Genomic DNA, 72,089 nt, shown 5'->3' with positions numbered 1-72,089 from the left:
AGAAGGCACTTCACATGAATAACCAGCATGGAAGAGTACTATCTAGAGGAGAGATTTAAAATTATCCATGTGCTGATGACCTACAACTCCCAGAATTCATTGAATGTAATAGATCAGGGCTGTCCAACCTGCGGCCCTCCAGATGTTGCTGAACTACAACTCCCATGATTCTTTCAATGAAACAGATAGCCAGGGAATCATGGGGGTTGTAGTTCAGCAAAATCTGGGGGGCCGCAGGTTGGACAGCCCTGTAATAGATGGTCAGAGAATCGTGTGAGTTACATTTATCAATATCTGGGGGTCAGAGTTTGAGATGCCTGGTGTAGAGCACCATATTTGGCAGGACCCAATTCTTTTATGGTATTAGCCTTGTAAAGTAATACAAATATTAATGGTCCATTTTCTTGTTGATACACATCTTTTCAACATGCACCATACCTCCCAAATCTGGTGTCCTGATGCCAGTAGGTTGGAGGTAAAGGGTCCATTGATGGAGTTGCGTCACTAGCTGTGCCCCAAAGGAATGGGCCAGGCTGCTTGTCCATTACCCAGGACAGAGCTCTAAGGGCAGGACATGCCGGGAGCACTGTTTTAGTGTTCTGAACAAAGTGCAAGCATGTCTAATGATGCGCTTGAGCTATGCTTGTCGTCCAAAGCGGGACTCCAGGGAACTAAGGCAGGACAGGACCTAAACATCTGTACTTTCCTGACAGAATCGGGATGTTTGGGTAGCATGATACATTATTTTGGCTCTGCCAGGAAAGGGTACAGTTCATACTATTCTGACCTTTTTATTTTTTTATCTTTTCAAATATCGTTATTGTATATATTAGAAATACACTTCCATACTCACTTTCAACTGGCTCACTGTTCCAGAGAGGTAAAGACAGGCTCATATAGATAGAGTCTCATGAAAATAAAGATAGGATCACACAAACATAAAAAGACTCAAATAGATCGAGAGAGCTACAGACTTACAAAGATTGACAAAGAGATAGGCAGACAGACAACAGTAAATCTACACAGACTAAGAGGGATAGGTTCACAGTGTCTGGAAACCTAACTCGCCTCAATTTATTTCCACATGGATTATATTTTATCTAACATTTTTACACATAATTAATTCACTTAATTCTATATACACTTTTTACTATTGCTACATTTTTTATCATATATTTAGAAGGGAATAGACTTGTGCACAGTAAAAAAAGAAGAAAGAAAAAGTTTGTCCTAATTGTATTTCTCAAAGGATTGTTTTCAGCGACTCATGTTTATGTGACGTTTTTGGTTCAGGCACATTTCGTGCTCTTTTCATGAAAATGTGCCATTTTGATCACAGATCAACTGAGAAGAAATAACCAGCAGAGGTAAAAAGAGGAGGAGCATGAAGGAAAATCTATATTTATATATTATAAATGTGTTAAATATATTTTAAAAGTAGATCATTATTTTTATAGCTCCTTTTTTCCCCCACTTCTTTTGGTCAATACTTGATCTGTGATTGGAATCAACTTGTAGACGCTGTCTCCTCCATCCATATTCTTATATTTGATGGTTTTTCACAACGGACAAAACTCTGAATCATGAAAAAAACGAAATGTTTTTGTCCATTTTGTTTGTGCTGTGATTTGTCCATATAGTGTTTTGAAGTTCTGGATTTCGGTCGAAACACAGATTGCCTAAAATTCAAATAAATTGTAACTATTTGAAACGGAATGCACAATTGTAGAAGAATTGCAGAAGAAGAGAATTACATTTGACGTCACTGGGGGTAAGCACCAGAGAGTAGGTAGGTGCTTACCCTTGCTGCCCACTATATTGTTAGATCGTGGGGACGCTTTACAATCTTTTGGGCGTGATTTAGTTGATCATGCCCATAAAATTTTTCAAGTGAGATAACTATTTTGTAGGTACGCTGTATTATCTACTATTTAGTAGATTGTGCCCACGAGATAGTACAGTGTAAAAAATAATAATAATTCCCTGGTCACGGTTATATCTCTGAGGCTCTGTACATTTCAACAATTTTGGCATTAAGTTTTAAAATATACCTTGAGTTCACTACCCCTGTGAGATTTAGGACGTTTAGTCTAAATCTGATTTTTAATCCAACGAATTCCATACGAAACAGCTCAGGTTTTTTGAGGGCTGGGCAGTGGTGTATCTTGGTTTTGTGCTGCCCTAGGCAGGACAAAACTCAGACACCCCCCCCCCGCGCGCGCGTGCGCCACCCCCACCCAACCCTTCCCCCCTGCCCCGCCTTCTAAATACACACACATTCACTGACAGATACGCATACACTAGCTAACAGACACACACAGTCAGACACACACAGTCGGACACACACACACACTAACAAACACACACAGTCGGACACACACACTAACAGACACACACAGTGAGACACACACACTAACAAACACACACAGTCGGACACACACACTAACAAAAACACACACAGTCGGACACACACACACTAACACACACGACACACACACACTAACAAACACACACAGTCAGACACACACACTAACAAACACACACAGTCAGACACACACACTAACGGACACACACACACACTAACAGACACACACAGTGAGACACACACACTAACAAACACACACAGTCGGACACACACACTAACAAACACACACAGTCGGACACACGCACACTAACAGACACACACAGTGAGACACACACACTAACAAACACACACACTAACAAACACACACAGTCGGACACACACACTAACAAACACACACAGTCAGACACACACACACACACTAACAGACACACACAGTGAGACACACACACTAACAAACACACAGTCAGACACACACACACTAACAGACACACACTGTCGGACACACAGTCAGACACACACACTAACAGACACACACACACTAACAGACACACACACACTAACAGACACACACACACTAACAGACACACACACTAACAGACACACACACACACTAACAGACACACACTAACAGACACACACACTAACACACACAGTCACAGACACACACTAACAGACACACACACACTAACACACACAGTCACAGACACACACTAACAGACACACACACACACTAACAGACACACACACACACTAACAGACACACACACACACTAACAGACACACACACACACAGTCAGACACACACACACACACACTCACATTAACACATTTTTTTTTTATTATTTACTCCCCCCCCCCCCTACCTTTGGGAATGCTGGGGGTGGGGGGGTTCTCCTATTCCCTGGTGGTCCAGTGGCTGCAGGACGGCACTGGCGGGCAGGCTGGGCGGCCGGCGAGGGAGCTCTTCCCCTGAGCTCTCTGCTCAGCTCCCTCGCGCGCCGCCCGCAGAGTGAGGCTGGGAGGCGGAGCCGGAATATGACGTCATATTCCGGCTCCCAGTCTCACTCTGTGGGCGGCGCGCGAGGGAGCTGAGCAGAGAGCTCAGGGGAAGAGCTCCCTCGCCGGCCGCCCAGCAACCAGCAACCAGCAACCAGCCCAGCATGTCTGTTAGCCGCAAGGCTAACAAGACATTTGCCTTGGGCATTTGGGGGCGGCGTTTTTTGCCGCCCCCTGGAAAATGCCGCCCAAGGCAAATGCCTTGTTTGCCTCGCGGCTAATACGCCCCTGGGGCTGGGTTCAGAAACAAAGCTCAAAACAAAGAATGGGTTTTCCTGCTGCCTTGGGTAAAAACAAAACAAAAATTATGTAAAGTCGCTTGAGCACATGAGCCAGTATGTAGCTATTCTGCATTCCACGGCTGACATCTAAAACACCTGCCAAACTGGCACTTCTCAGAAGCTGTGTGCCTGTGACAGTGGAGATAAACAATACATACACTATTACTTCAATGGTTTACCCATATGGCTTTTCTTAAATGTATGTTTCAAGAAAAAAAAAAAGCAACCTCAGTTCTAAGACCTATTTAGCTACAAAGATTTGGGCAACAGAAAACCCTACACAGGAGCAGGTTGATTTCCTGATTAGAAGTCTAGCTCTGTGTGGGTATTTCATCTCTGTGTCAGTTTACTTAGATCATGACACAAGTGGCTCTTTGTTCTTAGTAGGCCTGGAATGTGCTCTTTTATTCTATCAAATATATTTATTCTTGACCCAGCAATATGAGCTTGCTGTCACCTTCTTAAAATTATTTGGAACCAGGTAGCTGGTTGTGCCTGCTTTCTTTTGTACACATATGACAACAACCCATTGTGGGGGAGTTCCGTCCTGTGCTAGAGAATGTCCAACATAATAAATGCATTGAAAAAACAGATCTTAATGAATCATTTCACAACAGGGATATTCTGCCGAGCTCACCAACTGATACTTAACCCCTAACTTCTGGAATAAAAGGGAATCATGACATGTCACACATGTCATGTGTCCTTAAGGGGTTAAAGGAACAACTATAGTGTCAGGAAAACACACATGCATTCCTAACACCAGGGCCGGCGCTACCATAAGGCGGCCCAGGCGGCCGCCTTAGGGCGCACCAGCCCTGGGGGCGCAATGTCAGGCTGACCGGAAGGAGGGAAGCGCACTGCGCTCCCCTCCAGCCGGTTACAATTTGTAGCGTGGCCGAGCGCAGCCCAAAGATTCCCGCCCGCGGAGCCCAGCCTCGGCCCGCCCAGCCTCCTACCCTGGTGTCTGACGACTGCCGCAGGCTGTGTGGAGGGGGCGGGGATATGAATGACATCATATCCCTGCTCCCTGTGTACCGCACAGCGCGGCTGGAGCCCAGTGATGAGGCTGGGCTGCAGGACAGGACTCCACAGAGCCGGACAGAATGCACCCAGGAGACAAGATTGAACTGATGTAAGTATGTATGTCTCTGTCTGTATGCAAGTATGTATGTCTCTGTCTGTATGTCTCTCTCTGTGTGTATGTATGTCTCTGTCTGTATGTCTCTGTCTGTATGTATGTCTCTGTATCCGTGCATGTATGTATCTGTATGCATGTGTGTAACGCTGTGCCTTTATGTCTCTGTATGTACGGATGTATGTAAGTGTCTGTGTGTCTCTGTATGTCTTTGTATGCATGTTTCTGTATGTATGTGTCTGTATGACGGTTTGCCTCTGTATGTATGTATGTATGTATGTATGTGTCTGTATATTTATGTATGCCTGTATGTACGTATGTATGTTTATGTATGCCTGTATGTCTATGTATGTACGTATGTATGTGTATGTATGCCTGTATGTCTCTGTATGTACGTATGTATGTATGCCTGTATGTCTTTGTATGTATGTTTCTGTATGCATGTATGTCTCTGTATGCCTGTATATATGTATGTGCCTGTATGGCGGTATGTCTCTGTATGCATGCATGTCTTTGTATGCCTGTATGTATGTATGCCTGTATGTCTCTGTATGTATATATGTATGTGCCTGGATGTCTTTGTATGTATGTTTCTGTATGCCTGTATATATGTATGTGTCTGTATGGTGGTATGTCTCTGTATGCATGCATGTCTTTGTATGCCTGTATGCCTGTATGTCTCTGTATGTATGTATGTATGTGTATGTATGTTTCTGTATGTCTCTGTATGACGGTATGCCTCTGTATGTATGCATGTCTTTATATACCTTCATGTCTCTGTATGCATGTATGTCTTTGCCTGTATGTCTCTGACTGTATGTGTCTGTGTCTGTATGAGTATTTCTGTGTTTGTATGACAGTGTACCTGTGTGACTGAAAAATTATGCCTGTGGCTTGGGAGGAAATACACACAGGTGAAGATGCATTTATTTTTTTTAAAGGAGGGTGAAGGGCACCAAAATACATCTTCGCCTGTATAACTAAAAATCCTAGCACCGGCCCTGCCTAACACTATAGTGCTGGAATAAATGATTAGGTCCTAGGCCCCCCTCTTTGTGGAGATAAAATATATTTTATTTCATTTTTCTTCACTGCTATGCAGGTCATGCCGCAGCTGTCCCCGCCTCCATGGCTGAAATCATCAATCTTGATGATCTCAGCCAAACCAATACTTTCCCATAGAAAAGCTATTGCTCATGCACGGCAAAATGCTGAGCTGCACCAATCAGCATCTCCTCATGGAGATGCATTGAATAAATGCATCTCTCTGGGGACCGTTCAGCTGAACATAGGTGCCGCACATTGTGCCGTACTGGACCAAGAAGCGCCTCTAGTCGCCGTCTGAGTGACTGTCACTAGAGGTGTTACTAGCCAGCAATGTAAACACTGGAGACCATCAGCCCTACCCATTCACTTCCTTTCTTTATTCTAGTCTTCAAATAGGATCCTTGGAGTGGACACTTTACATTCTTAAAATGGAATGAGAAGCGTACATAATTTTTATAACTCTGTTTTCTTAATGAGAAGTTACTGATAAGCGGAGATGAGAGCATCAGCTGACACTCTCAGCAAGTCCAAATCTCATTTGTAGCCTTGGACGAATAAAGAAAGTGAACTGACGGGCACCGTTCTGAACACTTTGTGTTTAACCCCTTGAGGTAAGCTGGAGACCAGGGCCTCTAATTAAGTTGTTATGGCGCCCAGAGTGTTTTCTTTAAAGATGCAAAACAATAATGAATGCATTAATTCAGCTGCCTTGATTTGGTACACTGCTAAGGAATTTTAAATAAAGAATAACCTTAATCCCTGAAATGCTGATTGTGTGCTCCCTTCTTCCTGTGACGTCACATCACTAATTCGCTAAAGGCCAGTATGTGCACACTAGCATAGCAATAATGCATTGATGTGCTCCCATTGCAACCTCTATTATAGCAATTATGAGCACCGAACCTTTGACAGTACTCTTCCGTGCTGCAAGGCATTAAAACTGGCTAGACAGGCTATGGTGCTAAGTCACAGAGAGGGGACAAGTCAATTACAAACATTGTACGGCTTTTTTTTCCTCAGGAATGGCAAAGTTCTTTTAATGTTAATGGTAGTGTTAATGGATAATGGATAACAGCTAGCTTTGGACCTTTAGTAGAAACAGGTTGACCAACAGGACAACTAAGCACAGAGTTAAGGCCTGAAAGTAGTGGCTTGTAGTGGTGACCATACCAGGCCTGAGTAAACAAGTATACTGTGGCCTTGATTTAATATTTTTGGATAAGCTTTTCAAATGATTTCATATTTGGGATAAACTTTTTTTTTCAAAATATATAAAAAAAAAAAATCTAAATATTATATCATTTAAAACATTCAAATGGAAATAATAAATCAAGACCTATACTGGTCATGAGGGATTTTCACTAATCCAATTTTCAGTAATTGACCAACGAATTTCAAAAAATGTTTCTACCCAGATAGTTTTGCCTCCTAAAATGTGCAAATACCCTGGGTGTATTCACTAAACAGTTATTTGTAGTGAGTTACACAACATTAGTGTTCTCAGTATATCGTCACAACCTAGAGTTATACAGGAAGTACAAAGGGCCATGCTGTAGTCACTAGGAAAGCCCTGTTTTTTGTCACACCACTCTGTAGATTATTTGCATCATAACTACTACAATCACTGCAATAAGCTGTAATGGTTATAGTATTTAAAGGAACACTATAGCATTAGGAATACAAATATGTATTCCTAACGCTATAGAGCGTGACTAGGGCCCCATCGACGTCAGCTTCCGAGTGGAGCCGAATGTGCATGCGCGGCCAGAGGCGCATGTGCATTGAAATCCGCCCATAGGAAAGCATTACTTAATGCTTTCCTATGGGTATCTTTTTTGATGCTGGACTCTGTGAGGACGCCCAGCGTCAAATAAGTGTGATTTATTCTGTGTAAATCGCAGAAGCGGCTTTTAGTGGCTGTCAGGGAGACAGCCACTAGAGGCTGGATTAACCCTGCAGTGTATATTTTCAGCTGCAGGGTTAAAACTAGGGGGACCTGGCACCCAGACCACTTCATTGAGCTGAAGTGGTCTGGGTGCCTATAGTGGTCTTTTAAAGAACCCATTAAAAAATATGAAGTGCTCTCTACATGGTCCTAATGCCCTTTACACAACACAAATGTTTCTAAGGATGTGCTCAGGACTATACAAATACATACAATATTAATCATTGGGAAATGGGTGTACTGTTACAGTCAAAAATGCATACAGGGATACTGCAAAAATTATTTATAGTGTCATGAAGGAATCAAAAATAAAAAAAATAAAACCACAACAGTAGAACATTTACAAAGGTTAGACGATGTAAATTATGGATATTTTTCATGTTTTGATCTTATTAATTGGAATAAATGAACAATGGTGGGCAATCTTTATAATGAGTAGTTCTTTTGAAGTTTGCCCTGACCTCTACGGTGCTTCGATCAAAGAGTGATGTCCTTGTTAAGATATATCAGATCCTCCCTACACGTTTGCAACATTATGGATGGGTGCAAAGAAAGTGTTCATAGCAGGGGACATACCAATATACAGTTTTTAGATATCCATTGTAAAAACATGCTAAAGCAATAGGGAGAACGTTGGTAACACAGACTTTGATAGGCTCTCAGGATTTATTTTATTGGCATCATAATATGGAAGCATATGCGACATATGGAAACATTGCTTGCTTGACAATACATTTGCCCTTTTACACTGCCTGTGTGCCCCCTCCTTTCTGCACAGTACTTTAGTAGCATGATATTACGGTTATCATGGCCATGTTACTACAATCTATTGTGAACACGTAGAATCCTCATTGTACATATACTATATAGGAATGTAACATTCCAGGGTAAGATAACTGTAACAAATTATTTAATATCAGCTATTTTAGTCTACATTTTGCATGTCATAATATATTTTTAGTACACTATAATTCACCATTTAGTGAATAAACCCCAGTAATACTGACAGAACCATTAGAGGACTATTCGCCAACCAGCAAATGTTGGGGACTTGAATTTTTTTTATTTTAAAAAAAGGTTAATTTCGAAAATATAGGTACTTTGGAAATACTAGCTAACAAACTCTGTCTCATGCTTGGATTAGCAAATGCGGTTATCTGTTTCCGTCCACAGTTTAGTAAATATTTGCTTTATAAAGTTTAAAGTTGGTAAGTCATTTAACCCCTTAAGGACCAAACTTCTGGAATAAAAGGGAATCATGACATGTCACACATGTCATGTGTCCTTAAGGGGTTAAAGAAAGAAAAAAACAAAACTAATTCATATAAATGCAAATAACTCAGAGAATAATTTCCTCATGTCATTAGAAACAATCTTTACATAGAGTGCATACAATAAATTATGTGGGAGGTGATGCAACACATTATTAACAGAGTTTCAGTCTCATTCAATGAGTGAATCATTGAGTACTTTATTGGTAGCTACAGATAAAAATATTTACCTCTGATTTGTCCGTATGTCAGTTTTAACTGTTATCGTGTGTTTGAGTGTGCGACTACAGAAAAGTCACTAGTAAACTATCTAGTGGTTCCCCACAAGGATTACCAGATGCTGCATGTACTGCCCTGCAGTATGTAGCAGTAATGTGCTACAATATGAAAAGTCAGTAAATCAAGGCAGTTTCTAGTTTCATTCATGCAGCATATGAATCAGACATACTACAAGGTAGCACTTTTCATGTACAGTTCATTAGTATGAATAAAGCTATATATGTCTAGGAAAACATATTGGGTCCACAAAAGACAGGTCCGAAACAGATATGATCACCTAGGTCTAGTACAGTTTGGCAGGGCAGGGGATTATGGGACTTTCTTGGCATTTTAGTATGTGCAATGAAACCCTAACTTAAATTCTAACAAAACTGTGCAAAAATCCCTAATGCAAACCAATCAAATCACATAGTTGTGCCGTTGTTGATAACCAATTTTCGCTTAGTTGTGCTGATCACTCTAAAGCCTGGCTCTGATACCTTGTGTCAGGAAGATTGGATGAAAGTGTAATACAAGGCCAGCACAACACCTTTAATGGAAAATAGGGCATGTTAAGCCCATACAGAAGTTTGGTGTTTAGACTATCCTAACTGCCTGCTTTGCTGGGAATACTGTAATTATGGACACATCAACTCTGGCCCTCTTGATGTTGCTGAACTGCAACTCCCATGAGTCTTTGAATGAAATAGATAGCCAGAGAATCATGGGAGTTGTAGTTCAGCAACACCTGGAAGGCCAGAGTTTCGAGAATCCTTCATTAGAGAGACCAGACAACTTTGGAGAACTTCCAAGAAGAGCCCTGCCCCTGTCCACACCCCCAGTTACATCCCTAAAATGAAAGTGTCCCTCTTTGTCCATTTAAAATGTTGGTAAGGAATATTCACTATTAAGGCGTGAAGTTCCAGATGGTCATTCACAAATATAAGCTAAGTTCGGGAGAGCTAATTGAAGTTCTTGTTTAGGAAATTCCAGTTCTCTGGCATTAGTGATGGAGGCAGGTGGATCCAGGTAAAAAGTCAAACCACTCAAAACTGGTTTTACTAATTAAAATGGAGGGGCACCATAATCACTATAGCAATACTGAATTGTAATAAAATATAAAATGAATTGCAAAAAATGCGCTAGAAAAGTGAAGATGTGACCCACCCACCTCTTCCCGGTCAGACACTTTTTTTGCTATATATTGCAATTCAGTTATGAATTCACAAGGTTCTTCACTCAGGCATGTTTGAACATATTATATTTTTCTCTTTGCTATTTTTGTAATGTACGTCGCCAGTATGCATTTTCTATGTGCATTATTTATATCATCACACTGTGAATGGCATAAATAATGGCCTGTATCAGGCTTTATAAGGTGGCAAATAGATAATGTGGAAAAACAAAACAGATTAATCTAGTCTGTAGCTTGTTCGAGCAGGGTCCTCATCAACCTATTGTTCCTTTAACATCTTGAAATTGTCTAATTTATTGTTAAATTTACTCCTATTTACAATATTGTAAAGAGCTGCGGAATAAATTGGAGCTATAGCAATGCCAATAAAAATGACAGTAATTGGAATTTCAGGGTGAATGGCAGTAATTTGAAGCAAAATTGGAAAAATCTCTCTCTATTTTTCAGATTGGTTTTAATGGCATACAAGGTTAAATTAAATTCAAAGTTCAGCGAACAGCCTCGAAGGCCTAAACTTTACAATTCACTACGTTTCACTGTTTAGTGAATAAACCCTGTGTGAGCGTGTTTACTTATATAATCTATCCATCCATCTATCTATATACACAAACAAATGGCGCTTTCATGGCAACATTCCATATATCACCATACAGTTACCAACTTGAAAATACAACACAATTTAATTATTGGCTTGTATATGAAACATTTATATAAATATAGATGATTCAGATATATGTTCTATTTTGTTCTGGAAAATATATGTAATAGTGCCAGCCACAACCAACTTTTAAACCTTCGCACAGACAACTTACTCAGAGCACTAGTGCGTCACTAAGGTGTGAATAAATATTTAACCTCTCCAGCGTCAAGGAGGTTAAATTTAGGCAGTCGCTCACCTTGCAAAGGTGGTGCTTATGAGCAGGAATGTGACTAGTGCAGTTTGTGCAGAGGAGGAGGGTGGGGTCAGGCAAATAGAGTCAACCAACAGGAATAAGCTATTTACCTGCTGCAAAGGTGGGTCTGTACTTTCAATTCCTCCTGCGAACGATCCTGAGGGATTTATCTGGTTTATTTCAGCAGAGTGACTGGATTGCTGTGGAAACATGCCTTTCTAAAGGCAATTTTCTTTTATTATTGCTAAGCGAGTATTTTAGAACTATACGTATATATTATACTCTTCTCAAGATGAAGAAATCAAGCACGTTGAATAAGCTTTTTGGAAAGAAAAATTCAAATAATAATAATTCTCTGTATGCTGACAACCCACCGTGGATTTTGACGCAGGGAGCCAAGAAAGGTTCTGATCCTTACTCAGGTAGGTGGATGTGAGCTTTTGGGAAAGAGGAACATTTTAAATGCTTTAATGGAACTTGGGATTTATGCACAGAACTGTGAATTGACCTTTTTAATTTGCAATTCCTTTGTCACATTAACCAAGCATAAAATTGAGTTTGAGTATAGTTTCCAATTTGACTATTTTGGACTAAACTTTGAAATTCACTAAAATATTATTATTATTATTATTATTATTATTATTATTATTATATAGATTTTTTTTTTCAAAGCCTAACTTTATGTATATAATTTCGTTTTCCCTGTAAACAGTCAGCCATTCTGCTTCTCCCAGTGATTTTTATAATTGGACACCTGAACCACATTTGTGATTTCCTAGGATATAATGCTCTCCTGAGAGAAGGGGGGGGGTAAGATCAATAGGATTATTAGGAAATGTTCTGACCAGAGTTTTTCCTGAATGAACAGATTCTCAGGGTTACACAGTCCGCTGCTGATTCTTTGATGTCCTTCAATGATTCCATTAAACATGAGACTTCTCAACTGCTGTTTGTCTTAGTTCTACAGTAAAAACAAACCTTGAAAACCTGCGACTCCATTAAGGTTCTTTAAATCCTGACCTGTTAGGGTTTCCATGAGAACTACATTTCCTTTTGGTAACCACAATAGGTGAATTGCTACATATAAGCCTCATAAGAATGTCTTGGTCTGCTTAATAAAATCTTAACTCACTGACTTGATAATTTGGTATGATTGTTGTTTTTTTAATATTGTGGTTTGACTGAAGAAACTCCTATTTCAGCATAAGTAGGGTTAATCGTTTTTACTGATAGGAATTTAAAAAAATAAAAATAATAAAAAAAAGCTCCTCTTTTGGTAATTTAGAAACTAATATTAGTTACCTTGTTTTGCAGACTTTTGGAAAAAGTTTAGGGTTAAAGTAGCTAAACTGGAAGCAAAGTGACTTGGACATTTCTCCCTTTAATAAACAACTCTGAAAGTGTTACGATTCTGTCAGTCTATAAAGCCCTTTCCAAGGACTAGTGTTTGTGTATGGTTGCTGGTTGTGGTCACGTCTCTCTTTTTAAAGTAATTTTTATGGTACATGTCTTCTGACTATAAAATGTTGAAATCAAGATATCTTACTTTTGTACCAATTCTTGCATTATGTATTCTATTCAATCCTTACCATCTGTTGATGTACTATGCTGCTGATAGTATTGGCACATTTTAGCTGTCGCTGAACTACCAAAATAATTACTTTCATTCTGTTTTGTGTGTGTGTGTGTGTGCGTGTTTGTATAAAAATATGTATGTGGGTGTAAAATAAATTAACTGTCTTTTTTTTTATTATGTGTGCATTGTGGTTTATAAGTGTTTCTCTGCAAAGTGCTATATCAGTAGTACTAAAACCAACTAGTTTTCTTGTTTCTATGGTTTTCATGTTTATTTAAACCAAAGAATATCACAATGTAATGGGTTGTGTGTTTTTCTCTTCCATTTCTTTTTTTATTATTTTTTTTCTTCCTTCTATAAATTATCTTCTGGATCCAAGCTGTAATCTATTCTGGCATTATTGTACAACTTAAAATCCAAAGAGAAATGTTTACGTATTTCTGGTGTTTTTTTAATTTTTTTTTTTTTTAATGTTTTTATTTGTATTTGATGCATGTTATTTAGTATTTCTGTGTTTTTTATAAAACTGTAAATAAAGGGAAATTACCATTTTTGGTTATTTGCCTAAAGTAAACCTTATATTTCCGTATTAATCTTTTAATTGGGTGTTACAGGAGGAAATAAGGACGTTTTCTAATCACCATAACTACTACAGCTTGCTGTAGGGTATTTTATTTATTTATAAAGTATTTTACCAGGAAGGACAAATTGAAATTTCTCTCGTTTTAAAGTATGTCCAGGGTCCACAAAACATTGCATTGATATAATAAAATACAAAAACAATATATCCAAAATTTAACAAGGAACAGGTAGAAATATATAATCTACCATGACAGGTGTATTGTTAGGTTAACCATATCCACCATGTTTTCAGGGACACATACATATTGATGGGTAGCACATGAAATGGGTTGTTGTGTAGTATGTCAAATTCAGAAGAAGGTGTATAAGATTATGTAACTAACTAGGAAACAAAGAATATGCATTTGACACACTGCAGGGCAACTCTTTTCGTGTGTTTTCATAAATGTATGTTTTATGGGTCCTTGAAAACCTGGTGGATAGGTTACCCTAGTTATGGTGCCAGGAGTGCCCTGAAGACCCCCATTCCAAGTACTTAAATTGTTTTTGATCAGTTTGAACCTGGTTTGGCTAGTGTCCTGGGGTCCAATGGGCACCACTCCCTGTCTCCACTACCAACATCAAATGGTTTAACTACTTACAGTAGGGTAGTAGTTAAGGGGCTTGGAGAGTTACTTTTTAAACAATTTGACTTAATGCATTATCTAGATGAGTTCTGTACAGAGAGTTCAATTTTGTTGCACTAACAAACTGAGGGCCTCACCATAAACAAAAGTGTTGCATGTACATGTACTTGAGGTCATGTGTGCTCTGCTCACACTGAGTGATACACTTATGAGTTTGTATGGAAGAATGTTTGACTGTATCTGTATTGTCACTTGTTGCTATTGAGGCAATTTTTGTTGAGAGAGAGAGAGAGAGATACAATGTAAACACATGGGCTGTTTCCCTGTCTATTTTAAACTACCATTTATTTATTGAGTCCTACCCAGGAACACGTAATGACAGTTCAAAGGGGCTGGACATCTCAGTGGGTCACTACCTCATTTTTAATTCACGCAGATGCTTCCCCAACCTATCATATTCATTTAATTTTGTAATTTTCTTTTACCTTAACATGTATGTCTAATTCTTTGTCCATTCCAAATACTACTTTTCACCTACCACTTTAATCTATTTTTCATTTCAAAGTATTCACACTAATCTCATTCATCCACAACACACCTTTGTTTCTCCCCTCCAGTCATTGTTATTTTGAGTGACATTACAGACTCATAACAAATGTTGTGGAATATGTCTATCTTGCAACCTAGCTGTTAAACGCAACCACATCTCCCTATAAACAAAGTACATTACTTGGTAAATGACTGACTTATGTGGTGCTAAGTAAAATAACATTGTCCTCAGGCAAGGAGATCCTCCGTCTAGCTTCAGTGGGTCGGAGTAAGATTAACAAGTGCCTGTTCATGTTCCCCATTAGAGCTCATGCTGAAAGGGGCTGAGACTTGTCTGGAGATAGAAAGGCAGCCCAGTCAGTACATGTGCTTACCACCAATAACTGATGGGCACCAGCCCCTTACAGTTTGGAGTTAAAGGACCACTATAGGCAGGGCCGGTGAAAGGATTCTTGCCGCCCTAGGCAAGAATACATTTTGACGCCCCCTTTTGAATGCAACTACATTCCCTCAGAGGTTTATTCACTAAACTCTGAATTACACTAAAGAGACATTTAGGGAAAGAGGCGCACTGAGTACATATTAAAGGGAAACTATAGTGCCAGGAAAACAAACTTGTTATCCTGGCACTATAGCTTCCCCCTCCGTCAAGTTCATCCCCCCCTCGTGGTGCAGCAGGGGTTAAAACACCGTCTGTCACTTACCTGGGTCCAGCTCCCATGTCTTTTGTGCTGGCTTGGGTCCGCCTTCGCTTCTCAATGGCCGCACTCACAGTGGCATTTCCGTGACTGGACGTCTCCGTGCATAGCCACTAGAGGAGTTAACCCTGAACGGTAATTATTGAAGTTTCTTAAAAATTGCAATAATTACCTTTTTGAAGTGTCATTTACACAATCTCACTAATACACACACTCTCTCACTGGCATACACACTTACACATTCTAACTCTAACTTACACACTAACACATACACATTCTCACTGACCTACACATTGTCACTTGCACACTCTCACTTATACACACACTCTAACTTACACTCTCTCCCTGGCATACACATTGTCAGTTACACACTAACACCACACAGTTTCACTTACACATACACACTAACAGTGTCACTTACACACTCTCCTTAACACATACTCACTATCAGTGTCACTTGCACACTCTCCTTAACACATACTCACTAGCAGTGTCACTTGCACACTCTCCTTAACACATACTCACTAGCAGTGTCACTTGCACACTCTCCTTAACACATACTCACTAGCAGTGTTACTTGCGCACTCTCCCTAACACTCACACCCAATGTCACTTGCACACACTTACTAACACACACACAGTCACTTGCACATTCTCACTAACACACAATGTCACTAATACACTCTCATTAACACACACTGTCACTTAAACACAAACTTTACATAGTCACACTTTATTTACACACACAACAAACACACCAATTTAACACACTCCCCCATTTACAAACATGCACCCAATAAGCAATCCCCCTTAACCATGCCATACCTGGGTGCTGTGATGAGAAGAGGTCCAGGCTGCAGGATCCAGGATGTTGCTCTTTCTCCTGGGGGAGCAGGAGAGACGTGCACTGTAAGCACAGTCTACTTCCTGCTCCCTTCACAGTGCTTCCGGTGTTCACAGGTTCCCCCTGCCTGCAGGAAGCAGAGTGCTCTGCTGTCACAGCAAACCCCACTGCCCGGGCAGGTAATCGGCTGCAGAGGGAGCCCAGCTGGTGAGTGGCTGCGCTGGGGGGGTGGCTAAGGAGCCACTCACCCAGCACAGCATCCCCAGACAGCTACAGCAGGGCAGCCCACCGGGAAACCTCTCGGTTTGCGCACCCTAGAGGCCGGCGCCCCAGGCGAATGCCTTATTCGCCTTAATGGTTGCGCCGGCCCTGACTATAGGCACCCAGACCACTTCAGCTTAATGAAGTGGTCTAGGTGCCAGGTCCACCTAGGATTAACCCTTTCTGCTGTAAACATAGCAGTTTCAGAGAAACTGCTATGTTTACTTTAGGGTTAATTCAGCCTCTAGTGGCTGTCTCATTGACAGCCGCTAGAGGCGCTTCCGCGCAGTGAGAAGATTTTCACAGTGAGCAGATGACAGCTTCCATAGGAAAGCATTAATAATGCTTTCCTATGAGACTGGCTGCCCGCGCATGCACATTCAGCCGATGACTGGGAAAGGAGGAGGAGAGTCTCCAGCACCGAGGGGGCCGGCGCTGGAGAAAGGTAAGTGTTTAACCCCTTCCTCTCCATCCAGCACAAGTGTTTTCCTGGCACTATAGTGGTCCTTTAACCCTAAATTGGGAATTCCTAGTAAAAGACAAACAGATTGTCACCGGTTAGACATCACTGATGTACATTGTGTATTAAATAACCAAAAAAAATCCTCCCCTTTGATGTTATTGTTTATCCCCAGAAATTATAGCTCCTGCAGTAAGGACAGCCTAGACTGGAGACTAACTGGCATTCCCATTATCTCTGAGAGTGCGAAGTGTATCATGAAATAGAAAAATATTGCCCAAGTCTGCTGGTAACTGCTGATATATTCTACTTCTATAGCAACAACTCCTTTCATACTTTTCATAACTGGACCTATAGATATGGCCTCTTATGTGCATGGACTTGGCATGATTTAGGGGAATGAATTGTAGCACTCTTGCTCAGTGCATATTTTGTATATTTTGATAGCTGGTAACACAGAAATCCAGCTTTATATTTGGGTTCTTTAAGCAGGATGATGGTCGTCTAAGGCCGTGTTCCCCAACCCAGTTCTTATGGACCACCAGCAGTCCCGGATTTATGTGTGTCCCTGTCTTGTTCCAATGGAGATACTGTCAACCTTGACTGTTTTTGGTCCATATGGACTGGGTTGGGGAACAATGATCTAAGGAACCAAGCAAATTCTGAAACTAGTTTTGAAAATAACGCTGTAGTGGACTGCTAGTTACAAGACAGAACTTTAAACCATGATCTCACATGGAACATGTGGAAATCCCTGAAAAGGAATGTTGTAAAACCCACCCACCTCTCGGGGTTGACACACTGTTGCATATGTTGTAACATTGTCTCTTTTTATAGATAGAAGTTAGGACATGTGCAATTGTTTGGGTTTTAAAAACGAATACTATTTAAATAGGCACTGTCATGTGTGGATTCTTCGCTTAACCTAGTAGCTAATTTTGAATTTGGTTGGATTTTTATGTTACTGCTTTTTCCACATTTGTTCTATAACTACCACTGCTGCGCTCCAAAGGATATCCCAGACCAGGGCCGGACTGGGACAAAAATTAAGCCCGGGCAATAAAGGCAGAGCAGCCCACTAGGAGGGGCCGGGCCAGAAAGGTTGAGTGTGATGTCACCATTGACACACTCAGCCCTCCCCCCCCCCCCCCCCCCCACCACCAAATGACTGTGGGGTACTACATATTGCTAGGGGATGTAGTGTGTGCATGTAAGGGCTGTACTGTGTATTTGGGAGTGTATCTAAGGGCTCTAGTGTGTGTGTGTGTGTGTGTGCATGCATATAGGGGCTGTAGAGCACACGTGCATAGGTGCTGTAGTCTTTATGGGGGGGGTAGAATGTGTATTTATAGGGGGACATAGATTAGTGTGTGTGTTTATAGGGGTATAAAGTATGTGAGTGCAGGGAGTGTAGTGTATGTTTAGGGGATATAGAGTGTGTTTACTATGTGTATGTGAGTGCCAGGGGTATAGAGTGTGTGTAGAGTGAGTGTAGGTGGTGTAATGTGCATACAGGGGTATAAAGTGTGTGTGTGTGTGTGTATAGGGGTATAGACTGTTGGTGCAGTGTGTGTGTGTATAGGGGTACAGACTGTTGGTGCAGTGTGTGTGTAGCATGTTTGTGTGTTAGTACATGGAGTGCTGTGTGTGTGTGTGTGTGTGTGTGTGTGTGTGTATGTAATGGTTGGATATAGGCTGAAATTATTCATTTCAATAATTAAACTAAGCAAACTTTCCATTTAATACTCCTTGTAGCCTTGCAGGGAGAAGCATGCAGATACCTGGTTGTGCAGTGAGAGGGGGCACACTGCACACATCCCTGGTGGTCCAGCCGGCAGGTTATTTAGGTGTTACCTCTGCAGGGTACAGACAATGTCTCTATCCCTCTCGCAAGCGCTGGTTTTTCAGAGCCTTGCCGCATGTTGATAATCTTGGAGCTCGCGAGAGGGAGAAAAAGAAGCTGCTCGGCACGCATGGAAATTTTTTTTTTCTTAGCTGATTTTAATCGAAATTAACCTGGTTACACCCACTTGGCTGTCAATCACACAACAGGTCCTGTTATTTTTTGGTTTGGTTAGCTCAGTGGAGCTAAACTCCAGAGCTAGCAATTTCCATGAGCACCTAGAAAGGCTTCTTATTGAGTGGCATTGAGAAACTCTGTGATTGCTCAGCCGCAGAAAGTCTTGAGGGAATTCAAAGAAAGCAGACAAGAGAACTGCAGGTTTTGCAAGCTGGTTTTAATATATCCCAATAAAACATGCATAATTAAATATATGTTTTCATTTGAGGTGTGTATATATACTGTGACAGACCGCCTGGCACCCCGACTGGGTGCCTCCACCAATCGCTGCTTCCTAGTAGCCTGGAGTACTATAAGCACCTTAGCCGCCATAGCTTGGCTGGGGTCTCGCTGTCCTCCACCCACCCTGGACCCAAGCCCAGGATCCAGCTTTCAGTGGGTGGACCTCTCCTATTCCAGACAGTCTAGCAGGTATAGCTGTGTAGCTCTTACAAGAGCTAGTGAGGGTATTTTGAAACTTTTTTCAACCCAAGAAGACGCAAAGGAGCATGGCAATGCGTGAAAATGCGTTGTGCTTATGCTTTTTGGACTGTGGCATTCCAGTTACTTGTAAGGCTTTTATTACTGTTTTTAAAATAAATATTATTTGTACTATTTTAACTGGTTTTGCCTTCTTCCTGTTTTATGGCACTACTGTGGGCGAAGATGCCCTCCTAATCCAGTTTCATATCACACAAAGGCTATACTATCTGAGCCAGGTAAGGATAACAGGCTCAAGGAAATGTGAGTGCCATACCTATTATATATTGTGTATACACCAATCTCCACATAATGTATGCTATTGGGTTGCCCTATGGGAGTTTTTGTTTTTCATTTGTAGTGGGACTCTAAATTCATTTTATGGTACAGTATTTTATAATTTTTATCACTTGGTGCACACATATAAGTGGTGTATATTACAGTGTGACACATTTTATTTAAAGTTTATAAACATTTGAATGTACTTTTGTTTTGCGCTGTTTGCTACCTATTGTTGTATTTTGAAACGTTGTTTAACCATTTAACTTGTAGAAATCTAGACCTATAAATGGACTTTGTTTTAGCTCTTAATTAGATGTAGTATTTCTCGTGTGTGTTGTGGTTAATGTTTGGCTTCTTAGTGAGTCATACAGATGTAGTTTATATGAACAGAGGGACATAGCACATTGTTTACTGTAGCTTTGGCACACTTAAATACACTGTGAGCTGGCTTTCTGTGCATGCATAATATTTGAATTTCCAAGCTTCCCTTCATGCCATCTGGCGTGAACAGTGAAGTCCTAGTGCTGGATTTTCCTCTGTGTGTGAGAGAGAGAGATACTCACACACCGATAAATAAATAAAAAAAAAAAAATAATAATAATAATAATAATAATATACTGAGAGGCCAGTGTTGCACATTGTACATTTCGGTACGTGTATGACTACGGAAGTGCATAGTTTTCATATGTAACAATCCAATAGCAGTAATTGCACTAGGTGGAGAATTTTGACTATTTGTATGTAAAACATAATTAAAAGAAACATGCAGACTTCAGGATATAGGTTAGCTGATTGAATGGCAAGGCCGAATGTCAGAAAACTGAGTGCCTGTGGTGGGCTTGTAAACCTTAAGCCGTTGTGAAGACAGGGAGCATCTGTGACCTCTAGACCCCAGGGGGATGTTGTAAAAATTGTGATAGGTTTGATAAACCTTTTTAGATCACAATCAGTCGTTTAACATGTTGTTGTCCAACAGGTATGACTGCTTGTGTTAAGTTACAAGTGTTTTTGCAGTGAATCTACGTGCCATAAATGGTGTCAGGTTTAGTGTCACCAGGTATAACTAAACCCTAGGAGGGTATAGCAAAATACATAAAGTAGATACCTTATAATCCTAGAGTGTTATCTTTTTACAGGATTAGAACTGGACTGTAGTAGCTGGTAAATATATTAAAAACATGTAACATAAGTGTGGCGAAATTAACCTCGCTACTTGTGCCTGGAGAGGACTGCTTGCCAGCCTCTTGCCAAGTGATTATGGTCCCGGAAAGATATGGCCCTTTAAATACCAGATTTGGGCACAATGGATTTTTGTTGTGCTGCTGCTGGCCTTTTAACTCCCAGAGAAAGGATTTGTACTTTTAAATTGACACTTCGGATGCAGTCAAAGTGCTGAAGTAGTCGAAGTGGCTGCCATTCGAAAACCGAACACGTGGCGGCGGCCATTTTAATTTAGTTGAACGCGGTCAGCGGTGCGTGCTAGTAAATCCATGGAACTGAAATCAGCTACACAGTTCCGCGAACACCGCTGAGCCTTACCTTCTCCCACAGTGATTTTGCAGTTGCAGAGACTAAGTCCCGTTCGAAGAATCAGCCTGAAATAAACCGACCGCACAGCCCAAATCTATGGAACTTTTTTGCCCATGAAAATGTGATTGCGGTCGGTCATAAAGGGACCTCCAACTAACTTTTTAACCTCTGGAGGGAATTGGCTGAATTGTTTATAATTAAAGTGTTTGTGGCATGTATATTTTGGAAGTTATTAATATGTTGCATAAAGTGTATTTTTCCTGCCTTAATTACATTAACCCATTGTGTTCAGTAATTATATCACAGGCAGAGGGGAGGGATTGTATGTTTGTGCTGGGTGTGTTTTACCGTTTGCCTGTAAAGGATTGGTTGTACTGTGTCCCACCCTGTGAGATGTCCCCCTGCATGGGGACTTGCATAAAAGCCAGTGTGTGGTCTTTAAAATCAGATCATCTTGTACCTTTCTTGAAGCCTTGGCTCATGTTTGGGGGATTGTAGAACTACACTCTGGGGATTGCTATAATCACTATACCTCCCAGGGTATGATCACTAAGCTCTGATAAGAGCTTGTTCCGGTTCCTGCTCTCTGGGGAAAGAGGTTCCCCCACTGGAAGCTGGACCCTGGCCTTGGGTCCAGGGTGGGTGGAGACGGCGAGATCCCGGCGCAGCTGCATCGCTGGAAGTGGGGTCTGCAGTGCTGATGGTGTCGGTTGGAGTGCTTGGAGTCCTCAGCGAGCACTAGGAGCATCGATTGGCGGAGATACTCAGTCGGAGTGCCAGCGTTCCGTCACAATAAGCTATGCAATATAAGAAACTTTTGAAAGACGAATGGGAAAACCCCTCGAGTGTTGGGGTCAAAGTCCTGTGAGACTCCCTTTCTATAGAGAACTTACCAAGGTTATGAATGGTGGACTGAAACATCTGGGTTCTTGGCCCAGAGGGAGAACAATGGGCTTGGACACCACTCGGGACAGGTGTGTCAGCAGTAGTGGTGAGCAGTGGTTTGCAATTGTATATGCGTTGCCAGAAGTTAGCACAGATGTCTTCATATTTCTTACAAAAGGTTTATTCCCACCTCTGAACAGTATCCCAGGCTCTGAGGTGTTTAGAGGCAGATGAGGAGGCAATCTTAGATTGATCATGATGCCAAAGAGTGGCTGTTTTGTTAGGGGGGTTGACAAGCCACTTAATGGGCTTCATAAGTGGAGAACGGGGATAACCCCCACCAGTCCAGAGGGGGGACAACTGGACTCAAAATGCAATGATGTACAGTTCTCCTTTGGGGATCATCCATTTCTCCCACCCGCAAGGGCTGCCTGTGATCCTGGGCTTGACCAGATGCTGCAGGAGTATATATGCTTCTGCCAGAGAATAGTTACTTAGGTGAGTGTAGGCTGGACAATGCAGCTACAAGAAAATGAATCCGGATATGTAGGCTGCAGGCTCTGCCCTTAGTTTGGCCATTTTGACCTTAAAGGGACACTCCAGGCACCCAGACCACTTCTGCCCATTGGAGTGGTCTGGGTGCCAACTCCCACTACCCTTAACCCTGCAAGTGTAGTTATTGCAGGTTTTTTTATAAACTGCAATAATTACCTTGCAGGGTTAACTCCACCTCTAGTGGCTGTCTACTACATAGCCACTAGAGTGCACTTCCTGGACCATAGCACAGAAAACCTGTGCTAGAGCGTCGCTGGACGTCCTCACGCTGTGTGAGGACCTCCAGCGTCACTCAATTCCCCGTAGGAAAGCATTGAAAAGCATTTTCAATGCTTTCCTATGGAGAGCTCTAATGCACAATGCTGCACGTGCGCATTAGGTCTCCGCGGGCGGGATCAGTCTTGCCCACCGGCCGGTGTAATGAAGAGGAGTGGCGGCGACCGAAAACCACCGCCGAGGGACATCAGCGGGGGTCTCAGGTAAGTGACTGTGGGGGTTTTCACCCCTTCAGCAACCGGGGATTGGGAGGTGGGAGGGACAGGGGACCTGCAGTGCCAGGAAAACTGATTTGTTTTCCTGGCACTGGAGAGTCTCTTTAAATCTGAAATATTCTTTGAATCCACTTCGAATTCCTGGCTATTAACACTTTTAGTAAGTATCCCTATTTATGTTTTGACATAACAGAATCACTTTGGGCATGGAGCAAGGCTCATTATGTGCAAGTTAATCTGACCAAACATTTAATGAATATTTTGTATAATTATTTATAGTTAGAATAGGAGAAGAGCATCTAACAATGTTCTAAGCACAGAATTTCATGGCTCTGAGATATTGGAGAAATTCTATATTTGTTTACATAAACACTTTGGTCATTTTACGAAGTGCAACTCTATATACAAAACCCTCTAGACATAGAAAAGAGCCTCAATTCATGTTTGACCAGACATTTTGAAAGGAGAAGTTGGGTGATTGACTTATCTTGGAATAATTGTTTGTGACAGGTGTTTGTTTCTATGTCTCTGGAACTGCTGACTTAATGGACGTTTCACATGTACTAATGTGTATAGTTTCCTTTCTGTGTTTTCATCCATTGTTTCTCATAAAGAAGCAGTGGGGACCAGATGCATAAGCATGGCAGGACACCACACTCATTCAGTCAAGTGCTCCCTGAGACGCATTTGACTGAAGAACAGCCTCACGGTTATTGCAGCAGAAGTGCCTTAATGGGGTGTTAACACTGCAATGAAAACATTGCAGTTTCTATAAAATGGCAATATGTTACATTGTAGGGTTAGAATGAATAAAGCACTGAACTCAGACCACTTCTTTGAGATGAAGTGATCTTGGTGACTATAGTGCTTGTTTAATAGACATCCTACATATTAAAGAATACATTCTATACAACCATACAGTGCAGATATCACCAGAAACATAATTGGATTTCTGCAACTGACACTTTTATTTCACTTGTGGTGTAACTGCCCCTTCATCCAACCAGTGCAATGTCCTGTCTAAGTGGTTAGGTGATTTGTGTCCCTATTGCAAAAGTTCCAAGGCTATTGCATCTTAATCGTATGATTACATTTAATTTGCATAACTTGTTCCTTTTACATACTTTAAAGAGTCCAGAGCACGCTTGTTTCTCTTTTCCTTTTAGCCTGGCTACTCATGCATTTTAGTGTGCTATATTTATTTGGGATTTCCGAATTCGTAGACCAAAGCCTCAGAGCCCTTTTGGATAACAGTAATGGAACATGTCCCATAGTTTCACCATCGCTATAAAATGTGTGGGTTCATAAGCCAACTATGCCGCTATAAAATGTGTGGGTTCATAAGCCAACAAGAGTGTGCTGAAGGTGTCTATATTATCTCCATGCTTAAACAAGAAGTTCTCTTCTTCTGTTGTACCATTGCCAGATCTATGCATCTATTACTGGCACTCACAAATGAAATACTTACTGCATTTATTTATGTATGTAGTTTGTATAACAAATCGCCATGGACAAGTGTGGGTTGTTGTTTTTTTTTTTTTTTTTTTTTTTTCCTTTCTCAGAATCCGGCGTTTCACTAGGTGTACCTATCTACATTCATCATGAGCTGTTCTTTCTGAGGTGTGGAACAGACTCTTTTTATATGAAAGCTTGACACAGTCTCGGTGGCAACCACACCTTTTTATCATTACAAATACACTGCGCTGGTACTGCGATACCTATCCCTGTGTTTTTTATAATGCAACAAAACATTAAAAAACTACTGCAGCCATTTTTTTATTTTTATTTTTTTTTAGTCTATTCTAAATATCTAATATCAATGTGCATTCGATTAAATTTGCCTATTCCTTGAATTCAGCTGCTTCTCAAAATCCTACACTGGCTTCCAGTATAATTAATAAGTTCTGCTCTACTTAATACAGACTAAACACTTCCCTTCTCTAACTCCATTAAAAGAACACTCCAATCACTATAAACATTACAAAACTATTTGACTACTTACATAGTGGGGCTTGGGGGGGTGGGGGGGGCGGTGCGTAAAGCTTTTCATAAATTAGAGCCATGTTAGCGTTTTGACTGGCAACGCTAAAAATACATGGTAATGTGTTCTTTTAACACAGTATTTTGTCTGACACAATTATTGTGACTATATTGGTATATAGTCAATAAGAGCAATGCTTATTGATGCATATTGATGTTTCACACACTGTTCATTTTTTTTATTTTATTTTTTACCCATTTGTGGCTGATTGGTACATATCACACAGAAAAGAGAAAGGAAAAGGGTGGCGCTAATTAACAGAAATATTGCGACATGCAGCAAAAACACCTAAGTGCACAGTCACTTTGTAGCACTTACATATACAAAACGAAAAAAGGAAAGGTGATTGCGCAATTTTACATCCAAATTTTGTAGATAGTCTTTAGGTTCTGTGGATACAGAAAACCAACATAGGGTAATACGTTTTTACAGAAAACCAACATAGGGTAATACGTTTTTACAGAAAACCAACATAGGGTAATACGTTTTTACAGAAAACCAACATAGGGTAATACGTTTTTACAGAAAACCAACATAGGGTAATACGTTTTTACAGAAAACCAACATAGGGTAATACGTTTTTACAGAAAACCAACATAGGGTAATACGTTTTTACAGAAAACCAACATAGGGTAATACGTTTTTACAGAAAACCAGCATAGGGTAATACGTTTTTACAGAAAACCAACATAGGGTAATACGTTTTTACAGAAAACCAACATAGGGTAATACGTTTTTACAGAAAACCAACATAGGGTAATACGTTTTTACAGAAAACCAACATAGGGTAATACGTTTTTACAGAAAACCAACATAGGGTAATACGTTTTTACAGAAAACCAACATAGGGTAATACGTTTTTACAGAAAACCAACATAGGGTAATACGTTTTTACAGAAAACCAACATAGGGTAATACGTTTTTACAGAAAACCAACATAGGGTAATACGTTTTTACAGAAAACCAACATAGGGTAATACGTTTTTACAGAAAACCAACATAGGGTAATACGTTTTTACAGAAAACCAACATAGGGTAATACGTTTTTACAGAAAACCAACATAGGGTAATACGTTTTTACAGAAAACCAACATAGGGTAATACGTTTTTACAGAAAACCAACATAGGGTAATACGTTTTTACAGAAAACCAACATAGGGTAATACGTTTTTACAGAAAACCAACATAGGGTAATACGTTGAGTTTTTCCAAGTCTCTAAAAATTGTGAGTTTTTCCAAGTCTCTAAAAATTGTGAGTTTTTCCAAGTCTCTAAAAATTGTGAGTTTTTCCAAGTCTCTAAAAATTGTGAGTTTTTCCAAGTCTCTAAAAATTGTGAGTTTTTCCAAGTCTCTAAAAATTGTGAGTTTTTCCAAGTCTCTAAAAATTGTGAGTTTTTCCAAGTCTCTAAAAATTGTGAGTTTTTCCAAGTCTCTAAAAATTGTGAGTTTTTCCAAGTCTCTAAAAATTGTGAGTTTTTCCAAGTCTCTAAAAATTGTGAGTTTTTCCAAGTCTCTAAAAATTGTGAGTTTTTCCAAGTCTCTAAAAATTGTGAGTTTTTCCAAGTCTCTCACTTACATTATTGAGTGTCAAAACGTATTACCCTATGTTGGTTTTCTGTATCCACAGAACCTAAAGACTATCTACAAAATTTGGATGTAAAATTGCGCAATCACCTTAACTTTTTTCGTTTTACAGATCACACAGGTCTGAGATTTCAACAAGCTCTGAAAGTAGATCTGTTTTTTTTTGTTTCACATGTCCAATGCCCTATACGTTGTTATAAAAAACTGCTGTCAGAATGGAACTTCCCAATTATTGATGAGGATTAAATATTATTTTTATATAGCGCTAAAATGTTTTTCCTTTTAGGGGCCAATGACCTGTTTGGGATTGATGCACGAAATATAACCAAACCATACACAAGTCAATGGATCCATTTACTGAACATCTAGTAGATAAACCTCAGATAAAGATCAGTTTCATGAAACAATGTGAATGCATAACATGGGAACATATATATTATATATTTTATAGTACTTCCTAGAAACTTGAAATTTCCAGTTGTATAACATGTTTGACTGATTTTAACCATTTAAACAGTGATTTCATGTTGAGAATGTTGCATTTCTGAGGATTGAAATGTCTTATATTTTTGAGAAATTCCTAGAATGGATTACAAATTTCAAGTGACATTTACTCTACCAGTGGTATCCTTCTTCTCTCATAACTCACAGTACATGTAACCCATGAGTTACAAGAGCAACACTTCAAAAATATACATAGAATTAAAACTTGAAGGTTGTCATCAATAATGCAGTAATGTCAGAAGCCTGGAGCGATCATGGATAGCCTGTAAGAATTGACCTTTTGGATTAAACAACCAGCAGATCAGATGATCTATCATTCATAGCTATTCCAGTAGAATGCGTGGAAGAAAGACCATGATGTCAATCTGTGAAGTTGTTGAAGGATAGAAAGTCACTAGACTTGTGCATTTGATTTCTAATGAAATGTGCATTTGATAAAATTTTGGGCAATCTGCAAAATGTGTTATGGACAAATTCGAAAAAGACAATGGATGAAAAGTTTAGTATGTTTAGCAATTCAGAGTGCTGTCCGCGGCACCACAAAAAGTTTATTGATTGCACAAAAGATGATTGACGGCTAATAAATGCTGGTTTTATTCACAGATGAAGTAAAAATATTTTTTTATATATATACACAAGTCATTGCTTGCATACATGTATTCTGTCTGGCTTCCACACTCGTCACTCTGTTGAAATCGCTGCTAAATCTCTAGGCCATTACTCTATCCTAATTCTCCTTGATCTTTCTGCTGCCTTTGAAACTGTTAATCATCAACAGCTTCTTCTCATTCTCCGTAATCTCGGTCTACAAGATACTGCTCTCTCCTGTTACTCCTCCAACCTCTCCCAGCGCTTTTTCAGTGTTTCTTTCTCTGTCTCTGCCTCTTCTCCCAAACCCCTCTCTGTTGGTATCCACCAAGGTTCAGTCCTTGGTTCCCTACTGTTCTCCATCTATACTGCTTCCTTTGGTAAACTCATCAGCTCTTTTTGATTCCAGTATCATTTATATGCAGATGACCTGCAAATCTACCTGTCCTCTCCTGATCTCTCTCCGCCCATCTTGACTCGTGTCTCGGACTGTCTCTCCACGATTTCCAACTGGATGGCTTCTCACTTCCTTAAACTAAACCTGTCCAAAACAGAACTTCTGGTCTTTCCTCCCTCAAGTGTTGCTACTCCCGTGTCTGTCTTCCTCCAAGTCAACGGTGCTACCATCACCTCTACCTTGCAGGCTCGCTGCCTAGGTGTTCTTTGACTCCGACCTCTCCTTCATCCCTCATGTCCAGTCAATCGCCAAATCCTGCCACTTCCATCTCAAAACCATAGCTTGCATCCACCCCTATTTAACACAAAACGCGGCTAAGGTGCTGGCCCATGCCGTTGTTCTTTCTCATCTTGACTACTGCGATCCCCTTTTCAGTGGTCTTACATGTTCCCAGATTGCAACGCGGCAGCAAGGCTTCTTTTCCTGTCTGCCCATACCACCCATGCCTCCCTCCTCTGTCAATTCCTACATTGGCTTCCAGTTAGATCTAGGGCTCAATTTAAGATTCTGGTGCTTAATTAAAAGTCCCTACATAATACTGCTCCAACCTACCCATCCTCCCTAATACACAAGTATGTCCCGTTGATGCCCCTGCGCTCTGCCAAAGACCTACGTCTATCCTCTGTCCATACTCCCACAGACTTCTCCAGGGCTGCACCATTTTTTGTGGAGCTCCCTTCTCTTCTCCGTTAGACTTTCACGCAGTCTCCACTCCTTCAAAAATCTTTGGAAGCATATCATTTTAACAGTTAGCAGATTTTTATTTCCCCCCTCCCCCTCCATTACTGCTCTCTTGCAACTGTCAAAAATAACCACCTAAGTTCCCAGTGAATACTTTTCTAGCTACCCATTTCCTTACCCTTTGTGTCACTATAACCCACTCCCTCTAACATGTAAGCTCATTGAGCAGGGCCCTCAACCCCTCTTATCCTGTGTGTCCATTTGTCTGGTTACAATTGCGTGTCTGGTAGTCCACCCATTGTACAGTGCTATGGAATTTTGCTGGCGCTATATAAATAAGTTGCTGTAGTCTCTTAGAGGAAAGAGAAGAGGTTCATCCTAAGAAAATGAGCCTGGTAGGATCCAGACAAATAGCGCTGGTTTAGAAGTCCACTGGATGAAATAACCGCTTCATTTTAATGAAGTATCTATGGATTCTGTTACTACCTGCCTGGGATTTTTCATATAATTTTTACATATTTATTACAAACTGTGAAAATATATTCCAATGTTGTATCAAATAATAAATTGAATGTCCAGGACGTTTGTGTCACACTAACTCCATAATGCATAAGGTATTGCGTGTGGTGTGCGTCTACTCAAGACCTGTTGGGAGGCATGCTTTCATATCGTCTGAGGAAAGACTTGTGCTATTAAAGAATAATTATATGTTTTACTCAGTTGTGACACATTGGTTTCAGTTAAGTATTGGCTGACATTCTTAATGAAGTAATCATGAGCACATTGAAATGGGGTGTGACAATACATTAGGGTGTTCACCCTAATAGAAAGGAATGTTTAAATCTGTTTTTCTATTTTAATCCATGGTGACAAGAACTTTATTTAATCCATTGTGACAAACCCAATTTATTTAACGCTAATGGCCCTGCTACCTTTTGAGTATTGACTTTCTATGGTAAACCATTTACTTGGATAATCTAACCCTGAAAACCTATCGCCATAAGGTGAACAGGTTGGTGTTTTATACACCGAACCGCAAATTATAGTGTACTAAAAAGTCATACCTCTCAAGTATCCCTATTTAGGAGGAACGGTTCCTATGTTGGGTCCCTCTGTCTCTTTCTATCCTAATGTCCCTCATTTCTAGGAGTTCCATATTGTTGGTGTGTCTGAGTGTATAACAGATCTCCAGGCATAGGCGTGCGCAGCCTATTGCATAAGGGTGTGCAGCATAAAGTACAAACACACGCGCTATATATATATATATATATAATATTTCCGTGCGCGCGCACACACTGGGTACTGTGTGTGTAATGGTGCTGTGTAAGGGTGGGGGGACCATTTAGTTAATAGCCCCCTTCCCTTCTTACCTTTTTTAGTGGGGGCGGGGCTATTATGCTGCCATCCCTGGTGGTCCAGTGGTGAGTGCTGCCATCCCTGGTGGTCCAGTGGTGAGTGAATTCTGGCCTGTGAGGCTAGAGTACACTGTTGCGAGACCTGAGAGTTGCTGCGGCAATGCTCCGACCTCGCGAGAGAAACCCGGTGGAGCTGCTGGTTAGAGCTCCCCGGGTCTTCTCCTGCCTGCCTACCCTGCCATTTGGGCCAGTGAGGAAGATCTTTGATCTCCCCACTGGCCCATGGAGGCACATAGCGCGGGCCACAGGGATTAGGGTGTGCACCCGACACACCCCGTGCGCACGCCTATGTCTCCATGGTATTGATACTCATATTTCTGTTTCTATAAACAGTAAATGTGTTTAGAAATCCATTGTATACATTTGTCACTAGTAATTGCCCAAAATGTCTCTGAACAGAAACAGCCCACATCAACTCCCCTAAAATTAAAGTGTCGCTTTTTTTCTTAATGTTGGGAGGTATGCAAATGCCAAAGTAGCTAAGAATAACTCTCCTACACAATCACAATTTTTAAGTGTTTATTTTTTTATTTATTTTTTTAAATGAAATATCATGCAGAGCCAGATTAAGAGCCCAGTGGGCCTGGTGCTGAAAATTATGATTGGCCTAATTACAGAATCTTATTGACAAAAACACTAAATCACTCCCAAGTGTCATGTATCTGATGGAGATGGTGCTGGAGGGAAAGAAAACAGCAGATACAAAAAAACCCTATGCTAATCTCGCTCTAATTTATGTTTTCATCTTTTAAGTAAATCCATAACCCCTAACAGCAGTGTCCAGTGAAGCAGTAAGTCAATGGGCATGGTAAATGGGTGTGCCACTGATACAAATCACTTAACCTGCCAAAAGGGGTGAACATGCCCAAAAAGGAGGCATGTCTGCCCAAAGAAATGGAAGGCCAGCCTGGCATGAATGCAGGTCAGGCTGCCTGCCAATCATGCAGACAGCACCTTGAGTTTGGCATAAATGCGTCTAATGATGCGCGTGCTCAACACTTTCTAAGGACTGGTCCACTTGTCTCCTTACCTTCTTACTAGCAGGCAGAAGCTCCTGGTATATAGTCTGGGACAGAGAAAAGCTGTATGTAGTGAGTGTAGAAGAAAGGAAACATGCCAAAGTGTTAGAGACCAAATTCAGCATTATCTTAACTAAATTTCATTGTCAGCCAGGGCACACAAGTTTTGTTCCAAAACATCCCTCTTAAGTTTCCATACTTAAGCAAGAGTAGTTAGGGTTGCCACTTTTCTTGGAAAAACATACCAGCCTTACTAATTTGCATAATTATGTGTGGGTGACATCACATTATGTAAATCACAAGGAGTGACATAAGAGAAAATGCTGTAAAATCACTAAAAAACTACTTAAAGTTTGATTCTGCTTCCAGTGTCTCCCTGTCTTTCAGTGTCTCACGTCTCCAACTGTCCCAGTGTCCCTATGTATCAGTTCCCCCATGTCTCCCATTGTCACCCAGTCAGTGTCCCCATGTGTCGATTACCCCAGGTCTTACAGTGTCCTTATATATCACAGTGTCTCAGTGCCCTATGTCTCCCAGTGTCCCATAGTGTTAAGTCCCCAGGTCTCCCAGTGACCCTATGTATCATAGTGTTCCTATGTTTCACAGTGTCTCAATGCCCCATGTCTCCCAGTGACCTCTTGTGTCCCCATGTCTCCCAGGGTCCCCATGTCAGTAAGACACTAGGAACAAAGAGACTTGGGAACACTGTGTGGCATGGGGACACTGGGGGACATGGGGAAACTGATACACAGGGACACTGGCTGGGAAACATGGGGACAATGGGAGACATGGGGACACACTGTCCCTAGTGTTTCAGTGTCCTCATGTCCCTCAGTGTCTGTGTCCCCACGTGTCTGTGTCATAATGTCTCCCAATGTCCCTTAGTGTCTCAATGTCCCCATTTCTCCCAGTGCCCCATGTCTCCTTGGAGCCTTTCCCCCATCTCTTTCTTCCCTGAGCTGTAGACTGTCTCTGCAGGCTGGGAGTTGCTGTCTGGAATCTCTGTGGCTGCTCCCCTCCGGATCCGTGAGTAGAGATAGGCAGGGAGGGATATGCTGGAACTTCCTATCCCTGCCTCCCTCCACACACAGCGACCCCTACTGGCCAGTGATGCTATTGCATCGTAATCTCTGTTTATACTGAGAAAATTACTAGCATTTGTATTGTCAGTATGACTGCAATATCGGCACCGGCCAGGAAGTCTCAAATTACTGGCTGTGTCAGTGAAATACCAGTCAGGTGGAAACCCTAAGCGTCGTGTGTAAAAAAAAAAAAAAGTAAATTTTTATTTTATTTTATTTTTTAATCAATGTGCCTATTTCATGGGCATGGGCCTGGAGCTGCAGCTCCATCAGCCCCTATGTTAATCCGGCCCTGATATGTATTGCTTTACCGAATAAACACTTTATTTCTGCTTTACCAACTAATTGATACAAGTGCTTCCTTTTTCCTACTCTTAGTGTTAATGATTTATTTAAGAAATTTGTTGTTGTACATTACAAGGAAGTTTTATTACACCAAAAAGTGCACAATAGCAACTTCGGATCACTTCAAGACAAGTGGATGTTTTTGATCTGATCAAAAGGGGCCAACATATGAATGTCCCAACTATTGTGGGAGGTATTCATTTGAGATCTAGATAGATGGACCAGTGACTAACACAGAAACCTAATTAAAGGTTAAAAACCCCTTCATCGCCAATGTTCCTCGGTGCTGGTTCAGGCTCCTCCGCCGCTGGCAGAGGGGACTTAGTGCGCATGTGCGGTAAGTGCCATGCTCGCATTAGGACTTTCCCCGTAGGAAAGCATTAAACAATGCTTTCCTAATGGGGTTTGGGTAATGCTGATGTCCAGAGGCGGCTCTCTAATTAGGAGGTTTAGGCGGCCGCCTTAGGCCTCGCACTTGCTGGGGCCTCGCGGCAGCCTAAACAGCCTTAGGGCAGACTGTCGGGTCCTCAATCAGGAGGGGGCCCGGCAGCTTTCTCAGTATGCCACCGGGTGCGAGGCCCCTCCTGTCTGCCGGGCCAGCCATCACAGACATCGGTCTGAAGCTCTGCAGAGCTGCAGACCAGGTGTCTTGCGAGAACTGACCAATCAGAGTGTTGCCGCGGGTTACTACGGCAACTCTCTGACGCCTCTCGCGAGATACATGGTCTGCAGACCGGATGTAATGGGCACCGGACCACCAGGCAGCCCACATTGGACCACCAGAGAATAAAAAAAGGTATTTAGTCCCCCCCCCTCTCCCCATCACCCCCTCTCCCTCACACCATCATCCCCCCCTCCCTCTCACATCACATCATCCCCCCTCTCTCACACCATCACCCCCTCTCGCCATCATCCCACTCTCCCTCTCATCACCCCTCTCTCTCACCATCACCCCGACACAATCACCCCCTTTACATCTTAAAATTATCCCCCTTCCTTCTCACTATCACCCCCTCTCTCATCACCCCCGTCTCCCTCTCAAAATGACCCCCCTCCCTCTCATCACCCCCATACCATCACCATGACCCCCCCTCCCTCACACCATCCCCCTCTCACACACAGAATCACCCCCCCCACACACACACACAGCCTCCCCAGACACACTGTTGGCATCCCCTCACACTGTCATCTTCCCACACATTGTCACCCCTCCCTATACTGTCATCACCACCACACTGTCAGCCTCTTCATGCATCCACACTCACATTAACCACTCCTAATCCTGTTAACCTCCTCCAAACTCACCTGCCCTTACTCTGCCACACTCACCTGGTCACATTAGCCCCCCTTAATCCTGTCACATTCGTCCCTCCTACTATGCCACAATTGCCCTGACACACATACCTCCACTCGCTCTGTCACAGTCCCTCATCAAACCATGTCATACTCCCTGTCCCTCATTCTCTCTCTCAACCCCCCTGTCCATTTACCCCCTTTGCCCTGTCACACTCTCCCTGCCACTGGAACTCCTTTACTCACATTGCCACAGTCACCAGCTGAAGACATTCATCATACACACACAGTCAGGAAACCTAGCTTTGCCATTTACACAATCCATAAATGCTACAGGCAGACCCCCATACACACTTTAAGCAGCTGCCCCATACACATACGTTCCCAGACAAAAACGCAAACATGCTCACAGAGACATACATTCACACACACAAGGATACTCTCTGTCAGACACACTCTCTGGCACATACACAGGTAAACTGTGCATCAATGTGTCTATGTGAGAGTGTGCACGTATTGCAACTCTATTTTTTTCACTTTTTTGTTAGTGGGGCCTCATGTTTGAGTTTCGCCTAAGGCCTCATAAAGTCTAGAGCCGCCTCTGCTGATGTCCTCATGCAGAGCGTGTGGACATCCAGCAGCAGGCGACCAAACCACCTGGAAGTCCCTCTAGTGGCTGTCTGGTATACAGTCACTAAGAGATGGAGTTAACCCTGCAAAGTAATTATAGCAGTTTATCAATAACTATATAATAACTACAATTGCATGGTTAAGGGGCCTGGGACACTTCACCCTGACCACTTCAATGAGCCAAAGTGGTTTGGGTGTTTATAATGTACCTTTAATGTAATTGCTCACAAATATTTATTTTTATTTCCGTGTTGATTTCTTCACTTTTGGTCACATAAACTTACCCCCCTTCAGAGTCACATGGATGATGATGATTGGCTAAGAGAATCAGCTGATCAATATCAGTCTGTCACAGCAGCCCTTTCCTTTGCTGATATGAGTTGGTATGGCTTGAAGGTGTAATCTCTGCTTTAGCCATATCTCCAGTAGGGGCTAGGCTGTGGGGACCAGAAACATTCGTTCAGTGTTGCTTGAAAATGGTTTAACATAGAAATTCAGTGAGTTGAAGTGGTCATAGTGCCTAGTGTCCCTTTTAATAGACTATGGATAAGAGCGCTTTTTTTTTTTTTTTTGTCCTTTTGAATCCAGTGAGTCCATAACAAAGTTCCCACAATACCAATACTGAATTTTATTGAAACAAGGGTCAGAGAAAAGTACTGTATCTACAAGGATAAAAAAACAAATAAAAATCTGCTTTACTGTGCAGTGTCAGCAAAACTATTTTTAAATACTTACCTGTAAATGTGCTTTGTCTTAATATAATGTACACTGAAAGTGGGTGGTTGTTGGGATTTTTTTGTTTTGCTTACTTTAAGCTTCACAAGGGTTGAGCAAATACCTCGTTGTGCATATCCTGAAATGGCTAATAAACAGCTGCTTTATTCATAGGGAAATGTTTGTGCTATATTTTTATTACACAATAGCATGTTTGCAACATACCATATCTATGATGTATTGCACTGCAACAAATACTGTACATTGTTTACACGTGTACTGTAGGCACATTTTGGTGAACGAGTACAAGATTAGTGTGTCACTAAATGTATTACATGTCGTACCAGTGGAAATCTACTAAAACCTATGTAGGAACTCATTTTTGTTGGTTACAACCCAAGGTTAAAGGAAGCTGCAGTTATATAGTAGTTTGAAAGCATGTCCCTCTTTCACACTTTTTATACAAGTTATGTTCTCAGTAAGTAGTCATACCGATTAATAACAGTTTGACAACTTACCTGGGGTCTGCTGGGATATAGGGCATAAGAGCAGTGGTGTGTGTTAGGGGTAAAGTGTGTGTGTGTGTGTGTGTGTGTGAGAGTGCGTGAGAGCGGCAGTGTATGTCAGGGTTGCAGTGTATGTGTGGGGCTGTGTGGGTGGCAGTGTGTGTATGGGGGGCACTATGTGTTTGGGGCAGTGTGTGTTTGGGGCAGTGTGTGTATGGGGGGCACTGTATGTGTGTGTTTGGGGCAATGTGTGTGGGGGCACTGTATGTGTGTGTATGGGGGGCAGCGTGTGGATGGGGGCAGCGTGTGGGTGGGGGGAAGGAGGGTAGGGAAGCTTTTTAATAAAATAAATAAATAAATTATTTATTTAAATTAATATATTTATGTCCCCCCTCCCTTCTTACCTTTACTGGGAGGAGGGAGGACGTATTTCGATCCCTGGTGGTCCCAGTGGGATCCCCTGGTGGTTCCAGTGTGGAGTGAACTCTAGCTCGCGCTTCAGGGCTAGAGGTCACTCTCGCGAGATTTGGAGCGTTGCTGTGGTAACCGTGGCAACGCTCCATGCTCACGAGAGGAGGACCCGGAGGAACCTCAGGTAAGAGCTTCCGGGTCCTCTCTCACTCCCTCCCTGCCAGCTGTCAGCAGGGTGTCTGTAGACCGGGGAGGGAGATCAGTGATCTCCCTCCCCGGTCCATAGGCACATAGCAGGGCTGGCACTTGGGCAATGCAAGCCCTGCATTAGCCGGCAGGGGGGAATTTCGGGGAGGGGGTGGGGAGGGGGCAATTGCCCCGTTGCCCCCACCCCCACCCCCCGGATCCGCCAATGCTCTAGAGCTGCTCGCCCAGCGCTGCGGCCCAGGACAGGGGGAGCCCACCAGGAAATATCCTGGTGGACACCCCCAGCAGGCCTAGTTCGCCTAACGGTGGCACCGGCCCTGCTTGAGTTACGTAGTTACATAGCTGAAAAGAGACTTGCGTCCATCAAGTTCAGCCTTCCTCACATATGTTGTTGCTGTTGATCCAAAAGAAGGCAAAAAACCCAGTCTGAAGCGCTTCCAATTTTGCAACAAACTAGGAAAAAATTCCTTCTTGACCCCAAAATAGCAGTCAGATGTCTCCTTGGATCAAGCAGCTATTATCCCACTAATTAGAAATTGTATCCCTGTATGTTATGTTTTTGCAAGTACCGGTATTTATCCAATTGCAATTTAAACATCTGTATAGACTCTGACAAAACCACCTCTTCTGGCAGTGAATTCCATATCCTTATTGCTCTTACTGTAAAAAGTTGCTCCCCTTCTATATGATGTACTGTATAGCTGTAGTCCGCAGATTCGTTCGTTCGCACTGTCTGTTGGTAGCTCCATAAGAGTTGAAATGAGGAGTATAAAGATTTCTTGTTTACACTTTGATTGACGGGCAACATATGGTTTTCTCCTAACTTTAACCTAAACCATGAAATTGCAGAATTAACCTTTTAAAATGTAACAATTCTGCAATATATGCTAACACACTGCTAGAATGTATAATAAATAACAATCTATACTCCACAAAAGGAACCTGGGAGATTAATGTGTTTATAACACTAGTGTTCCTTATCTAACAATCCATATCTCTGTGTGTGACTGAGCTCTATGACTTTAAATGCCTGGAATTGTTTTCGTCCAGGACTGTTCTAGCGGCCGGTCTAAACTTTAACGGGGTGGCGTTTCTCCATTTTAATTTTTTTTTTAATTTTTATTTAAAGACATCAAAGCTGAATTGAAAGCATAGCGGACCTAGAGAATATTTCCATTTTGGCTTTATTTTTATTACCTTAAATTTTAAATTTATGTTGAATTCTCAGTTTAGTGAATAGTGCCATACAATGAGCATAAATTCAAGTGTTTTTATTTTAACATACATTTGGTCAGTGCATGAATATTTCTCATTAATGTCCTGGAAAACCTAGTTATAACCTACAGTATGTGAGTTTATAGGTAACGTGCCTCTGCATCGTGGCTCAGTGTGATGGTATTTTTGTACCATGTATTGTAAAGCAATCCAAGCCTGTTATTACAGCAGCAATCGAATCATTTTGTGGTACCACGCTTAGCAGATTATTGTAGGGTTATGGCTTTTGTCTACTATGAGCTGCCTGAATAGATGCAAATTGCTAATGCACTAAAGCTATATTGAAATCATTGCTAGAATATAAATGTTTTTTTTGCCCTGAAACTAGGAAATGTGATCCCTTGAATGACTATCCTGCTAATTGAGTTATGTCATTTCATCAGTTTCGATTTAAACTTTAACCATTTAACTATTACTATTCTTTACCATTTTTTTAATTTTTTTTTTTAAATTCTTTATTTTTGCGTGCAAGAGATAAGCAGATGCGATTACATTTGCAGTGCCCCAACGGCATACACTCATTGTTATACATAGGTTGTTAAGTTAAGAGGCATAGCATAGAGTTACTGTGCACATTTTTTATATTGTCACGATATATAGTCGAGTATGTGTCGCTTGTGTGAACTTGGTGTAAGCGTATAGAGTGAGTCAGTGCTTGAAATCAGTCACCCCGAGCCATCAGAGACTGGTACTCCCATGTGTGCATAGCAATAAGTGGTCGAGTATAGTGCTGTGTTGTATGCATGGATACGGCCTTGTGTGAGCGTGTTCCCCCAGGCTGTGTACATATGAGGAGACATGTCTGCTGTCATGAGGGTAAGGAAGAGGTAATCAGTGACATGCAATATCAGTCCTCAAGCACTCTGTGGTCCCCACATGGTACGGGAGGCATAGAGACTGTAGTGGATACTCAGCAGTTAGCGTCTCTGAACCTGTCCATGATGGTTGGTGCCGGTATATACGGCCTCGGTTTGGCATGTGGAAGTCCTTAAATGTGGGCCCGGTATGTTATCCCCGTGAAGGCATGCTCCGTGCGGTTGGTATGCATGTGTTATACAGTGCTCTATTGTATCATCATGAGGTGACATTGGGTTGCTCATGTGAGGCATATTCGCCCATAGTCCCCTTGGTCTGTAGCTTGTTGTTCTCCCTCCATGGGCCTTTCCCCATCCTGCTGCGTGTCCGTGGTCGTGGCTTGTTGCTGGTCTTGGGCTGCTGCTGGATATGGGATGCTGTTTGGTGGGTTGATTGATTGGGGGGTGAATACAGCGTTGTGTTTAGGGCCCCGGCCCTCGGTTCTGGCAGAGGGGAAGTAGCTCGGCGCATGGCGCAGGTGGCAGTATCTATGGTGCTGCTTTTCGCTGTGCATCTCCCCCCCTCCTTCTCCCATCTGCCACTGGGGGTAGGTGTCTCTTAGGGGCCCCGCTCTGCCTACTCACTGTGAGGTGCCTGGCATGTCTGTTCTGCGGGGATCAGCGGTCTGCGTCAGGCGCCATGAGGCGATGTTGTCACACGCGGTCTCCGCCATCTTAGCTTCAGGCCGTCTCCGCGAGGTCTCAGAGTGCGGCCCCGGGGTGCGAACCGGGATTACCCCCCCCCCCCCGGTCCATGGGGGAGGGGGGAAATCAGGGCCAGGTCCGTTCCGGTGCAGCGTGGCTATCAAGCTCCGGGTGGCAGGATAGTGGAGCGGCGGCTGTCCACTCCACTCACCGCCCAGAGAGCTCCCGCCCGTTGCGGCAGAGAACTCTCCTCCGGGGGACTAAAACCCATCAGGCAAGCCTCTCCCCGGTCCGGTGACCCCCATCCATCGAGGGTCGCAGTGATGGGTAAGTTGGATGAGTTTAATCAGTAGTAGTGGGCTTATAGGGTCATTGTGTGCGGGAGCTGATCTTCCTTGCGACCGCTCCGCTCGGCGGTCCGGCCCCGCCCTTCTTTACCATTTTAAAATCTTATCAAGAATAGTAGTAATTTTACAATATCATTACCATTTCTGAATAACCCAAAAACAAACTTTATCCACAATAAATACATAAACCAATATTAATCTACAACCTCATTAAAATAGCTAAGTAAAGCAAAACACCGCACTGCACCAATCAGCATCTCCTCATTGAGATAAACGGATTCTATGCATCTCTATGGGAAATGTTGAGCGTCTCCATGCAGAGCATTGTTGTGCAGCACTACCCCAGGAAGCACCTTGAGTGGCAGTCTGAGGAGTGGCCACTAGAGTTTTTCCTAAGCTGTAATGTAAACACTGCCTTTTCTCTAAAAAGGCAGTGTATACATTAAAAAGACTGACTATCATCACCAGAACAACTACATTAAGCTGTAGTTGTTCTGGTGACTATAGTGTCACTTTAATAATAGATGGCTCTCTAATTTGGTATCCTTGTGTGGATTGCAACATCATTATTAAGAAAACAGTTTGGTTGGAGTAACCATTCCAAAACTGGACTGCCCCACTCAAACTTAAAAAAAATAAATTAATGTTTTCCCTGAAGCCCAATCTTCCTCCGCTGTCATCACTCCCCCTCACTGAAAGGCAGTCTGAGGGGAGGACATGTAACATGGTTGGAGGTGCTGTGCCAGATGCCAATTTTGCACAAATCTCTTGTTCCGGGCTGGTTAACTCCTTCCAATAACGTGACTGGTGGGGGAGTAACATCAGTAGCAGAATGGTTAATTTCCATATGTGCGGTGTTTCACAGAGAAAACAATTGCTCTGCATTTTGAGTTTGTGCCACTTGTTGAGTATTATATCTGTAATGCATATTCACAGTAGTTATTGTTGGGGGGAAAAGTGCCTCAAATGCTTAGTGCCATGTCAGGCTGGGAGTTTGGTTACTGTGCAGATTCCTGTTTCACAGGGCTTACCTTAAGGGCTAGAAACCAGAAAATACTAAGCAATATTTTATACTAAATACTAAGCAATTATTTAATTAATTTTGTTTTTTTTACTCTGCTGAGCACTTTCAAACATGTTGTTGTTTAGCCGGCAGCCTGGATTGCTTTCCTTGTCTGCAATGGCTGTAAAACCATAATATTTAGAGCTTGCAATATAACTGGGCGAGGCCCAGCAGCAATGTACACATTAAGCTTTATTGTGTATGTATTTTATATGCATGCATATATCTCTATATCTGATTAACGTTTCAATAGTGTATTGAAAGCAACATTCCTTTTTAAAAAGATTTAAAATTGTTTTAACAAAGTTCGTGGAAATAAAAAATATAATTTTTAATTGAAGGTGTTTTTAAAAATGGATGTTAAACTTGTCTTTATTCCAGCACCAGAATTTATCACTGCAGTCTTATCCAATCTCCCTGAAGTAAATAATCCTGATAAATTATGTCCAGTCTAATGCTTTTTATAGGGAGGCCCTCAAGATCTATTCGTCAATCGCTGTCTGATAGCTACTACTAGGTGTAAATACTGCCTTTTTTTTTGTTTTTGTTTTTTGTTAGAAACCACATAGTTGCCATTCGTATGACTACATGGGTAAGAAGCAATGCCCCACAATTGGTTCATTGTAATGAAGTGTTTTTGAGGCTTAAACGGTCTCTTTTAAACCCCAAATGCTCCCTAATGGAGAGAAAAACAAACAAACAAACCTAGCAAAAGATATAGGTAGATGGGAAATAAACATCTACATATGCACACATTTTTTGAGAGCTGACAAAATTTTATTGGCCCAAATGTAAAGACTACATTATTAAGCCAATATAAAGTCTTTCTGTTTTGGTAGTCTGACATGCTTGTGTGGTTTTTGGCCAGTAAAAGTAGTACAGACATAGGGACAAGGTTAACTGTAGAACCCCAACCTAATAAAACCTCTATCTCACAGGATTAATATGTTATATGCATGAATCCAACCCAAACATGGGGACTTTTTTTTTTTTTTTTAAAAAGACATCAATGAATATGAAATATTTTAAATTCTAAATTCTACCAAATCAATAAACCTAGACTTTATTCATAGAGCAATATAGAAAGGTGGGGTTTCCTTTAACTGCCTAAAGTATTTAAAAACCTCATAGTTTGCATGCTCCTTTTACTAAATATCTACAACTTGCTTTTGCAGATGCTGTGGTGAACTCGTTTTCTTTTCTGGATGACTCTGGAACTGCAACTTTGAAATCTAGACCTGGACCCAGGGCCAGACCTGTGCTTCAGTTCTCAACTAGTGTAAGTATCTGACATGGAATATTACAATGCACAGCATCGTTTTAAATGGTCATATTTCTCAATCTAAATTACATGTAAAATAACATAAAATAGTCCAGAAGAGTCTCACTAGAGCAACAATGCTTGATGGAATATAGAGGAGTTGATTTTTTTTTTAGTACGGGTGGGTGCGTCCTAATGTCTCAGGGTATTCGCATATATGAAAAACAGAGAAACAGGGGCAACCAGTAGTGCAGTACGTCTAAAATAGTAGTAGAAGGTAGAAAACTCACATTTAAAAGAGCTATGGCCAGCTCTGGTGTGAAGGGCGTACAACGGTATAATCCCCGCTGCTGGGTTGTGTAAAGGAAATGCGTCTATCAGCGCCGTCTGGTCATCCGAAGCTCTAGGGGAAATAAAGAGGCGACAATAGTGCTCTCAATTGGGTAAAAGTTACTAGAATAATACTTACAGGTGTAGAGCAGAAAGTACTGCTCTATTAATAAGGCGTTGGTGGTATGATCCCCACCTGGGATTTCTTTTAGTGCAGGAACAATAATAAAAAGCCAGGAAAGTACAAATAGAAGTGCCTTAAAATACAATAAAAAGAGAATTGGCACAGTAAAGTAACCAAAAACCTGTAATTGATTTAAAATAACCAGTACGTGTTTCACCAAAAAGGCTTTCTCAAATGGCATGAAGAACATTCAACCTGGCTAGTAGGAGTTTATATAGGGGAAAGATTAATACAAAATTGGCGCCAAAATTGCGTCATACACTGTCATCCAATCAAAAAAAATCAACATTTTATACATTATAAAATAGGCAAACAATGTTATATATTGATAGATATAGGGTTGTAGATCCCTACTATTATATTTGATGTTAAAAACTAGCATTGGGTGAGGAGTGTCGGCTGTTTGAATCCAGAGCACGTGACCCATGTCACGTGCACGGCTTGATTACCCGGCCGCTAGGTGTAATGGGAAATGTAGTTTCCAGTGTGGAGATTGAGAGGTTGGCAGAAAAACTGCATCTGCCGACCTCGAAATTTGGCGAAAATCACTGGGTGTCTCAGCAGGTAGCAGCCACTAGGAAAACGTGTTTTGATAGTGGGGAAAAAAAAGTAATTTATATACAATTAATATAAGAAACACGGTGGCCATCTTGGTAGGGGAAGTAGTTGTAGCAAATACCTATTGCAAGAGGAGTGGGCTAAGTGGCCATGCTGGGTGGGGGGAAAAATCCCTAATGTAAAAGTGGCTGCACATAAAAGTAAATATTATGGATAAGAAATTACAATAGTTGGTGAGATAAAAAGTAATAGGATAAAAAGAACATATACTTAAAATAAGATATAATAAATAAGAAAAATCTTAGGAAGAGGTGGTTATGGTAGGGGTGTTCTAAATCATAATGCCATTATAATTTTATTATCATCTTCTCTCCAGAGGATAAGTTGTTTTGGGGAACGTGTCCAGCTAGGATTGTATTGAGATCAAGGTCGGCCTTACTGTTGGGTAACAGCTAAAGGTACAGTCTAGATAATGATTGCATACATTTCTGTAAACACGAAGGTGGTAATAATATAGCTGAAGTTTTGTCACCAAATTTCCTGGGGAATACTGGAAATTCTGGACCAGGGTACAGGTGAACTGATTGCAGAGGCACATAGCAATACCACTGTGACAGGAATGACTGTAGTTCAAAGGGGAAAGCAAACATGGCCAAATCTCCAAAATCAATTGCTGCCTCTTTAGCTTAGCCCCACTGATCTAACCAATCCAGGAAGTAACAGACCATGTTATCTCCTTAAAAAAGCCAGGGGGTGTAACCAGGTTAATTTATAAAAGTGTAAATTTTTATTAAAATCTGGACTTTTTCTAAAATGAAAAAGTTAGGACACATTGATATAATCCGTAATGGTGATCTCTGGTATTCCAGTGCTAATGCAAACTTCATGCAACTCCAAAACTATGCATGCTCAGAAATCACCACCTTCTCATAACTTTATTTTTTAAATTATACTTTCTGCTTTCACTTTTTATAAGATAGATCCTTTCCCTGCAGATTTCTTTTGAAAACCACACTTTTTTCCTCCTTCTTCTTCAATCACCATGCTACAAGACAGGCACTAGGGACTATGGACTAAGATATATTTAATAATAGAATCTATTTTACACCGGGCATCAACATCAACAACAAAGTATGTGAATGCTGGACATTGGATGCGCGTCCAATGATTCTTTGCTTCTATGACTTCACAGTAGCAAGCGGAAGCTGCTTTGGCACTGGAATAAAGGGAAGTATGATGTGATTTTTAATTTATTTTTATTAAAAAAACAAACAAACAAAAAAAAAAACAGGTGGCATTAATCTTGATTCTTGTTTATTATGTGGCAATTGCCTCTCAGCTCTAGAACGATGAACACTTTGCATCAAAAGGATGCAAACTGGGTTATTGAGAGAATTGTCTGGGTGTATTCCAAATTTTAGGACAAAATAGCAAAATTGAGAATCTACTTTGAATTTCTGATCGTTCCATTTATTTATTCCTTGCTATTCCAACAAGTTAGCAGCCTAGAAAAAAAAGATTGATTTCTAAAACAAGGGTCAGAGTGGTACAGCCAATATGAGTTTCCTCATAATGGGATCTACTTGGTATTTTTCTCTACGACCACAAAATAAGGCAGTCTGCCTTCACTCAGAGGTTTTTGTACCTCTTCCATAAGCACACTACAGGCATATTTACATAGGATTACAAAAGGAACTTTGTAACACTGCCGCATTGTCTGTGTCCCAACACATGCTTGAAAATGAGAGCGCTCAACTTATTTTTCTTGGTTAAACATTTTCTAAATAAGTAAATATTGAAATTCTGATGCTAAGGTCTAAAGTGGACGTCTCAATCCACAACTCCTGTCTTTCTGGTTTTCTGTGTACATTACATTAATTAGCTGGTCTAATAACCAGGCAGAGTGATTTTAAACCATAGATCGCGTTTTATTATGCATTAAGCTTTTTCTCATTTGACTAGGATGTATTGGTGATGAATAGATGCACTATTCAAGAAAATGTTCTTAACCAGCAGAATAGCACTTGAATTCTCTAATGAATCTGTTGACCTTAAGTTAAGCTAGTAACATCATAAACTAGTAACATTTAACAGGTTTAGTGCAAGGGCAGGATATACATACGTATGTATGTATGTATGTATGTATGTGAAAAAAGCAGATAAAATTTGTATTTTGTAATACCTTTTTTTTTTTTTATTGGACTAACAGAATTTTTTAATTACAAGCTACCAGGAGAACCTCCCTTTATTAAGTCTAAAGCATTTCTGAGCAAGACAACACATAGAATTTAAAGTTGAGTTGTGATACATGAGTGCAGATAAGACAGGTTTAATAGATAATAGACCCCATTCTTGCATAGGGTCCTAAATATCTTGTGTGAAGATCATAGAGTGAGGGGGGAGAGAGAAAAACAAAACCATAAAAACAAGCGAACCGTGCAGAAGATGGTGCTAGAAGGGGGGAGTATTAATATAAAGAATGCATTCATTCCCATCCAAGAATTACAGGATATACATGAAGGCCTATATCTAGCATACACACCTCAAACTCATGTACATGCACACAGTGGTGTACATGCAGGGGGCGCAGCTGCCACCGTGCCCGTCACTCCAGGGGGCCCAGCCGCCCTGCGGACCCCTGCGACCGGGTACACGTCCCGATGGAACCCTTGGACGGCTGCCCTGGCGGTTTGCCACGCGGGCCGGGGCTGCCGTCCAAGGGTTCCATCGGGTGGCCCATGCTGTTAGGACCACACAATGGAGATGGATTGACAAGGGGCCAGGTCAGCGCTGCAGCGCTTTAACAGCGCGACTGGGCCCCCTGCGATGAGATCACACCCTGGGAGGAAGTGACTGCACGTCACTCCTCCCAGCTAACACACACAGCCCTCACGGGAGGAAGCAGAGGGAGACAGAGTGGGAACCACCACTGGACCCCAGAGAAAGTCACCCTCCTGCACCTAAAAGGTAGGAAACAGGAGGGGGACTTAAACATTGTCTGTATGTATGTGTGTGTGTGTGTGTGTGTGTGTGTATGTGTGTATGTATGTATGTATGTATGTGTCTGTCGGGGGGAGGGAGGCGGGGGTGGGCACGGATCAGATTCGCACCGGGTGGCCCCATGGATTGTGTGTACGCCACTGCATGTACATATACGTATACACAAGAACATACACAATATACATGAGTAAATATAAATACAACCAAATGCCCAAATATATGTACATGCACACCTACACCTACATCCACACACAAGCACCAATACATGTACCTACACATACCAATGTGCCTACACATACATAGACCCATATATATATATATATATATATATATATATACACACACACATATGTATACGCATACAAACACATATACATACATGCTCATATACACAAATCTAAATGCACAGTCACATATTTAAGCATACATGCATAAGAATATGGGACAGCATAGGTCTATACATAGTACTTTGTATATAGATGGAATAAACCTATTGGAATGCATTAAAATGTTGATACATATAACAGAACAGAAAGATAATGCTGGGGGAGTGTTCATGTAAAGTGTTGGTAGTGGTGCAGGAAACCCAAATCAATATTTAGTACTTTGTTCTTGCTGTTAACCCCTTAAGGACCAAACTTCTGGAATAAAAGGGAATCATGACATGTCACACATGTCACGTGTCCTTAAGGGGTTAAACAATTTGATCATTCTGGCTTTAAAATTGTTTCTGTCTTGGGTATTTTTAAAATCCCATTTCAGTACTTTGATTTTTAGGTCCTTCATTGAGTGGCCAGGCTGGGTCCCACAGGAGTGCAGTATGGTTCTTCTTTGTGGTGTTTAATGGATTGTCTGTGCATATTCATTCTGCCATTTAATTGCTGGTTGGTTTCCCCAATGTAGCATCCTAGGTGGCATTTGGTGCATTGAATCCTATATACCACATTGCTGGATGTGCAGGGGTATTAACCTATAATGCTGTAGGTTTTATTGTTGTGTGAAACTGTGTTGTCTGTGCGTATGTGCTGACACCGTTTGCAGCGAGGTTTTTTGCATTGACTGGTCCCATTTTCATTATTCTTCCATCAGTGGGTAGCTTCCTGTTGATTGATTTTTGTTGGAGGTTTGGTGATTGTCTGAAGGCCAAGATGGGTGTTTCAGAGAAAATGTTTTTCGGAGTCTCGTCTTCTGTTAACATTGGTTGTAGGTCTTTAGTGATTCTCTGTATTTCCTCAAAAACTGGGTTGTAGGTGACCACAAGTGGCAAGTGTAGATACTTTTCTCTCTGTACTGAAGCAGGCACGTGCATGGAGTTTTTACAGCAGAGTTGATTTGTTTGGTAATAGTCTTGGGTTTGTAGCCTTTCTGTCTCATAGATTGGGAGAGTACATTTAGATGGGAATTACGGTCATTAGGATCAGAGCATATGCAATGGTACCTAGTGGCTTGGTTGTAGATGATGCCCTGTTTAGTATGGGAGGGGGTAGAAGCTGGAGCTGTGAAGGTAACTGCACCTGTCTGTGGGTTTTCAGTAAACCGAGGTGTGGATTGTGCCATTGTTCCATGTCACCGTGGTGTCCAGAAAATTCACAGATCTAGTGGAATATTCCATTTTTAGTTTGATTGATGGATGGAATGTGTTAAAGGAACACTATAGTCACCTAAATTACTTTAGCTAAATAAAGCAGTTTTAGTGTATAGATCATTCCCCTGCAATTTCACTGCTCAATTCACTGTCATTTAGGAGTTAAATCACTTTGTTTCTGTTTATGCAGCCCTAGCCACACCTCCCCTGGCTATGATTGACAGAGCCTGCATGAAAAAAATACCTGGTTTCACTTTCAAACAGATGTAATTTACCTTAAATAATTGTATCTCAATCTCTAAATTGAACTTTAATCACATACAGGAGGCTCTAGCAGGGTCTAGCAAGCTATTAACATAGTAGGGGTCAAGAAAATCTTAATTAAACAGAACTTGCAATAAAAGCCTAAATAGGGCTCTCTTTACAGGAAGTGTTTATGGAAGGCTGTGCAAGTCACATGCAGGGAGGTGTGACTAAGGTTCATAAACAGAGAGGGATTTAACTCCTAAATGGCAGGGGATTGAGCAGTGAGGCTGCAGGGGCATGTTCTATACACCAAAACTGCTTCATTAAGCTAAAGTTGTTCAGGTGACTATAGTGTCCCTTTAAGACTCATGGAACTGTATCCGTTTTTCTTTGCTTTCAATCCAAATTATGAAGAGATAATCAATATAGCGATAATATTTGTATGGTTGGGTGTACTGTATTTCTAGCAATCTCTGTTCAAGATCTGCCATAAACAGATTAGCATGTTGGGGTGCCATCTTGGTGCACATAGCAATGCCCATGGTTTGTAGGTAAACCTCATTGTTAAAAACTGAAATAATTATGTGTGAGGATGAATAGTGCCAGTTCTGTGATAATTCGGGGGCTGTATTTTTGGTTGTCAGCATAAGAGGAAATGGAAGCAAGCATTGATGCCATCTGTATAAGGAGGGTGTTAGCAAGGAAATTGGTGATTTGGCTGAGTTTGTTAAGGAAGTGGGTTGTGTCTTTTATGAAGGTGTTGGTGACTAGAGGTTTTAAGGTATTTTCTACCAGTCCTGAGATCTGTTCTGTGAGAGTTCCCATTCCTGTAATTATGGGTCTTCCCATTCCTGTAATTATAGGATTACCTGCTTTGTAGATTTTGGAAAGCATATAGAAAGTGCCCATGTAGGGACCAGTTGGTATGAGTAATTGCAGTTCTAGATGCAAATTCTCAGGGAAGGATTTAATGAGCTCCCTAAGTCGTAATGTATATTTCTTGGTGGGGTCTTCATTTAGTTTTCTATAGTATTTGTCATCTGTCAATTGCCTGTCCTCCTCTTTTATATAGTCCTGTGTGTTTATTATCACTACTGCTCCTCCCTGGTCTGTTGGTTTGATGGTGATAGCATGATTATTTTTCAAGTCATTTATAGCCGTTTGTTCCTGTACTGAGAGATTATGAAACATTTCCTTTTGTTTGGTTGTCAAGGATACTGTTCTTAGACGGAAACTTTCAATGCAACTGTCCAGTTTGGCATTTCGTCCTGGTGCTGGATTGAAATTTGTGTTCTTTTTCCTGTTGTAATCCATTGTGGTTCCAGTGCTCTCTTTGTCATGGAAGTATTCCTTAGGTTGCATCCTTCTGAAAAATTCTTCCACGTCAGAGTAGAGTCCAAAGTCATAACGTTTTGTGCTAGGGCAAAATGATAATCCTTTGGAGAGAACTGATGCTTCTGAGTCAGTTGATAATCCGAAATGTTAACAATACCAGATTTCTCTTGCCATTTCTCTTTCTCTGCCAAATGGTCGTGATAATCTTATGGAGTCTGATGAGTTTATTATTTTTCTTCTTAAAATGGTCCAGTTGTTGCTTTTCGGAAAAATAGTGTAGATCATGTTCTAGTTGTTTGTGTGTGTGTGTGTGTGTGTGTGTGTATATATGTATATGTATATGTGTGTGTTTGTGTTGTATGCTATATTTCTTGTTGTAGAGCTGGTGGATGAGATGGTTCCCTAGTTTCTCACTAGTGCATTTACACAGGTTTTCAGCATACTGCGATTTGTGCGTAGTAGCAAGTGGATTTTTGCTGTCTTTTCATGCAGATGGGTAGAAAGTGTATGTCGCTGTTGAGCTGTAATTCTTTTGTGGTCATCTTCTAGATTTCAGTCCTGCTTCAAGGCTTTCAAGTACAATCAAAGACAAATGTATAGGTAAGGACTCCCTACAGGTGCTGTGAATCGCCGGCGGCATCCTTCTGGGTTACAGGCGCATGTGCATTAAAGCTCTGCCCCCAGACATGACCTAATGCCGTATGTGCGCTACTGCAGTAGTCACGTCGCCTTGGCAACACGGCATACAAAATAGCCGCTGCCATAGCGACGGCTGAAAGCTTAGAAGTGAAAAACGAGGAATAGTGGAAGCATCCAAATGTCCGAATTTCTGAAATTCATCCAAATTTGTATTCGGGACGAAATAAAATTGCATGTGTCTATTAATGCTTATTATGTGGGGTATATATGTATACACACGTTAAGTTTTCACCTGAGGAAGACCTAAATTGGTTGAAACGCATTGTGCTCCTGTTTTCTTGTTTATTTAAATATTTTGTTTTATCACAATAAATTTCTTACCTGGTTCCTGACTCTTCCTGGATTTACTTCAGCTCCAGTGGTACCATATTTGCTGCTTATTATCCCTATGATGGATGAACTGCGCTTATAGTTTAGAGCCAACTTTTAAAGGCTCTGATAATTGTGTGTTCCATTTTTTACCCTGGAATTCTATTACGGTGTATTACATGTTACACGATTATATTTTTTTTATGCCTATGCTATGCAGGATCTAACTATTTTACTGAAAAAGGACCGGTTTGTTATATAATTAAGGTAAAATATAATCAATGTGTGCGCTTTCACCTTTTGCTCTTAGTTGTATCTATTTGAGTGTATTTAGTGACAATACGTTCAGGTGTGTTTTTTGTGCTGCACCGAGCTATATATTTAAATAACACCACCTACACCTTAATTTTCCTGGTTTTGTTATTTAATTTACTATTGGTCGTAAAGTGTCTATCACCTTCTGGGGTCTATAATAAGTGGGAGTTTTACTAACCTAAACCTGCTGCCATGATCTTCCTGCGTCTCCTCTTCAGCTCCTGGTACTTGATCTGCAAAGAGCTCATGTTGGTAGTGTAGTCTTGCGCATGTGTGAGAATACCGTACAGAGGTATATGGATGATCATGCGAGACTATAGGATCATTTTATAGATATTGTCTTGTGATGAGTGAGATTAAACCTTATTCGCTAGCAAAGGCTGGGGGAAGTGACAAAGGTCTTTGTCAAGTTTTATCAAGCATAGAAAAAAAAATACATAAGGTGACAGTCCATACTTTGCCTTATTTACTTTGTATATTAGTAGAAATAGAACAAAAAAGGACAGTTTAGGAGTAAGGAAGAGGAACATATAGAAGTTGGGTAAGTATAGGCTAACAGGGCCGCTTTAAAGTTGTTGTGTTTTTTTTCTTCAATTATTACGACAATTAAGACAATATCTCTGTTATCAATTTCTGTTTTCTTAAAGGGATACACCCACACATGATTGTTACAGCTAGATATGCTGGTTGTGTTTTTTGTCTTTTTTTTTTTTTGTCTTAATTTGGCATCTGTCACTTCCTCGTTTAGTGTGAGCAAAGGTCTGCTGTACATCACTAAATGAAGCTATCTGACACTAGACTCCAATGAGAAGGGCACACAGGCTTCTGAACGTTTTTAAGACTGGCCATGGGTATTACTGAAGCCCCCTTCTTTCACCACAAAATGTCTGTTTTGAGAAATCTGATTTTGTTTTAATGGGAGTACTACCCTCAATCATTTACACTGACTTTTGTGGGGGTTTTTTTGTTTTATTTTCCAGAACACAGAGACACAGGGATTGGCAGTGCCAACACCATCCATTCCAGCTAATTTTCCTGACAATGGGTACCAAGGTATGAACTGAAAATTTTGTTTTATGACAAAAGAGAAAAATCAAATACAAATGTTTATAAATATTTGTGTGTGTATATGGTGTTTGGTATTCTAAAAAAAAAAAAAGTGTTTTTCCTAGCCTACTTACACAATTCAGCCATCTAAGAGAGACTGAGACCCGGAACAACACTACACAAAACAGATTATATATTTTTGTGTACTCTTCAAAATGTGAATACGCAATAAATATGTCTAATTAATGATGTTGAACAAAGAATGAAAAATATATTGCTTAGCAGGGCTGCCATCAGAAATGTTGGGGCCCCTAACACAGCTCAAGGTCTGGGCCCCTCGGAGCATGCCTCCAAATCCTGCCCCCAGGGCCCGCCTCCAAATCTGCCCACAAGGAAGCAGCGTTTGTAGAGTGGATACAGGGTGTGTGTTTTGTGGATGCAGTGTGTTTTTGTGTTTGAATGTAATAATGTTCTTGTATGGAGTACACTGATACAAAAGGACACAGATACTCAAAGAGACAGACAGACTGACAGTCTCCCAGCAATTATACGGCCGCAGCGCTGACCAGGCCCTGGAAGATATAGGGCCCACCTGGTGGCCCTAAATACTTGGGCCACCCGATGGGCCCTATCAGCATGCGGGCCCCCAGTGCAGTTCTGCCTCTACACATGGGACCAGGTGGCCCTGATGGCAGCCCTGTTGCTTAGTTTGGAAACCCATCTGTGACTTAAATGTTTATGTGTAATATATGTAAAATGTATGTATTTTCAAATACTGTGATTTATTTTTGTTTCTAATAGTAGTAGACACTCTATTTATAATGGCTAACCATGGGTTATCAATTTACTTTTCTACTTAAGGTAATGGGTCAAAATTAAATGGAAACTACCGAATGTGCAGCTCAGTTGGAGATTTGAGACAAATGAACTACTATGAAGACAACCTTGACGAAGAAATCCCTGCACCACCATCTGTGCCACCACCTCCTCCACCAACCATGCCACCACCTCCTCCCCCTATTCTACCTCCACCTAACGAGAGTCCACCACCATCTACAATATCCTCTCCAGCTTCTCCAAGCCCACCTGACTTTATACCACCAACACCAAATTATTCTACGCCTGTGGTACAAAATTCTGTTGCTCCTGTTCCCCCTAATATTATGTCAGTTGGTGAACAACACCAGCAAATGCAAAATGCCACCAAGTGGAAATCTGAAACTCGTCTCAATTCATTACCAACAGATGGACCTGTGGGTTTGCCTAATCGTTTTTCCTTAAATCCGAATATATTGTATAAACCTGGGCAGACAAACCATTACGCAGAACCTCATTCTACATTGCCACGGTCCTTCAAAATTCCTCCTCCTGCCCCAACTAGGATCTCTTCTATGCAAACAATGTTCCAGCAAAGTGATAATACAAATATCAATAATGCAAACGAACCTCCAAGCTCCCCAGTTCCCTCAAGTTTTAACCCTAATGTCCAAGCAAAACTCTTCACCATCGCACAAGGACAAAAATCTTTAAATGATACATTAAACAAGAGAAAATCCATGCTAATAATGGAAGATCCACACTCTGCAATTCAGAGCATAGATCAAATAATTGAAAAGGCTGCTAATAAGGAGTCAACTGAAGTTGAACAAAAGTATAATTCCATTGTAATTAACCAAAAAGCATTAAATCCGTCGCCAATGGTTTCAGTTAAAAATCAGACTAATGCAGAATCTAAACATCCTCAGAGCAGTACAGAGTTTAATAAAATCACACATGAGGTGGTCAATGACTCAGAATATCTGTCTGAAGCCCCACCCACACCACCACCACCACCTACATCCCCTCCACCTCCACCACCATCTATGGCTCCGCCATGTCCACCATTTGTGCCTCCACCACCTGTCTCAAGAGCACCAACAATACCATCTACAGGTTCACCTGCTCTATCTCCAATACCACCAGCATTGAATCCTCCAGTGGCTCCACCTGCTCCTACATGTATCCCTCCCTTGCCTACTATTTCTCAAAAGTCTCCTTCACTGTCTAAAAAAAGTGGGATAATCACTCCTGCACCACCATTAATGGTTCCCCCACCTCCACCACCAAAGGCACCCCCAGCACCTCCACCATTACCACCACCTGCAACTCCATCTAACCAATCCTCACAGCAACCTTTACTCAAGGCACTGCAGGCAAGAGAGGAAAGTCTCAAACAGATTCAGAGAAATAATAAAATTGAGATTAAACCTGCTGAACCACCTTTGAACTTGAAGAACAACGATGATGATCAGAAAAATAGAGTTGGTAAAATCAAGGAAGAGCTGGAAGCCCTCTTGTCATCACCAAAGAAAGATGACAAGAAAATGTTCAACCTCAATAATTCACGACCAGGAATAGAAGGAAATAAGAAGCATCTTAATGTCAAGGGTGGAGAAAATACATTGGTTAACTCTTTAATGTTGAAAGTCCCTCTCTTACCTGCCAAACCTGAGAAAGAGGATACTGATACAGACAACTCTGAGTGGCTTCCTAAAAGTAACAATAAGGATATTCAAATTCCTGAGCCAGACTATTTTCCACTCAGAAATACAAAAGACTCTGTTCCTAAAACACCTCCTATAGAAGTGAAAAATCCCTCAGTATTCCCACCTCCAGTGCAGGTACCACCTTCACCACCAAAAGCAACAAATATATCAAATATTGGAAATAATCCAGTAACCTCATACAAGGCACATCATCAAAGGAAAGCATCAGCAGGTAGCTGGACATTTGATACAGAGTCATCAAAATCTGATACAGGGCCAAGTGTAGAGAAAGATAATGTCTCTGAATCTGAAGAAATCCCATCACCGAAACAAACATCCACACAATCTCCAACTTCTCCACGTGACAGTGTACATGAACATCCTAGTACTGGAGAAAAAATTGATGCTGGATCACCAATGGCATTGCTCTTGGCAGCAAAGAAGCGTGCCCAAAATGGACCACGAGCTCGATCTACAGACCGTAGTAGTTTGCCTAAAGTTTCTGTTACAAATGGATTTGTTACCAGTTCATTCACCTCTCAGCACAGAGATGGGAATACAAACACTTTTGTTGTTGTGCCCAATCAAGAGACTAGACGACAGGTTTCTCAAGAAGGTAGTTTGGTGTCTCTAAGTGACCCTTCAACTGGAGCTAATCGTATGAGCAGTGATACAGAAAGCTCTCAGAATAAATCAAGCTGGAGAAACTTTGAATTTCAAACCTCAAATGTAGGTGGTGCACCTCCGTTCAGAGAGAATGAAGTCTTCAGAGGTCAAAGGACACAATATGACAGAGTTATGGATATTTCTGTAAATCCAGACATACTGACGAAAAGTGATGACTATCGGAGTTACAAATCAGAACTCCAGCATAGTCAAATTCAGTCTACAATTGATTCTCCAGTTTCTAACAACATGTTGCACCAGAATGACTTACTCCACTTTAATATTTCCTCTTTTCCATCCCCCACTCCAGCCCCAAAACCCATTGAAGACCTGGAGTTTAAAATTATTCCACCTCCTGCAGAATTCATGAACAGTCCAGAGCCAAGTATGAATGATCTTGGTAAGCAAAACAGAACATCGATTTATAGTGATGGTATGAAGTCTGATTTTGGCATGCCAATCAATGACTTCAATTCTAGAACAAATAATTCCTTGGCATCACAAACAACTGAAAGCACCAGGGATTACAATAGATACACTAGTACTGATTACAATACTGGAGTCACCAGAGATTCACATAAAAGCTCTCTCATTAAGAAACGATTGTATATGCCTGAGCCAGAAGCCCCTAGAAATTATGTAAGATCTTCTTTAGGTTTGTCCATGCCTTACAGTCAAATGCAAATTCAGTCTAATTCCACTATGGCTGCAGACCCACGTCGTTCCACTGCTCCTACATCAAGATACCTCGCGCAGGGAAGGAGAGTGTCCTCTGAAAATCTAAATAGAATGGCACCTGTGAATGACCTGAAATACAAACCTTCAAATCCAGAATATCCTGTCAACAAAGCCGCAACCAGGTACAGTTTACAGTTTAATTTGATAGATTATAAGTATTATAAGATTATAAATTCTCAAGCCCCTAGTCACCCCCCTCCCCCCCACCCAAGTACAATTAAATGAATCCTTACCTACTCCCTCTCACCCTAAAACTAGTGAGGGGGAGACAATAAAACTAAATACCTGAAAAAGAAAAATCATCCCACCCCACTTGGTTACACGGTCTACAAAACTGCAATGTTTTACAATGCAGGGTGACAGCGGCTCTGTCAAAATTTGAGGCCTTTGCATAATTTGCAAAGACCCCCAACGGTAATTTAGTTCCTGGGGTCCATTTGCCAGGGGGGACGGCAAAGGTGAGTTTAACTTCACCGAACCGGTCCGTCGTGGGTGCCACCATCTTCGTTTTCTCTATAGATGGAGCCAACTTCTTGTGGCTATTTCTGGTGCCTGCTGGGGGGTTGACACTTCTAGATGACAGTAGCTCCACCAAATGTAAGTGTCAGGCATAGGAAAAATACTGAGGCAAAGTAGCCTTTACTTTGTTGCAGTATATTTTTTGACTGAGTTGGCATTTCAGTGAAATTCCAACACAGTCAATATGAGTGTTTCATAAAGACATTGTTTTCCGCTTTAAAACTACAACTTTGTTGATATTAATTGGTCTGTTGACTTTTCTGCTACTTTAAAAAAAGACAAGTCATGACCTTTTTGTGAAAAGCAAAAACAAAACTCTGGGAGCCTGGGAAGACATGCAAGCAACACGCAGATTGGGGAGAAAGTTAGGGAACAGATATGGACCATGAAGACTGGGGAGACATTTAGGGAAAAGACAGGCTAATTGAACATTTACGGAGAAGACACTGGGAGATAATTCTCCAAACGAGAAACAAATGAAATATTTGGGAAACAGACAGACCTTTTTGGGAGAAAAGACACAGTGAGCAAACGTTTAGGATAACACACGCGCACACATACATTTTAATTTATATAATCCCCCAATATCGTGTACACCGTCACAACAGTTTACATATAGTCACACTATATACATATACACCAATTTAACATATGCACAATATAATCGGTGTCCTTATCCTTCAGATAAGCCATAACTGAATGCTGTGCCTGGGGGAGAAGGGAGACAGTCTTTAGGAGGTTCATTCTGTTTCTAATGTGTGTACAGGAGAGCTGTGCACTCTGAGCACAGTGCTGGGGTTACAGTATCACAGAGTAGAGTCATCCGCTCCGAGAAGAGGCTGCTCAGCAGGGGAGATGCTATGCTTGAGGGTGGCCATGGAGCCTTTAAACCAGCACTCACACAGAGTGCCCCCCACAGGTCATTGCCCCTATTAAAAAGTAAACCTGGACATATACTAAATTCTAAGTACGTGTACTCCTAGAGCTATATTTCCTCTAAAGTGAGGAGAGCAACCCAACTCCTTTTTTTTTTTTTTTTTTTTTTTTTTTGGAGGATACCTGAAAAAATATTATGCATGGATAGCACCATTAAGTGCCAATTTTAATACAAATTGTTTTATAATCTTCTGGTTTTCAGATTTAAATGGATTTATTTTTACTCCTGCTAAGAGAAAGTAATACAGTAAGATGCACATAGAGATCTAAATTCCAACATCCCTGGTATTGTTCATTCCTGTGAAGACCGTCCTTCAACCTATAAAGTCACATGTGTGCAGAATCAGTAGGCATGCACAATGGTTGTAGTAGGTGTGCTTAGACACACACCATAATGCAGGGCCAAATGGTTCTCTCTTTCGCCTTGTTTATAATGGGCTATAAAGCCATTGTGGCGGCATAGAACGCTGTAACGGCTTTCTACCCCTGGAGCTCCAGTGGACTTACCTCCGCCGCTATCCTCTTCGGGAGGACTGCCTGACAGCCCAGGTAGCCCACCCACAGCAAATCAGGCCCCCAGGGGGCCATGTGATTGCTCTCAAAGAGCGATCACGTGCCCCCTATAGCTGGCTGTGGATCTGCTAGCAGGGGGACTGTCTGGGCTGTCAGTGTGGGTAGTGTAAAAAATAAAAATATTTAAAATAAATTAAATGTGTGTGTGTGTGTATATATGCAACGTCATATGTAGTGTTTTTTAAAATAAGTACATATATTGGTATTAAAATACACTTAGAATGAAGTTACATATATATTATATATATTACATATATATTTTATATATATATATCTATAATAAAATATAAAAAAATTATATAAACATATGTAATTTCATTCTAACTGTATTTATTTTATAAATATATTATTACATTAATGATTACATAAGTATACATGTAGAATGAAAATACATATATATTAAAATTCTACGTGTGTATATATAAGTAATCTGTTTGCATACTTATGTGATTTTATTAATTAAAATTTGATTGACATACCTGACAACACAGGCAGAAAGTGCAGAGAATGCAATTCACAAGCACTATATTTAACCCTGTAACTTCCCAAGACACCATAAAACCTGTACATGGGGGTACTGTTTTACTCGGGAGACTTCACTGAACACAAATATTAGTGTTTCAAAATGGTAACTTGTATTACAACGATGATATTTTTTGTAAATGTGACTTTTTTGCATTTTTCACACATGAACGGCACTTTAACTGACGATGTTGTTGTAATACATTATACTGTTTTGAAACACTAATGTTTGTGTTCAGTGAAGTGTCCCAAGTATAACAGTACCCCCTATGTACAGGTTTTATGGTGTTTTGGAAAGTTAGAGAGTCAAATATAAGGCTTGCATTTCATTTCTTTCACATTGAAATTTGCCAGTTTGGTAATGTTGCCTTTGAGACCGTATGGTAGCCCAAGAATGAGAATTATTCCAATGATGGCATACCATTTGCAAAAGTAGGGAACCCAAGGTATTGCGAGACTTTGCTGAATACAAATATATCATACATTGTTTCATATATAAATAGTTAATGAGAAATTAAGGCCCTGTTTCTCCTGAATTATATATTTATATATATATATATATATATATATATATATATATAAGTGAGGATGCACTTAATATGAAAGAGGTGAATTATGGTTGAACAGACATAGAGCGCAAATTCCAGTTTTTGTTTACATTTTGTTTTGAACATACCCCAATGTAATGTACTGTTGATGCTTATGCTCAGTAGTTTTGTGTAAAATGTAATAACTGGCACTCACAAAGGCACTTCAACCGTGAGTGGCATCCATTGATTTGACAAATGACTGGTTAAATTCACATGTATGAGGAAGCTGTAATGCACATGCATTAGTACCTTCTTTCATTAAGATGAGGCACAGTACTTCATATTGGCTTGTTATTAAAATAATGGCTAACCAGATTCTTGTCTCATGTAAAGAGAAATTGTTCAACCTTCTCTACCTATTCTGATCTCCTATGTTTGCTTCCCACAGTAGGCCACAGAGCAGCTATCAAGGAATGACCTTCACAGTCCGACCAGGCACAAGGCAGCCTATCACCAATTCATATCAAGGAGGCTACCTCTGAAGTTCCAGTCAACATCTGCCTATACAGATCTTCTGATGTTATGTAAAGGTAGACAAAAGGTTTCCAGATCAAAGTCATCTCTGTACTTACTCAAACGTTGTGTAAAAATGAAATTTTTCTTTATTGATTTTTGCTGTGATACTTTACAGTATGTCATAACGTATACAAAGGAAATGTAAATATAATATTTATAATGTTTGGGTTAATTACAAATGGCTGCTAAATATTTCTTTGTGTGTCTTCTATCCTGTATCTATACATTGTTTTATGTCTATCATTCTTTCAGTTTTAAGTGTTTTTTTCTTTTTCTTTTTTTTTCCCCTGTACATTTTGATATGCAATTATCTGACATAAACATATTATATATATATATATATTTTTTTTAATCCTTTTAGTCCTTCAGTTTAACTTTTGGAAAACCTAGAAAATTGATTCATTTAAATAAATAAATATATATATATATATATATATATATTAAACGCCTCAACCAAATATTTGGAGGATCAGAACTAGTCAATATAACTTATTTATTTGTTTCATTTTTACTTTTACTTCTTGTTCATAACTACTGTATTTTCTTGCTTATGTCCAATCGTTTTATTATTCATACATTTACTGTATATTATTGTTTTTACAATTAAAAAAATCAAAATGCATTCGATAAATATGAACTATAAAAATGCCACTGTGTATAACTGTTATTGACATGTACATACTTTGTAGGTGGCTATCTTGCTTTTGAAGATAACCAATAAAAGCACTTTCTGTATGTATGTTCATTTAAATATGTATTTCTTTGATGGGTACTCTGCCTTGTTATACATAGTGTTATTAGAAACTGTTGTACTATCTTTTTGTTTTTATTTTTTTGCTTTTTAGTTCGGATGCTTATGTATGTCTATTTTAAAACAATAAAATATTTTATGAATTGTATTGGTGGTTTGCATATTTTTATTATCTGCATAACTAGTGGGTAAATCGTTTTTTTTTATTTTAAATAAAATAGAGTAATATAAACAATGTTGAAGTAAATCCAAAAGTAGTAATGTCTTAAAGAGATATGGACCTCCTAAGAAAGAAAGCCAAAACCGTATTTAAAAATTAATAAGCCCACAGAGCTGGAATATAACACACCTGCTCCCTCACGAACAGCCCAACTCTTCAACACTCACGTAGAGTACCACCACCATCAAGTCTACTGAACATATATATTGTTAAAACACGCCATGCCTTACCTGAAACCCAATGACACGAAACAGTCGAACATCTCTGCCTCGATCGCAAAAAATTGTTCAAAATGTTACTGTTGTATCGAACTGTTTAATGCTTGACCCAAAATGGTGCGAATATCTCACGAAATTCTCTCTAAACTTACTGCACATATGTATAAAAATGTGATCCTGATGCACCGAAATGAAAAATAAAGAATTAAAAAATAAAATAAGAAAGGGGGCGTGGCCTGACCGCGGACGCGAATGGACGTGTGAGAGACGGGCTCCGAGTCAAACTCCCCTAATACAGCAAATAAACGAGCATTTACCGAGAGACTAACCCTCAAAACTGCAACACACACCGGAGTAAGCACCCGTCAGCATGTCGCAGCGTTCATCCGCGAAAAGGAAGGTAAAAGAAACACCTACCCTCCAGATCGCAGCTATGGCCTCAACGCAGTGCGACCTCAAAGATGGCGGCGGTAGGCCTCAATCACCGGCCTCGAGTTCCGGCAGAAGTGACCTCACCTCCATCTCACGCAGGGAAACACCAGCCACTGAAGCCTCTATCCAAAAAATGCTTAATGCCCTGCAATCATCCCTACAAGCGGATTTTGACAAATTAGCCAGAGAGATTAGAGCAGAGGTACAATCATTGGGAGAACGCACTGACTGTCTGGAGAATAAGACAGAGGAGATAATCGCAGCACACAACAATGCTGTGGCATCATTTGAAAGCGTGGATTCTAAACTGTCATATATCCTCACTAAGTTAACAGATCAAGAAGATAGGGATAGGAGGAATAATATTCGAATACGAGGGATTCCAGAAGAGGTCAGCCCTGGAGAATTAGGCACCTATGTTACTACTCTCTTTAGACACTTATTGCCGAATATACCCGAGTCAAATCTGCTGCTGGACAGAACACATCGCTTGCCCAGACCTCGACACTTGCCAGCTTCCACACCCCGCGACACCATCACAAGGGTGCATTATTATACCACCAAAGAATCGATAATGCTGGCCTCCAGGAAGAATCCTACTCTCCCTGAAGCTTTCCACAAGATTCAACTTTATACAGATCTATCAGCAAACACCCTAGCTGCAAGAAGGTCCCTCACGCCCATCACTCGAGCGCTGAGAGCAGCGGAGATTCCATATAAGTGGGGATTCCCGACACGTCTCATTGTGAAGAAAGATGGAGCAGAAACACACATCCTTACAACGGCAGATGGACATCGCGCCCTAGCAGAATGGAACATACCGATACCAGAAGACCCGAGAGCACCGACAGGAAGCCAGTTAGCAGCTAAAACACCCCAGAAAATAACCCCAGGATGGGAGAAACACAGATTACCTAATTGACTTTGAGGGTTCATAGTTATACAAAGCCCTTTAGCTTGAACCTTTGGCCGTGCAACATAGATCGGTGGCCTCGGAGGTTGACAATAAAGGTGGTAATGTATTTACTGTGCATGCTGTAATAGCCAGAATAATACTAGGAGCCCAGATAGAGGTGGGATATATGATCCATATGCGATATTGAAGCAATTGCGAAATCACCCAAGCGGTGGCTTTAATGGGAATGTTTAATGTTTAAAGCTTATCTATTAAATTTACACTAAGAAAAAAAAAAAAAATAATAATAATAATTCGAACTAATTCGTTACACCCTATCTGTCTACCACCTTAGTAGATCACCACCACTGCAAATTAGCACTTCAAAAGTTATACTAGTTCAGGTACCTAACTGACCGTAGTAATGTATGAAGCAAAGGATAGTCTCTCTTTATGCAACTTGGGGAGTCTATACCCCCACTGTGGGCCTCAACGCCCAGGTAATCGAGTTTTTTTTAGAGGTCCCACTCTGGAGACCTTACCTATGTATATGGTCGGCGCAAGCCGAAATTATTTTCAGCCTCTCCTTAGAGGCTTACTGTTTAATGTATATAGTTTGTTTCTAGTTCCTTGTTTTCCCTCCTTCCCCCCTCCATTTCTCTCAGGACCACAATCCCAGAATCAGAACATCCTCCAGAACGCACATATGAAAATGAAGAAACTCAACTGCGAAATCGATACTCGTAACTACAGACAGACCGCAAATCTAAGACAACGAACCATAGCAAGAAGACCTTGGGCCTACATCACTGGTTTCAATAAACCCGTATCCTCTATGACGCCGAAAAATTCTACTGCGTCCCAACACAGACACCATGGCGCTTAACATCCTCTCCTTAAACACCAAAGGGTTGAATACACCCCATAAACGAAGATTAGCTCTTGCGGAAGCGAGAAAACAGAACGCCCATATTGCATTCTACCAAGAGACTCACTTTCAAACAAACAAGAAACCAAAATTTATTTCCAAATACTTCCCCTTGGGATTCCATAGCACATACAAAGCAAAAAAAAGGGGAGTGTCAATTTTAATAAGCAAGACGGTGTCCTTTCAACTAATCAAAGACAAAGAAGGCAGATATCTTCTTATACAATGCATTATAAACAACATTCAAATGACTTTAGTTAACATATACGGCCCTCACAATGACCAACACGCATTTCTAGATAAAATCTTCACCATCACCGAGGCACACAAATATGGAGATATCATCATAGGGGGAGACACTAACTGTCTACTAGACCCCACCTTAGACACTACATCCACAGACACAGTAGACTCACGAACTAATAAGACAAGACTAAGGTCCGCATCACTGATAGACCAGACACTCACAAACCATGGCATCCTAGATGTGTGGAGAACACTAAACCCGTCAGCTAGAGATTATACGTTCCACTCAGCAAGTCACATTTCATACTCTCGTATAGATAGATTCTTTCTACCAACCACATTACTGTCAAAAGTAGCTACGACCAGCATTGGAGATATAACGTGGTCTGACCACGCTCCCATTACCCTAGCAATCTTGACACAGCACCCTACCCAGGGCAATAGAACATGGCGCCTCAACGACACTTTGCTGACAGACCACAATTTAGTAGCACAAATCCAAGAAGAACTACAAACCTACTTTGAAATAAATAACGATGGAGAAGTCGGGGCCGAAAGCCTGTGGCAAGCACATAAAGCCGTTCTTAGAGGCCAATTCATCAAACACTCAAGCTACAACAAGAAACAAAGACTCCTGTTATATACAAATATACTCACAGAACTCCATAACCTAACACGCACAAACAAACATACCCCATCCTACGAAACAACCTCGAAGATCCTACAATTACAAACACAACTGAACGACCTAGAAACAGCCAAGACCACTTTCTACCTCACGAGAATGAAACACAAATTTTTTAAAGAAGGCAACAGAGCTGGGAAGATTTTGGCTGCACAACTCAAGACTAGAATGGCAGCCACAAGAATAGCCTATCTTCAATCAACTAGCGGTCACAAAATAACGAACCCACAGAACATAGTTGATGAATTTAGCAACTACTATAGCAAGCTGTACAATCTAGGCACAGAAGATCCCTCTTCCCAACCTAGGAAAGAAGACATTGATGACTTTTTACGAGATGTCGACTTACCCCAGATAACAAGAGAAGAATGCCTGAGCCTAACCAAGCCCTTCACAGTAGATGAAACTCTTCGCACCATAGCTCAACTCCCAAAGCACAAATCACCAGGGCCAGATGGTTTCTCAAACATGTACTACCGCACCTTTGGTCACATCCTAGCTCCATATATGACTAAACTATACAACCATTGCTTTTGCACGGGCAAGTTGCCAGCTGATATGCTCCAAGCGTATATATCGACACTCCCGAAACCAGGAAAATCCCCCACCCAATGCTCTAACTTCCGGCCTATTTCTCTGCTTAATTGTGATACGAAGATCTACGCGAAACTCTTAGCTAACAGAATAGCGCCAATCCTCCCCAGAATTGTACACACAGACCAATCAGGTTTTATTCGAGGCCGTCAGGGCTGCGACAATACAAGGAAGATAATAAACATTCTGTCACACATGGAATCACACAATACCGAAGGCCTACTATTGGCGTTAGACGCCGAGAAGGCCTTCGACCGTCTGAATTGGTCCTATATGACAACTGTCCTAGAAAAGTACGACTTCCCCCAAGAATTCATACAAGGTGTAATGGCACTCTATGGCTCACCATCCGCTCAAGTTTCAAACGGGGGGTTTATATCCACCCCTTTCAACCTTACCAATGGCACACGGCAAGGTTGCCCGCTATCACCACTATTGTTTATTTTATCACTAGAACCCCTGGCACATAAAATCAGAGAAGATCCGCTGATCGAAGGCATCCAGATTCACAAGCATAACTACCGCTTAGCAATGTTTGCGGATGACATCTTTCTATCCCTCAGTCAACCAGAATCCTCGTTACCTAGACTCATGAGTCTGTTACACAAATACGGCTTAGTCTCGTTCTATAAATTAAACACAGCAAAAACACAAGCATTACCGATTAACATACCAATACACCGCCTACAAGCTCTACAGTCCGCTTACCAATACGAATGGAGGCGCGAATATGTCACCTACTTGGGAATCAAATTGGCACTCCACGCCCAGAAAATGATCTCACTGAACTATACACCGCTGATCAATATGTGCATCTCGAGCTTCCAAGCATGGAAGGCAGTCCACATCTCTTGGTTAGGTAGAATACAAACCATTAAGATGATGATACTACCGAAAATACTCTACGTATTCAGGATGTTACAGATACAAGTCCCACTAATGTGGTTTAGGAATTTGCAAAGTACGCTGAACAGATTCATTTGGTGCAAATCGAAACCGCGCTTGCCACTATCCCTACTGCAAACGACTCCCAGGGAAGGAGGGGTGGGATTACCCAAGTTGCTCACATACTATAGAGCAGCCATACTGGAATCAGCAGTCCGACTCCATGCACAGCAAAACACATACCAATGGGTGGATATGGAAAGTGAGAGGATGTACCCACACTCTCCAAAAAATCTTCTATGGACCCCCAAGCCATATCGCCCACAGGGAATTTCACTATACCCCACAACTGCACTGACAGTGAGAGTCTGGGACCTGATCCACAGAGACTCAACCGAACTCAACCACTTCGATTCTCGCGCTCCCCTATTGGCGTTGAAGGCAATTTCTCCCTGGCTGTCGCTGAAGCTTTGGTCTGAAAAGGGCATACAATCTATTGATGACCTATGCGAGAAGGCCCAAATATTACCATTCTCAGACCTCCAAGAGAAATACAAAATTCTGAACTCCTTTATCTTCTCATATCTACAATTGAAGAGTATAATTAACACTAAAGTAGAGTTCCCACACACAGGGCTTAACTCTAGTCAGATATGTAAGGCGAACCTTATTACCAGATGCCAAAAGAACCCGATAAAACCAAAAACTTTATCAATTTGTTACCGAACGCTGCTAGATTGCCGTTCACCGCAACTCTTCAAATATACTTCCCAATGGGAAAGGGAGGGCATCCCTAAGCTTCCAGATGACCAATGGCTCAAATCGCTAGATGCCTTGAGAGGTATAACAACCTGCTTCACACACATTGAAGCTCACAAGAAAATCGTGTACCGATGGTACCTCACTCCACAACGTTTGCACAAGATCTACCCAACAATCGGAGCTAATTGCTGGAGATGCCAGAAAGCCTTAGGACATATGACCCACATATGGTGGGAGTGCGAGTTGATTAAGCCGTTATGGACACATGTCGAAACCCTGATAACTTTAGGCATCGGGAGATGCCCTACTCTCACCCCCAAAACCGGTTTGCTGCTCCTATTCTCAGATGAATGGCCAAGAAACTCCAAACAAGTGGCTACTATAGTTATTTTAGCAGCTAGAAACCTTCTGGCACTCAATTGGAAATCCACATACTGTCCGACAAACAAAGAGCTAACACGGAAAGTACACCAATACTATAGGTATGAAATACTCTCCTCGGAGTCCTATCTTAGAACTGCAAGACTAGAATCCATGTGGAAACCATGGTTGATAGCTACACACATGACCAATTGCGAGACGAAGACAAGACCGAAAGATCCAAAAAACGCTCTGCAAGATACTTTGAGGCACTTTGGAACATCTCGGTAAAACCGTTGAAAGACATACAAAGCGAACATACGAATCTGATGTCTCCAACTTCAAACCATATATATATATCCAATACACCAACATATACCTCCGGGTCAACTCACGACGACGCCGACAAATTATGAATTGTGGTCCTTCTCTCCTTCTCCCCTTCTCCCCCCCCCCCCCCCTCTATCCCGATTGACAAATGGACTCCTTAGTCCTATATCAGAGACAGAGGCGACTAACTGGTAATTGTAATTCAAATTCAGGCTTGAATTGAGATTGTCATCGATTGATTGTACCATGTAAAGCGATTTGTCATACTATGTTCCCCTCCCATTTCCTTTCTGTATCCCATCCTTTGCCTTACAGAAAATAAAACAATATATTTAAAAAAAAAATAAAATAAAAAATTAATAAGCCCAAATAGCATTCAGGCAAAACATTAGAGCCTAATAATTCTCAATGAGAGAGAATCATTCTTTTCCAGGATTTCCAAGCCTTATGTGGTAAAACATTTTGTCACACATAGATGTAGATAATACTCATAATGGTCAGAAATTATTTTTAAAGTTACAACTGCAGATAATTTTTTATTTTTTTTAAATTAAAGTGAGAAGAAACATGTTAGAATAGAACAGAGTAGACTAAAAAGGTATATAATTCAGCTTTAAACCGTATCTTCACGTGTATCAATGTACAGGAAGGATAACTGTGTACGTGACCTCCATTAGGGATATTTTGGACAGTGGAGCTGACTCCCAGAATGCAAGTCGTGTATTGTATTTGTTACTTTGTCTGTACACGTGCAGAATTTTCCCTGCGTCACGGATTCTCACTGAAATGGTCTATAAAAGATTAGATTCTATGGAAGACTGTTTGTGTGACCAATTTTATTAATATCTTGCTGATCTTCTTAAACAGCAGGGTGTCTCACCTATTCATAAACTGATTCCAGTTTTAAGGTAATCCTCCCTTAAGGTTCTCCTCATTAATAAAATATCTAATTTGGGCATGAACTTACTCTGCAGCATGCATTTGTTCATGTTTGATGACTACACAGGGTGTGCTCACATAGGTGGGGTGAGTCCTAGGTTGCAACAGGTTATATAAAACATCAGCAAGAACAGACATGATTTTAGAATATTTTGTACATTGCATTAAGATAAAACTATTCTGATTTCCAATCCCTGACAATATCGGCCAGACAGCCTGGCCACTTGCCAAACATATACAGCCTAGTGTTTTGTGCTATGGTACCCATTCTGTAAGGCCACCTTATGATACCCTTTAAGAAAACCAATTTAGATCATCATTTAAAGAAACACTCCAACCATCAGAACCACAACACAGCTTGGGGCATTAATCTTCATTGTAACTAGACAAACCACTTTAGCATGGTTTGCCTTGCTACCGGGTGTCCTCTGGCCCTGCTCTCTGCTGGTGGAAGTGAGACTTTCTCAACCATTTTGCTGTTCTAGCCCTGTAGGGCATATCACAGGAGAGCTCATGGAATTTCTTAACAGGAGCTTCCGGCTCTCATTTCTGTTTCTGAGAAGTGGCGCATAGTTGACCATAGGTAACAAACCCCCCCATAAACAGTACAGTGTGCTTTACTCATTATGGTTCTTGGACTGTTCCTTTAAGATGTTAATTTAATGTATAATGCACAACTAAAAGTGATGTTTTGCCAACAGCACAGCTGTATTTGTAGTTGAACGTTTTGTTTTATATAAACATTGTAAAGTTATCTTGCGGAGCCTTCCCCCTCCCCCCCCCCCCCCCCCCCACCACCCTATGATGCATTGTTCAGGGAGACGTTGGGAATAAGGATATGTTGAGGTGTAAAGGTAGACACTTCCAGGGTGAAGTCTGAATGCCCCCATACTAAATGGGTAAAAACAATTGAGCTGTGTACAGGCCATTCGGATGGCAAAATCCAGTCATTTTTCACACTGTTTAACAATGTCCAGATTTTGCTAACCATGCTCCAGACGAAACTGTATTTAGTCAGTATTTTTGATAGACCGAATGCTGCTGGACATGGCCGCCATCAAGGGGTGACAACCATGACACCCACGTGTAGGGGCGGAACCGACCGCTAGTGTGGCTGCACCGGGGCACATTGCGTGGCCCATGCACTTAGGGTTACCCGATGGGCCCTATATCTATGTAAGCATCTATGTAACATGCTGTGTGAAGTGTTGTTTATTATTTTTTATGAAAGGAAGAGTACATTCCAACAGCAAAGCCATTTACAATAATAAGCGATCATCCCTTACGTGGGCCTGAGGTTGAAGCTGAATGTGCTAATGTATAAAGGTGTGTGCCATATCGGTAAGGGAGTTCGCCCCTTTCCCGTTTACAAAAAAACCCCACTATTTGTATTGCCTGTAGTGGACTAGAAAGGGGGTGGGGGGAAATGAGGGTGTGCGTAAAGGAGGGATGGATGAGGCCCAAGTAGCCTCAAGATCTTCACAGTAGGCCCCTTCAATGGCGCTCTTATAGTAGGCCATGTCGGCTGCTATATCTTTTGCGCAATTCAACTAGCATGCTTTTGAGCAAGTCAGCTGTGACTGGGTCTCCAGTCCCTGTGGGTTTGCGTTTAGACTCTGCTGGTAGGCTGCGTGATGCGCCCTCTCCTGAGTCGATGGAAACTTCCTCCGTGGAGTATGAGGAAATTTCATCTTCCATCTTGGCCCACATGGCCTGTTGTGAGTGCCGCAGCAGCTCGCCGATGTCCCTAGTAGTAAGGCCTTTGTTGGCTTGAGATTTTTTGGTTTTCCAGACCATTGTCTGCTCCAAGGTGGGGTGTGAGATTTGGTGTAGCTCACTCACCCCCAATTCCACCTTCTTCTCAATTTTTTGCCATTAGGGCACCTGACTGAGATTTTTAAAGCTTAGGAAATCTTTTACTATGGATTTTCTAGCCTTGAAATCTAATTCTGCATGGTCAAGGGACTCCCATGGATTTTTTTTCCCATGAACAAATGCAACAACAAACAAATAAAGAGGACTAAATCACTTACTAGAGGAATCAACATAGAACCAACTATGCATATGCTATAGTTGCTGTGTTGTAGAGCTGAAAAAGCACCTCTGTTGGTTCTTGGCATAAACGATATACTGTCTATATAGCCCTCTATGCTGAAAACTGATAGGTGAGGTTAGGGGACAGGACAATTTTTACTTCAAATCTATACATTTGCTACAAATTCTCCCAGGAGGACTTAGAGGGTGGCGTCTTTCCAAATACTGCCCCAAGTTTAGTGTTCTACCCAGGGCCGGCGCTTCCTATAAGGCGAACTAGGCAGCCGCCTAGGGCGCCATATAGGAGGGGGCGCCCTGCGCACTCATCGCCGTCCATTTAAATGCTGCAGCCGCCTGAGCGCTACAGAGAGCGCAAAAACACACTGCTTCCACTACACACAAACACACTGCATCACCTACACAAACTGGTATCCCTATACACTACATTCCATAAGCACACACATTAGATCCTCTACAGTAACACATAACACATCCCCTACACACTCCACTCCCTGTGAACAAACTCATGGGTGGAACATATAGGTGGGACTTATGGTCATACTCACCATCAGGCCCTGGGGCCCCAAAACATGGAGCTGCTTCCCGTTCTACCAGAACATTGAATTTTGTGACTACAGTTGCAAACAGCCTCCAGAGATCCTGTTCTACACCAGACCAGTGGAGCTAGACTGGAGCCAGAGCCCATCACCATCCTCATCTGGTTGTAAGTAGGCAATCTAGTATATTATTAGTGACACTAATCTATAACTTACCTCACATTAAAGGGACACTATAGTCCCCAGAACCACTGTAGCTTAATAAAGTGGTTCTGGTGTCTATAGTTTGTCCCTGCAGGCTTTTTAATGTAAACACACACTGTGTGCAGCAATGGTGTTAGTTCATATGGGTGGGGCATTTTGATGTCACGGGGGGGGGAGGGGGGCAGCGGCAAATCTTTATTTTGCCTAGGGCGGCAAAAATCCTTGCAAAACCAGTGTCTAGGAAGAAATGTCAAGAAGGAATAACTGCTGGCACACCTTATTTCCAGTTGTCTGCATTTCTGTAATCTCTGAAACATATGTACCTTTAGGCACTGGTTGCTAGTGAGTGACACCATATTCCAGAGCATATTAAATGTGTGGGACGGGAGGGAAAGCTGTTCTGCCCAGTGCACAGCTCCTCTTCTACCTCCACCTTAATAGTCAGACTGGAGGCCTTCAACTTCAAATCCTTTTGACCCCCTTTTCTATCCTTCATCTCTGATCAGAAGGAAGTAAATAAATAAATACATGCATTAGATTGTACCAGCATATTCGATCCACTGATAAATAACTTACAGTTACAAAAATATTTTTTAGCACTGAGAGAACGTGAGAAGAAAAAGATGGAAATACAGGTTTGTCTCAAAGCAAAACAGACTAAAAATAGGCATGCATTTATGAGTACTCGATTGTGCAAATAAGGCAGGCCTGACAGGTTGTGCCAAGGTTGGACTGCAGACATCTTATGCAGGCCAGTACAATCTGTTACCAGAAAATCTTTAAGATACTCCAAAATATTCAGATCTCATTATAACCCCTTTCAGTTTTTGGGCGCAAGCATTTCTGTCGGAGGGCATTGAACGTTTTTCTTCTTTGCCTCTATTGCAGAAATGGCTAACTTCTAGACTCTAGATGTTGGTAAACATAGGGAATTATTAGTTTTGAAAAATAACTGGAGTGAGTCCAAAAAGAAATTCTGATATGGACCTACCTCTTAATAACAGCAGGATCCAATTCTTGACTAATAAGTAAACCTAAATCAGCTGATACCTAGTCATATATGTTTAACTTTGAAACATCCCATGATCCCAAAAGCACAAAAAAATGCATATTCAGTCAAATACGCTCACACATGCCAAGTCGTATGCCATCACATCATTACACGTAGTAGTTTAATAATTATTCCATATGTTATGTCATCTAATATTTCACTTATTCAAACAATATGCCATATTACCCCATATTGCTTATTATAACCACTGATGCTTTGTTATATTCCATCCTTACATCCCGTATATAATAATATTTTTATGGCATGTAAGTTTTTGTGCGGAATGTGTGGGGAGGCAAGCATGTATTTATTGGGAGTGTGGGAGTATGTAATATTATATATGTATAGTCAGTGCCAGATTAACATAGGGGGTGATGGAGATGCAGTTCCAGGCCCATACCCATGGAATAGGTCCATTGATTAAAACAAACAAAAAACGTATATATATATATATTTTTTTTTTAATACACACTACTCTTAGGCTTGCCATCCGGCCGGTATTTATTTGAGGCTGCCTGGCCGGTGCCGATATTGCAGTAATACCAGCAATACAAAT

At 41.1% G+C, this 72,089-nt stretch overlaps 1 protein-coding gene across 1 annotated transcript; it reads left to right on the top strand.

Annotated features, from left to right (window-relative positions):
- Positions 1-11,563: 11,563 nt before the first annotated feature.
- On the top strand, positions 11,564-59,523 carry LOC134608183 (uncharacterized protein C6orf132 homolog). Its single transcript, XM_063450849.1, has 5 exons — positions 11,564-11,871; positions 42,164-42,267; positions 51,791-51,863; positions 52,719-55,908; positions 59,315-59,523. The coding sequence occupies exons 1-5, from the start codon at positions 11,742-11,744 to the stop codon at positions 59,406-59,408; spliced, it is 3,591 nt and encodes a 1,196-aa protein (XP_063306919.1). The 5' UTR covers positions 11,564-11,741; the 3' UTR covers positions 59,409-59,523.
- Positions 59,524-72,089: the final 12,566 nt, after the last annotated feature.

This window comes from Pelobates fuscus, chromosome 1, assembly GCF_036172605.1.
Source record: "Pelobates fuscus isolate aPelFus1 chromosome 1, aPelFus1.pri, whole genome shotgun sequence".
NCBI lineage: Eukaryota > Metazoa > Chordata > Amphibia > Anura > Pelobatidae > Pelobates > Pelobates fuscus.
The sequence above is the reverse complement of the archived record's forward strand: the minus strand, read 5'-3'. Positions and strand labels throughout refer to the sequence as shown.

Excerpts from the sequence above, each read along its gene's own strand:
- LOC134608183 (XM_063450849.1), top strand. The coding sequence starts at position 11,742 with ATGAAGAAATCAAGCACGTTGAATAAGCTTTTTGGAAAGAAAAATTCA. Across the intron at positions 42,268-51,790 it reads TGCTTCAGTTCTCAACTAGT|AACACAGAGACACAGGGATT; the intron begins GTAAGTATCTGA and ends TTTATTTTCCAG. Across the intron at positions 55,909-59,314 it reads GTCAACAAAGCCGCAACCAG|TAGGCCACAGAGCAGCTATC; the intron begins GTACAGTTTACA and ends TGCTTCCCACAG.